The following is a 56,197-nucleotide window of genomic DNA, read 5'->3' as shown; positions in this document are numbered from 1 at the left end:
TCTTCTTGGTCCACACATCTTTTTGGTCGAATGGCTAATATTTGGTTTTATGTTTCCATGGAAAGGATTGTTCTCTCAACAAATTTCCAGGAAGACTTGAGTGTGAGCTGGCCGAGCGCACTGTACCACTGAAGCAACAGGTACTTAGGATCGGAGGAAGTAACATGTTTTCAGTTTTTAAATATATTTGAGGCAGATAAATTTGGGTAGCATGGACGGGTGCATTCTAGGCTCGTATAAGATGGAGGTGAAGAAACTGTCTCCCTCGGCGATAGCTGTGGGTGGGAGATTTCGGAGACAAATCATCTCTATAACGTTAGTGATTTTATATTATTATTTTCTTAAAATCGGAGCTACTATTAACACATAGATCCACAAGTTGACGACGACACCATGATGTGACGATCTCAAGTGTGGATCCACATTTCAGCGACTGAGACAGACATAAAATAATCGTGGGTGCGCGAAACAGAGATAGAAAAAGAAGCGACATTGCTTTCCTTCGGAGGCCGGTGCGGGCTGTCAGCTGTGGCTTGCGTTGGGAACAGAAATCTGGTGAAGCAGCTCGAGCTTACATCGATGCAGTAGCTTCTTTTATTTTTCCGTTGAGGCTATAACAAACGGTGGTGTTTCATTTGGACATTATCGAAAAGGAGCGCGCGCACGCACGCACGTACGAACGGCAAAGGTATGGTATGCGCCATGGCCAGGTTCGAGGTTTGTACGTACTGCCACCGCTAGCCGCGCCAGAACAATACGTGTCCCCGAGAGCGGACGACCCAACTGGGAGAGGCGTCTACTGGCCCATAAATTTCCGTTTCCGCCCTCGTCACTCACCTCACCGCAGAGCACATCGGCGGTGCAGCCCCACCCGCCGAATACGTCCAAACTCGACCGTCACCGAGGAGCAATTATTAGCAGGGTGCCACGCGCTCCCTCATAAATAGCAGCAGCCCAGGGTGGCTCTGGCACAGCGTGAATGTTTTACCAGTTGGCAGGGGAGAGATAGAGATGGCGAGGTCGACGACGACGGCGAGGTGGCTGCTGCTGCTTGCCCTGGTGGCCGCGTACCATGGAGGAGGGGCTTCCGTCCGTGCTGCCGCGGGCGCGGGCGCTGGCTCTCATTGGCTGGGCGGGCTGAGCCGGGCGTCGTTCCCCAAGGGCTTCGTCTTCGGGACGGCCACGTCAGCGTACCAGGTCGAGGGCATGGCCTTCTCCGGCGGCCGCGGGCCCTCCGTCTGGGACGCATTCGCGCACACCCCAGGTGCTCCCAAAGCCCCAGTTGCTATTGCTGCTTATTATTCTTACCACTTCTGTTGTGCTTCCCCTAAATCTTTGCTTCGAAACCGCTAGTAATATTAGTTTGCTCTACTGGCAGTGTTTACTGCTTACGAGAGTCCGGTAGATTTTCTGATAAGTTCTGAAGATCACACGTTTAAAATTGCCGATGTGGTACCAACCAAATAGGAAACCAGAAATCTAAATCACCGACGTCCCAAATCTCCACAGGCAGTGGGCCAACTTGAGCAAAATCCAAGCAGGCCGGGCAGCTTAGCATGGGCTGGAGAGTAAATGGGCTTTACATGGGCTCTCTGGGAGGGAAAATGGGAAGGGAGTTTACGCGTTTGGATGATGCCATTTAATTTGGATTGAACTGTGTGCATGTAACTGAAAACAGTTCGCTAGCGAATTGTTTTTTAAATTGTAACATCTTATTATTTAATACTGACATTTAAACAGGTTATTATTTCCTGATCTTGATCCATCAAACTCGTCCGTCCACAGTAATGTTTTCTTTTTTGTGTCGCAATGAACAGGAAATATTGTGGGGAATCAAAATGCAGACGTCACAACAGATCAATATCATCACTACAAGGTACTACTCCCTCCGATCCTAAATTGCTGTCGAAATATTACATAAATCTAGACGCCTTTTAAGAGTAGATAAATCCATATTTGGACAAATTAGAGACAAGAATTTAGAATCGGAGGGAATACATCCAAAGTAAACAAAGAGACATCTAGCAGTCCTAATGCCCACGGGATAATTTTCAGCCGTTACACTGTTACAGTAGTAGTTATAGCAACTTGCAGTAATTATATTTATGCATGATGACGATGTATAGAGGAGGATTCTATAACTAGTTGCATAACTTGCATTCGAGGCTCCTACTATAGAAACAGAACCAGCAATCCAACTTCTCCAAAACTAGTATTGTTGAAGCATTCTAGGTTGCTAGTCAAAAGGTCAATTCTTACTGGTTTTATGGTTCTTTAGACATCATGTTCTATTTGTCAATAGAAGCCAATGGCAGTGTCTATCTTCTTTTGTTAAGTGAAGAGATGTCTGACCGAGCTTTTTCTATGAGTGAAATTTCTGTAACCGTTCAAATTACACTGCATAGTTCACGGTTCACAAAGTTGAGCTGATTGATGTCTCCCGGTGCATTAATAACTGTAAATACTATATATGCATACCTTTCTTTTGGGAAAATATTAAATAATCACACCACAATTGCCAAGAAAGAATCCCAGGGACTTACGTTTAATCCTTTTATGCTGGCACAGGAAGATGTTAATCTCATGAAAGGATTAAATTTTGATGCCTACCGATTTTCTATCTCATGGTCCAGAATCTTCCCAGGTATCCTGAATTTTGCTGAAGTTGTAGCATGGTACTACATAGCTCTAATATTTTCCTGAATGAGCGCAACCTGTTTCCACCATTGATTCATCTTTGATTTCTGTAGATGGCGAAGGAAAAGTTAACGAAGAAGGTGTAGCGTATTACAACAATCTGATAGATTACTTGCTTCAGAAAGGTACAATATAACTAAGCATCTATTTCAACCTCTGAAACTTCCATGCGAACTCGAGTACACTAATATCTGACTGTTTACTTGAATATTAAGCAGGCATTACTCCTTATATCAATCTTTACCACTATGATCTCCCTCTTGCACTTGAGAAGAAGTATGGCGGATGGTTAAATGCAAAGACGGTGTAAGCGAAATTAGTATTCGATCTTTCTACCTACGCATGTGCCAGAATTGTGTTTTGCAGAGTTATTCTTGACTTATAGTTTGGAATTACAAGCATATGTGTGGAAACTAAATGGTTTATACAAACAAATAGTTATTCTTTGTATTACAATGTGACTATACATGTTGCATGGTGAAAGCACTGAGCATTACGCATGCAATTTTTTTTGTATGTTAATCCAAAAGTAAACTGCACAATAGACAAGCGCCACTATATGTTTATCTAGATAAATGCAGCATGCTATACCTCTAATGTGAAAGGTTGCACGATGAACATCGTGTGATTATCGACTTATCATCATGCTATTTGTTTTGCAGGGAACTATTCGCAGACTATGCTGACTTCTGTTTTAAGACCTTTGGCAATCGTGTAAAGCACTGGTTTACTTTCAATGAACCAAGGATAGTTGTGCTTGGTGGTTATGATGTAGGGTCCAATCCTCCTCAAAGGTGCACCAAATGCGCTGCCGGTGGGAACTCAGCAACAGAACCTTACATTGTGGCACATAATTTTATCTTAGCACATGGTTACGCAGTTGCAAGATACCGGAATAAGTATAAGGTATTTTCTTACTTGAACCAGCTGAAGAGTAAATTACAATGTGATTAGCCTTTGGAGTGTAATTTGGATTAAATTCTTAATTCTCTTACCAAATCAAGTGTGACAGGGTCAATGTGCCTCGACCATGGAAACAATGCCCCCAACATGATTTTGTGTTATTGTATCGTAGATCCAGGAAATGCATTACCATTATTTCCTTTATCTTGAGAGATATGTATCTCATGAATATCATGCTATCTATGCTTCTGATGGAATGACGTGAATGTAGGCAGCTCAGCAAGGGAAGGTTGGGATTGTTCTGGACTTCAATTGGTATGAAGCTCTCACCAATTCAACTGATGACGAAGCAGCAGCTCAAAGAGCCAGGGACTTCCATGTTGGTTGGTAAGGCCATACAAGTATCATCTGACAAGTCCCCTTAAATTTCAGATAGAAAGCATATCGTTGTTAATTTCATCAACGGTGGAACTGGATGCAGGTTTGTTGATCCACTAATAAATGGACACTACCCACAGATAATGCAAGACCTTGTGAAAGAGAGATTGCCCAGGTTCACTCCTGATGAAACTAAATTGGTCAATGGATCAGCAGACTATATTGGGATCAATCAATACACGGCTAACTACATCAAGGGGCAGAAACTGGTGCCGCAGAAGCCAACTAGCTACTCAGCCGATTGGCAGGTTACTTATGCTTGTGAGTTTCTTGCCTTAAACTGTACGTTTTACATCAATGCATTACAATAATATAGCCTAATTCACATGTTGTCGCCTAAATTTTGCAGCTGACCGTAACGGCATACCAATTGGACCAAAGGTATAAATGTAGCTAGTTAGCTGCAACCTTTCACATCTTCGTTTTCTTCCAACACTTCATATTTGCACTCTTGACATGGATATTAACATGATAGATCCTTGTCAATGCGGAATTTTTACAGGCAAATTCTAATTGGCTTTACATAGTCCCGACGGGGATGTACGGATGTGTGAACTACCTCAGGGAGAAGTATGGAAATCCAGCAGTCGTCATAACCGAAAACGGTACCGATACTGCTCCATGTATCTTCATTCTGTTCTCAACTTCATACCTCTTAATGTTGCCATCATGTCACCAGGTATGGATCAACCTGGGAACCTCACCCGCGATGAGTACCTGCACGATATCACCAGGATCCGGTACTACCGGAGTTACCTCGCCGAGCTGAAAAGGGCCATTGACGGCGGCGCTAATGTGCTTGGCTACTTTGCGTGGTCTCTCCTCGACAACTTTGAATGGATATCTGGCTACACATCCAAGTTCGGCATCGTCTATGTTGACTTCAACTCAACCAAACTCGAACGGCACCCGAAGGCTTCGGCCTACTGGTTCAGAGACATGCTGAAGGTCTAAAACTGATGGAGTGTCAGTGAGTTAGCCTAGCCTAATGCCATCATCATCCTATTGTGCTTGTTTGCCCACTGTTGTTTGGCTGGCATCACAATTCAGAGCTAGTTCTGCCCTGAGAGCTACAAAAAATGGAAATAAAATATGGCTCAATAATTCAGTCGTTCGGTACCTATCTATGATGGCCAGAATGGCATCCCTTTTGTTACATGAATTCTGAGCTGTGGTTGTCTTGTCAAGTGCTCGATCAGAAGAGTGTGATGTCGAGGAATCGTGTTTGATCATTTCTTTCTTCTTGGAGTTGGTTAACGGGTTAACCATTTAGCTAATATAGCCGGCTGAACAAACACCCCACCAAAATTAGGAGGCGCAGCTCCTAACCCAGAGGAAAGAAAACAAGCTCATCCGTCTCTGTCCGCTGCCTAAGTTTACCTTCCTCAGCACATCCATTCTGGCCTCGGCAGGAACACCACCGGATGAAACATGCATGAGCCAGACGCGCCCCACCTTGCATGCCAGCAGCCTCGACCACACACGTACGTGCAGCTCTGTCCTAAGCTCCATCCGCGCGCCACCGCCGTCGCGCCGTCGCCATGGCCACGGCGCTCGCCAAGGTCATTGCCCTCCTCGTCGTGACAGCCGCAGCGGTCACGCTGAGCTTCTTCTTCCGGTACCGGTGCCCGCACCTGCCATCCCCTTTCCTGGCCGGCGGGGAGCCGCTCCTGATCGTGGTGAGCAACGAGCAGCAGGTCGGCGAGGAGCTGGACATCGCCGACGGCAACGTGCAGCTGCTGTGTCACGGGTTCAGCGAGCACAACCTCAGCCGCGCCGCGTGGTCGGCGCGCGCCGACATCCCCAGCGGGGCCTCGGCACGCCTGCCGCTCCCCGCAGTGCGCGGGGACGAGGTGTTCGAGGTGCTGTGCTCCTACCGGGGCGCCAACCGGTGCTGGGCGCACGGCGTGCGCATGTTCTGGAACCCCGGCCACGACGTGCTCTTCTGCAGGGAGTACGCTGGCGGGTGCGAGGTCAGGTTCCGCAAGGACGGCGGCGTCGAGAAGCAGTACGGGACGGCGGGCAACAGGCCGCGGAGCGACACGCAGCCCCCCATATTCCTGGGCTTCGTGCCGGACTTCGACAACGCCAGGGACGGCGGCTGCGCGTCCGCCAGCTGCATCGGCAGGAGGCTCAACAGGGTCATCGGCTGCGAGAGCTGCTGCGACGATTCCTGCGGGGGATGGGAGAAGGCAACGGCAAACAAATCATGATATCCATGTGCGTTTGTAGGACATGCTTATGGTTTCTGTATCATTGTAGAGTATATAATGTCACAACTGATGAATAGGAAAGAAAAAAAGTTCACTTCAATCGCAATCCAATACAACCTCCCCACATGGCAACAGGTAAAAACAGCACCTACGCAAGGTGCAACAGCAGTAGTAGATTACAATTAAGTCAAGAACACAAATTTAGGGCAGACAGTTTGCCATGCTCTACCATTGGACCACTTGCTAAAAATCCAGCATTTGACAGAACAGCAGAATTGGAGATAACAACCAGCTTTGGTTTGATTAGCTCTCATCGCGATAGAGGAATTGTGATATTTTAGTCTTGAAAAAGCATAATATGAAGCCAACCAGCCTCCATCAGTCTCTGGGTCTGAAAATAGGACAAGAGAGTTTCAGAAATCATGTAACTAGCAATGGAATTATAAGCTCATGCATAGGAAACAAAGCATACAGCTTCTTTGAAGCGCTCTGGAGCAAATAGTCGAGCAAAACTCAGAATCAATCGTGATGATTGCATCAGGCCTGTGACTGATTAGTTGCTAATCAGAATCTTCGTAAACACCCTCATCATCATCAAGGTCATCAAATGAACGAATGTCCAGCTGATAGCGCAGGATGCCACCAATGCCACCAAATCCTCTACAAAACTGCGAGCCCTCTTGAGATTTATTGGTAACAAATTCAAGCGTGCACCCAAACTTCTTGTATTCGTTAGCAAACCATTCCAGAAGTGAGGTTTTCTCCTGAACTTCCAACTCAGCATTGGTAGTTTCATCACGGAAATTACTCTGGTCAGCCTCTTGGTCTTTATTCAGATGCTTTATGATAATTTCTGCAGTAACACTATGCTTAAGCACATATCTATTGACATCAAGGTTTTCCCACACCATCAAAGTTTCAACAGCACCCATTTCAAGAGCCTTTAGGGTATCATCAACACCAAAGACATACTTCCCAGTATCTTGGCTAATCTCTTCAAAGTACTTCCCAATCAACTTTTTCTCCTGTATGAACTTCACATTTGCTAGAATCTCAGCTGACAACTCAATGGCTTGGTTGAAACCATTCTCGCCACCATACGAAACATCAACCACATTAAGTATTTTGGTCTGAAGACGTTGATCAAACATGTCAGATTGGCTCAGTTCTGTTTTAAAATCAGCAGAACCAGCCAATATCAATCCGGCAACATTAGGCTGGCTGGTAGCTGGGTTGATGAAGAACTGAGTAGCAAGTTCAGCTGTCTTTCGAACATAGTTATGACGCTTTTCCATACGAAGCCGGGCAAAACGCAGAGCAGATTGCCCACCTCTTCCATGCTTCTTTGGGAGATCAACACTGAATTTGTGAAGCACTTCACGAGTATTGCCACTAAGTGTGCCAAAAAGAGTTCCATTACCATCCATAATGATGAAGCCAAACTTGTCGTCAGATTCCAAGAGCTCATTCAAGGCTTCAGTGTGGAACTTGTTGTCACAAAGGTACAAGGATGCATTGATAGGCTTGAATGGCTCAAAATCAATTGTAACCTTCTTTTCCTTGCCATCATCAGTGACAATTGTTCCGGTGTAGAGAACTAAGCCATTCGGGGGAACTCTGTTATACAGCTTCAGCCTCTGCTGAGCTGAGGTGATGGCTGCCAAAACAGATTGACGATTGACCCTACTCTTAATGTTTGAAGCAGTACCATATTCATCACCTAACATCTTGGTTACACGGGAAACTTGATCACGTGGAGGCATAATCAGAGAGATCATGCTTGTGCCATTGCCTCTAGCAGACTCAAGTCCCTTGATCAGCTTCTTAATCTTCCACATCTCAATGTTCTTGTCGGTTTCATGACTGTCAGACATCTCGACAAAAGCAGAGTACTCGATTCACCTACAGAATACAAAAACTATCAAGTTTAAGAAAGAGCATGAAGTGCGAGCAGATTGAAAACAAGTGATGCAAAATGGAATCCATGATATTACTAGGAAATTGACTTTAGGTTGCCTGTTTATCCTATGCTTCTGCACGATAATTGTACTTAAATGCCAGGAGAATTAAATCCAACATGCGATCTGCGTCAGCTTTTAGACAGAATACAATCGTAGCTATGGATAACTGTGCAAGGTCTACAAATTAGCCAGGGCAGCAAGCCGAAAAAATTAAATACCATATAGGAGCTATCAAATCAAGCAATGACAGACAACCCAGGAATCGCAAGCTATCTTCTTCAAACGAAGACGCAAAGCAAGCTCTGCCCATTTCATTATGAAGTGGAAAATAATACAATCTTCCAAGAAGCAGGAAGAAGCATGTGGCCCTTGAAGGACCTTAAACCAATTCTAAACACAGATACTACATGTCCATTACATGTAGACCTCCAATTTCTTAAGCTTGAGATTCTAAACATAAACATTGCACAGGGCAGCACTGCAGCAGGGGCGGAGCTACAGCAGTACAAGGGCATACATCTGTACACTCTATAGTTTTGGCGAACAAAATTGGTTATGCTAATATAAAATACGTTGAACAATAATTCGAAAATTGTTTCAACCAAGCAGACGACTCATTATTCTCTAACTCCCTCCTCATTTTCTCCCCCAAGATCCCGTTCATCCAGCCCAACATGCAAAAACACAACCGGCTACTATTACAGGATCACCAATCGGAAAGAAAATCAATCAGAGTCCCCTCATTTATCGGGGCTCCTCATCCCCGCTAGTCAACTCTAGTGAAAAAGAACTCTAGCGACGGCTCGCCGCTCCTCATCCTGCCAGGGCACCAAGACCCAACCGCTCGCGCCCCCCGGAATCTTCACTAGCACAACCACGGCTCCACTCGGAAGTCGTCTCGCAGTAGGGGATAGGGAGCTGTCGAGCCATACCTTGTCGCGCCGCCGCTAATGACCCGCCGCGCCGGATATGGAGGGAGCGCGATGGCTTGAGGACGAGGGATGGCGGCTGGAAAGGGAGGGAGGGAGGAAGCGTCGATTTGAGGACGGGGTAGGGGCGGCGATTCGCGGAAAGGGACAGCCGGACAGGGAGGTCGGGGCGGTGCTGTGTTTATATCCCCAGATCTGATCTGTAGCAGGAAAGCGGGATCGGAGCAGGGGAAGAAGAGAAGAACAGCAGATAAGATAGAGCAGAGCCAGGGTGAGGTTATTTCTGACTTTCTGTGCACCCTGCGTGAGGTATATTATAAACTTTGATTTTCTGAGCATATTTATCGATAAAAATATCGACCTCTATGAATGTATTATAAACTATGTTGCCAGGGATAAAATAAATTACTCTTTCTTCAAGATATATTTAAATTACAAACACAACTCTATATTAGTGGCATTTGTTACTAACTTTATCTCAACTGCAGCGCCTAACATCACCATTCACCGTTATCTTTGAGGTACATTTTCGGCATCCGTCCATCTTGGATGGATGAAACTCCTCATTCACCCGTGTCCTCTTTCCCTCGGTCGCCCCGTCCTCCTCCTCCCCATGGATGTCGCCCGGTGAAAATTCATAGCCGGCTTGTCCGACCGGACGACGCCATCATCTTGGGCGACGTTCTCTCCTCTCTTTTGTTTTTACGAAATGACCATCAGTGGGTTATATTCATTGTTAAAGACGCCGCCGGAAGAATCCAACAGCGGGAAAGTGATCCAGTTTATGAGGAAAACCGAACCTGAAAACCATAGGGAGAACAGTTAATTAAGGGAAAACCGGTTTTGAGGTTTCACCCCTCGGTTATTGCATATATATGGCCGTCATCAACAAGGGTTCGTGTTTGGGGGGTGCCACAAATCCTTTGCCGCGGTGTTTTGTAACAACGACGGTATAGATGTAGAGAGCGGTGCTTCCCTTTCCTTGCTTATCGTCTAAATCAAACATTTCTCCTCAGTCCTCACTAATATGTTGGTCATCCGTTGTGGCTTTCTTTTTGCGGTCAGTTGTTGTGGCGAGTTATTCTTCGGTAGCCATTTGTGGTGAAGTCTGCCGGATCGCGGTGTTGATGGTGATGACAATAACGTCGAGGTAATTGGCGTTGAATGACTTTTTCACAAGAGTGTGTCTCTCTTAACTGAGCATCAAACTTTCTTCTTAGTTGTAATAATAGTTAATTGAAAATGCAATTTGTCCTAGGTAAAGAAAAGTAACACGTTCCTGTAAAAAAAGAGTAACACACAGACACTAGAGTACCGGCGTCAACATGTCTTCTGAGTACTCGGATAGACAATCCACCGTTCCTCGGATTTGACCAACTTACTAGAGAAAATGAGTATAAAAAACAATTCCCTAGAGAAGATGGATTAAGACAGATAAAAGGACTAGATATCCTATTCAAATAGTTCCGTGTCATAAAATTTGGAATTATTTTTTGGGTTTTGCAATGTATAAGTTGCTTCATTTTTAGTTAGAGACAATTTGATTCCTCAGGCATGGGATATGATTTGTGCTTTAAGATTCAAAAAGATGATGAAAAAAGAAAGGTAAAGTAAGATCTTGATACTAATTCAACGGTTCTGATTCGTCAACTTAGATTTAAACTTTTTGCTTAAAAATCAGGCAACTTAGATAGCCACACCCTTATTTTTTACGTTCTTAAATATATGTTTTCATTTTACTGTTTATAACGAAAACAGGTGCTCGTGGGTACGTAGAGTGGTTTAAATGATACTTCAATTTCAACAAAGTTGAGAAAGTATCGGATGGAAACCACCCTTCACGTGAAACATGCAAACCGAAATATTAGCTGGTAGATCAAAGATGTCTGGCATCAGATAAAGCATTCACAATTTTTCATTTAGACCCTTAAGTTTGTTTTCTACTCCACCAATGTCTCTACGATATTTTTTCCATCCACACCCTTGAGTTTTGTTAAAATCCACCAACGGTTTGGCAAAAAATATCTCATTAATTTTATTGATATTTGATTCCAATTTAATTCATATTTAGTTAACATATCATTGTTTTATTGATATATTATTAAAATTCCATTGATACATTATTGATATTTTCATTATCATATATTATTTCATCGATTTGATACATCATTGATATTCCATAACGTATATTATCTCATTGATATATCATTGAGATTTGTTCACATTTCATTAACATATTTAGTATCGTTGCTATTTCAATAGAAATATCCGTGTATTCGTTACTACTACCTCTGATCCATAATAAGTACGTGTCGCTGATTTAGTACAACACTTATTATGGATCAGAGGAATATTTCATTAGAAATATGATACTCCCTCCTTTTCACAAAGAATGGCACGCACGCGTTTTTCAAGATTTTACTTTGACCAACAATTAGACTAATGATTTGAATGTTTTGTGCTACAAAAACTATGTCATTGGATTCGTATTTCAAAAACCTTTTCAACAATATAAATTTGTAACATATAACCTACATATATTTGTGTAATCGTTGGTCAAAATTCGATCTCGAAAAGCGTGGGCGCCATTCTTTGTGAAATGGAGGGAGTATCATTGTGCTTCTTCTTGGTCCATACATCTTGTGTCGAATGGCTAATATTTGGTTTCATGTTTTCATGGAAAGGATTGTTCTCTCAACAAAGTTCTAGGGAGACTTGAGTGTGAGCTGGCCGAGTGCACTATACCACTAAAACAACGACAAGTACTTAGGATCGGAGGGAGTAACATGTTTGGGATCCCAACATGTTTTCAGTGCAGATAAATTTCGGTAGCATGGACGGGTGCATTCTAGGCTCATATAAGATGGAGGTGAAGAAACTGTCTCCCTCGGCGATAGCTGTGGGTGGGAGATTTTGGAGACAAATCATCCCATGTAACGTTAGTGATTTTATATTTTTCTCTTAAAATCGGAGCTACTCCCCATTTACATTAACATGTAGATCCACATGTTGACGACTACTCCGTACCACATAATGTGACAATCTCAAGTGCGGATCCATATTTCAGTGACTGAGGCAGAGAGAGAAAATAATCATAGATGCGCGAAACACGGAGAGAAAAAGAGACGACATTGCTTTCCTACGGAGGCCGGTGCGGGTTGTGGCTTGCGTTGGGAACAGAAATCTAGTAAAGTGGCTCGAGCTTACATCGATGCAGTAGCTTCTTTTTTCCGTTGAGGCTAAAGGGCAAGTGGGCAACTCCAGCCGAGCGACGCAAATGGGCCTCCGCGGTTTGTTCGGGTCGAAATGGACAAAACGCGTCGCCCCGCGGGGCGACCCATTTCCGCGCATTGATGTGCGGACGGTCGGTTCGGTCCGCCGAGACACGCCAACCCAAATCTGGTCCGGCTTTGCGTCGCGTGCGGATGTCGAAGACGAGCGCAGGGGCGTCCGTGCACGCTCAACCCTGGCCTGCCTGTCTGTGAGCGGGGACCAAATTCATCCTCCCCACCCACTTCTTCTTCCCCCGCCCTTCTCGTGTGACCTGGCCATGGCGGACGAAATAATTGGCGCCACTCCTCCCGCCGCCACTCTTGCCGGCACCGGCCCCCTACCCTCCCTTGCAACCGCCGGTCCAGCTATTGCTCCCGGCGCCGCCCCCGGCAAGGAGAAGCTCAAGAAGCCGAATAGGGAGATGACCCCGGAAGAGAGGGCCATAGAGTCCAAGAAGAGGGGGCAGCGGCGGGTGCGTAGCCGAGCCCCGTGAGGCAGAGCAAGTTGCCGCCCTTGCGAAACAAAGGGAGGATGCCTTGCGGACCTCCTGCTCCTAGGCAAAGCTACGCCCTCCCCCCCCCCCCCCCCCCGCGCGCGCGTACCTGTCCGACGACGCCTTTTGCTCAGGGCGCGCCGCCGGTCGGTTCCTCCTCCGACTCGCCGGATACCGCAAACTGGGCACCATCTACGCCCATCATCGACTTCAACGCATCCCCCTCGACGACGACACCAGTTCTGCTGAGCAAGGTGCCACGTCCTATCCCTACCTCCTCAATTCCGCCTGGCCGCAACCTATTCGATGAAATGCCAACCACGGCTGACCCGAGCAACCCGGAGTACTTCATGGATCCGGACCAGATCATGGAGGACATCATCAGCAACACGAAGGCCAGGGAGAGGAGGACCTATGCGAGCAGTGGGGTGAGGACACACAGGACGGCGTGAACTTAGACTCCGAGCTCTTGTATGCTGATGCCCTCGAGCACGCGGCCCGGCTACAGAAGAAGGGCAAAAGCAAGCGGAGAGCAGCCTACACCGAGTGTGAGGACAAGCTGCTGTGCGAGGCCTGGCTCGAAATTGGACATGATCCAATTTGCGGTGCCGAGCAAAAAGGGCAAGCTTATTGGAAGCGGATCTTCGGTTGCTTCAACGAGCAACGGCAATTCCCACCCCATAGCTTTGCATCCGACCGAGGCGAATTGTCCCTTCAAAAGAGATGGGGGCTCATGCAACAAGAATGCAACAAGTTCGCGGGCGCCAACGATCATGTGACGGTCATGCCTCTTAGCGGCGTCGGCGACAAGGACTTGGTAAGTGAAAATTTTATGTCCTCGTCCTCATGAATCCATGTGTGCCGACCTCATGAATGGTCCGCTGTTTGTAGTCCTTCCAAGGATCAAGGAAGCCGAGGTCGCTATGCTAGCCGAGGAAGCAAGGATCATGACGGCCGACTTGAGCCTTCTTGACCCTGATCGGCGATCTTGGTTCGAGGCCAGGAGGAAGATGATACAAGAGCGAGATGCGGTCTGGCCATCTAGTTGATCGCCCTCATTTTGTGCCAAAGCCAGGATTTTTTTTGGTTTGTAAAGAACTATGGTTGTCTGCCAGTGAGGGTTAAACATTGAAATGTTCGTTTGCTTATTAATTTGCTTACTAATTTGGCCAGCGATTAGCCACAATTGTTGCCGGCGGCCAAAGAACAAGGGATGTGCCGCACACACGGGAGGGGAGGCATTTGAAATTGGACGTAAAAAATGGGTCGTCCAAATTGCGTCGCAGCACTGGGAAGATGGGGGATCCAAAAACGACCAAGGCCGGGCACGGGAGGGATTTGCGGTCTGCGACCCAAACGGACAAAACCGGACAAAAAAAGATCCGTTTAGATCGGCCCGCTGGAGTTGCCCTTAACAAAGGTGGTGTTTTATTTAACAAACAGTGGGTGTTTCATTTGAACATTATCGAAAAGGAACGCGCGCACGCATGTACGAACGGCAAAGTTATGGTATGCGCCATGGCCAGGCAGACGCGCTAGCCGCGCCAGAACAATACGTATCCCCGAGAGCGGACGACCCAACTGGGAGAGGCGTCTACTGGCCCACAAATTTCCGTTCCCGCCCTCGTCACTCACCTCACCGCAGAGCACATCGGCGGTGCAGCCCCACCCGCCGAATACGTCCAAACTCGACCGCGCATACATTACACGGCCAAATATCCCCAGCGCCCAACAACACAGGTACTCACAGTCACCGAGGAGCAATTATTAGCAGGGTGCCACGCGCTCCCTCGTAAATAGCAGCAGCCCAGGGTGGCTCTGGCACAGCGTGTTTTACCTGTTTGTAGGGGAGATATAGAGATGGCGAGGTCGACGACGGCGAGGTGGCTGCTGCTGCTTGCCCTGGTGGCCGCGTACCATGGAGGAGGGGCTTCCGTCCGGGCTGCCGTGGGCGCTGGCGCTCATTGGCTGGGCGGGCTGAGCCAGGCGTCGTTCCCCAAGGGCTTCGTCTTCGGGACGGCCACGTCGGCGTACCAGGTCGAGGGCATGGCCTTCTCCGACGGCCGCGGGCCCTCCGTCTGGGACGCATTCGCGCACACCCCAGGTGCTCCCAAAGCCCCAATTGCTATTGCTGCTTATTATGCTTACCACTTCTGTTGTGCTTACTGCTTACGAGAGTCCGGTAGATTTTCTGATAAGGTCTGAAGATCACATGTTTAAAATTGTGTGGTACCAACCAAATAGGAAACTAGAAATCTAAATCACCGACGTCCCAAATCTCTCGTCAGATTATTTTTTTTTGTTTGTTTTTTGAGGGGAAATCTCTCGTCAGATGTTCTTCTGCACACACGCAGTGGCCCAGCTTGAGCAAAATCCAAGCAGGCCAGACAGCTTAGCATGTGCTGGAGAGTAAATGGGCTTTACATGGGTTCTCTGGGAAGAAAAATGCCAAGGGAGTTTACGTGTTTGGAATGGATGATGCCATTTAATTTGGATTGAACTGCGTGCATGTAACTGAAAACAGTGTTCTAGCGAATTGTTTTTTAAAATTGTAACATCTTATTATTTAATACTGACATTTAAACAGGTTATTATTTCCTGATCTGGAGCCATCAAACTCGTCCGTCCACAGTAACATTTTCTTATTTTGTGTCGCAATGAACAGGAAATATTGTGGGGAATCAAAATGCAGACTGTCACAACAGATCAATATCATCACTACAAGGTACTACTCCCTCCGTTCCATAAAGATTGGCACGGTTTTAAACCAGAGCTAGTTCAAAACCGTTCCAATCTTCATGGAACGGAGGAAGTATGTCCGAAGTAAAGAAAGACACATCTAGTAGTCCTTATGCCCACGGGATAATTTTCAGACGTTACAGCAGTAGTTGCATTCGAGCCTCCTGCTATACAAACAGAACCAGCAATCCAAATTCTCCAAAACTAGTATTGTTGGAGCATTCTAGGTTGCTAGTCAAAACGTCAATTCTTACTGGTTTTATGGTTCTTTAGCCATCATGTTCATTTGTCAATAGAAGCCAATGGCAATGTCTATCTTCTTTTGTTAAGTGAAGAGATGTCTGACCAAGCTTTTTCTATCAGTGAAATTTCTGTAACCGTTCAAATTACACTGCATAGTTCACAGTTCACAAAGTTGAGCTGATTGACCTCTCCCAATGCATTAATAACTGTAAATACTATATATGCATACCTTTCTTTTGGGGAAATATTAAATAATCACACCAGAATTGCCAAGAAAGAATCCCAGGGACTTACGTTTTTATGCTGGCACAGGAAGATGTTAATCTCATGAAAGGATTAAATTTTGATGCCTACCGATTTTCTATCTCATGGTCCAGAATCTTCCCAGGTATACTGAATTTTGCTGAAGTTGTAGCATGCTACTACATAGCTCTAATATTTTCCTGAATGAGCGCAACCTGTTTCCACCATTGATTCATCTTTGATTTCTGTAGATGGCGAAGGAAAAGTTAACGAAGAAGGTGTAGCGTATTACAACAATCTGATAGATTACTTGCTTCAGAAAGGTACAATATAACTAAGCATCTATTTCAACCTCTGAAACTTCCATGCGAACTCGAGTACACTAATATCTGAATGTTTACTTGAATATTAAGCAGGCATTACTCCTTATATCAATCTTTACCACTATGATCTCCCTCTTGCACTTGAGAAGAAGTATGGCGGATGGTTAAATGCAAAGACGGTGTAAACGAAATTAGTATTCGATCTTTCTACCTACGCATGTGCCAGAATTGTGTTTTGCAGAGTTATTCTTGACTTATAGTTTGGAATTACAAGCATATGTGTGGAAACTAAATGGTTTATACAAACAAATAGTTATTCTTTGTATTACAATGTGACTATACATGTTGCATGGTGAAAGCACTGAGCATTACGCATGCAATTTTTTTTGTATGTTAATCCAAAAGTAAACACAATAGACAAGCGCCACTATATGTTTATCTAGATAAATGCAGCATGCTATACCTCTAATGTGAAAGGTTGCACGATGAACATCGTGTGATTATCGACTTATCATCATGCTATTTGTTTTGCAGGGAACTATTCGCAGACTATGCTGACTTCTGTTTTAAGACCTTTGGCAATCGTGTAAAGCACTGGTTTACTTTCAATGAACCAAGGATAGTTGTGCTTGGTGGTTATGATGTAGGGTCCAATCCTCCTCAAAGGTGCACCAAATGCGCTGCCGGTGGGAACTCAGCAACAGAACCTTACATTGTGGCACATAATTTTATCTTAGCACATGGTTACGCAGTTGCAAGATACCGGAATAAGTATAAGGTATTTTCTTACTTGAACCAGCTGAAGAGTAAATTACAATGTGATTAGCCTTTGGAGTGTAATTTGGATTAAATTCTTAATTCTCTTACCAAATCAAGTGTGACAGGGTCAATGTGCCTCGACCATGGAAACAATGCCCCCAACATGATTTTGTGTTATTGTATCGTAGATCCAGGAAATGCATTACCATTATTTCCTTTATCTTGAGAGATATGTATCTCATGAATATCATGCTATCTATGCTTCTGATGGAATGACGTGAATGTAGGCAGCTCAGCAAGGGAAGGTTGGGATTGTTCTGGACTTCAATTGGTATGAAGCTCTCACCAATTCAACTGATGACGAAGCAGCAGCTCAAAGAGCCAGGGACTTCCATGTTGGTTGGTAAGGCCATACAAGTATCATCTGACAAGTCCCCTTAAATTTCAGATAGAAAGCATATCGTTGTTAATTTCATCAACGGTGGAACTGGATGCAGGTTTGTTGATCCACTAATAAATGGACACTACCCACAGATAATGCAAGACCTTGTGAAAGAGAGATTGCCCAGGTTCACTCCTGATGAAACTAAATTGGTCAATGGATCAGCAGACTATATTGGGATCAATCAATACACGGCTAACTACATCAAGGGGCAGAAACTGGTGCCGCAGAAGCCAACTAGCTACTCAGCCGATTGGCAGGTTACTTATGCTTGTGAGTTTCTTGCCTTAAACTGTACGTTTTACATCAATGCATTACAATAATATAGCCTAATTCACATGTTGTCGCCTAAATTTTGCAGCTGACCGTAACGGCATACCAATTGGACCAAAGGTATAAATGTAGCTAGTTAGCTGCAACCTTTCACATCTTCGTTTTCTTCCAACACTTCATATTTGCACTCTTGACATGGATATTAACATGATAGATCCTTGTCAATGCGGAATTTTTACAGGCAAATTCTAATTGGCTTTACATAGTCCTGACGGGGATGTACGGATGCGTGAACTACCTCAGGGAGAAGTATGGAAATCCAGCAGTCGTCATAACCGAAAACGGTACCGATACTGCTCCATGTATCTTCGAATGGATCAACCTGGGAACCTCACCCGTGATGAGTACCTGCACGATATCACCAGGATTCGGTACTACCGGAGTTACCTCGCCGAGCTGAAAAGGGCCATTGACGGCGGCGCTAATGTGCTTGGCTACTTTGCGTGGTCTCTCCTCGACAACTTTAACTCAACCGAACTTGAACGGCACCCGAAGGCTTTGGCCTACTGGTTCAGAGACATGCTGAAGGTCTGAAACTGATGGAGTGCCCATGAGTTAGCCTAGCCTAGCCTAATGCCATCATCATCCTATTGTGCTTGTTTGCCCACTGTTGTTTGGCTGGCATCACAATTCAGAGCTTGCCCTGAGAGCTACAAAAAATGGAAATAAAAGATGGCACAATAATTCAGTCGTTCGGTATCTATCTATGATGGCCAGAATGGCATCCCTTTTTTACATGAATTCTGAGCTGTTGTTGTCTTGTCAAGTGCTCGATCAGAACTCAGAAGAGTGTGATGTCGAGGAATCGTGTTTGGTCTTTCTTGTTGGAGTTGGTTAACGTGTTAACCATTTAGCTAATATAGCCGGCTGAACAAACACCCCACCAAAATTAGGAGGCGCAGCTCCTAACCCAGAGGAAAGAAAACAAGCTCATTCGTCTCTGTCCGCTGCCTAAGTTTACCTTCCTCGGCAGATCCGTTCTGGCCTCGGCAGGAACACCACCGGATGAAACCACCAAAAGTTCACTTGAATCGCAATCCAATCCAACCTCCCCACATGGCAACAGGTAAAAACAGCACCTACGAAAGGTGCAATAGTAGTAGTAGATTACAATAAGTCAAGAACACAAATTTAGGGCAGACAGTTTGCCATGCTCTACCATTGGACCACTTGCTAAAAAACCAGCATTTGACAGAACATCAGAATTGGAGATAACAACCAGCTTTGGTTTGATTAGCTCTCATCTCGATTTAGGATAGCTTCTCGACACCGTTTAATAGAGGAATTGTGATATTTTAGTCTTGTAAAAAGCATAATATGAAGCCGACCAGCGTCCATCAGTCTCTGGGTCTGAAAATAAGACAAGAGAATTTCAGAAATCATGTAACTAGCAATGGAATTATAAGCTCATGCATAGGAAACAAAGCATACAGCTTCTTTGAAGCGCTCTGGAGCAAATAGTCGAGCAAAACTCAGAATCAATCGTGATGATTGCATCAGGCCTGTGACTGATTAGTTGCTAATCAGAATCTTCGTAAACACCCTCATCATCATCAAGGTCATCAAATGAACGAATGTCCAGCTGATAGCGCAGGATGCCACCAATGCCACCAAATCCTCTACAAAACTGCGAGCCCTCTTGAGATTTATTGGTAACAAATTCAAGCGTGCACCCAAACTTCTTGTATTCGTTAGCAAACCATTCCAGAAGTGAGGTTTTCTCCTGAACTTCCAACTCAGCATTGGTAGTTTCATCACGGAAATTACTCTGGTCAGCCTCTTGGTCTTTATTCAGATGCTTTATGATAATTTCTGCAGTAACACTATGCTTAAGCACATATCTATTGACATCAAGGTTTTCCCACACCATCAAAGTTTCAACAGCACCCATTTCAAGAGCCTTTAGGGTATCATCAACACCAAAGACATACTTCCCAGTATCTTGGCTAATCTCTTCAAAGTACTTCCCAATCAACTTTTTCTCCTGTATGAACTTCACATTTGCTAGAATCTCAGCTGACAACTCAATGGCTTGGTTGAAACCATTCTCGCCACCATACGAAACATCAACCACATTAAGTATTTTGGTCTGAAGACGTTGATCAAACATGTCAGATTGGCTCAGTTCTGTTTTAAAATCAGCAGAACCAGCCAATATCAATCCGGCAACATTAGGCTGGCTGGTAGCTGGGTTGATGAAGAACTGAGTAGCAAGTTCAGCTGTCTTTCGAACATAGTTATGACGCTTTTCCATACGAAGCCGGGCAAAACGCAGAGCAGATTGCCCACCTCTTCCATGCTTCTTTGGGAGATCAACACTGAATTTGTGAAGCACTTCACGAGTATTGCCACTAAGTGTGCCAAAAAGAGTTCCATTACCATCCATAATGATGAAGCCAAACTTGTCGTCAGATTCCAAGAGCTCATTCAAGGCTTCAGTGTGGAACTTGTTGTCACAAAGGTACAAGGATGCATTGATAGGCTTGAATGGCTCAAAATCAATTGTAACCTTCTTTTCCTTGCCATCATCAGTGACAATTGTTCCGGTGTAGAGAACTAAGCCATTCGGGGGAACTCTGTTATACAGCTTCAGCCTCTGCTGAGCTGAGGTGATGGCTGCCAAAACAGATTGACGATTGACCCTACTCTTAATGTTTGAAGCAGTACCATATTCATCACCTAACATCTTGGTTACACGGGAAACTTGATCACGTGGAGGCATAATCAGAGAGATCATGCTTGTGCCATTGCCTCTAGCAGACTCAAGTCCCTTGATCAGCTTCTTAATCTTCCACATCTCAATGTTCTTGTCGGTTTCATGACTGTCAGACATCTCGACAAAAGCAGAGTACTCGATTCACCTACAGAATACAAAAACTATCAAGTTTAAGAAAGAGCATGAAGTGCGAGCAGATTGAAAACAAGTGATGCAAAATGGAATCCATGATATTACTAGGAAATTGACTTTAGGTTGCCTGTTTATCCTATGCTTCTGCACGATAATTGTACTTAAATGCCAGGAGAATTAAATCCAACATGCGATCTGCGTCAGCTTTTAGACAGAATACAATCGTAGCTATGGATAACTGTGCAAGGTCTACAAATTAGCCAGGGCAGCAAGCCGAAAAAATTAAATACCATATAGGAGCTATCAAATCAAGCAATGACAGACAACCCAGGAATCGCAAGCTATCTTCTTCAAACGAAGACGCAAAGCAAGCTCTGCCCATTTCATTATGAAGTGGAAAATAATACAATCTTCCAAGAAGCAGGAAGAAGCATGTGGCCCTTGAAGGACCTTAAACCAATTCTAAACACAGATACTACATGTCCATTACATGTAGACCTCCAATTTCTTAAGCTTGAGATTCTAAACATAAACATTGCACAGGGCAGCACTGCAGCAGGGGCGGAGCTACAGCAGTACAAGGGCATACATCTGTACACTCTATAGTTTTGGCGAACAAAATTGGTTATGCTAATATAAAATACGTTGAACAATAATTCGAAAATTGTTTCAACCAAGCAGACGACTCATTATTCTCTAACTCCCTCCTCATTTTCTCCCCCAAGATCCCGTTCATCCAGCCCAACATGCAAAAACACAACCGGCTACTATTACAGGATCACCAATCGGAAAGAAAATCAATCAGAGTCCCCTCATTTATCGGGGCTCCTCATCCCCGCTAGTCAACTCTAGTGAAAAAGAACTCTAGCGACGGCTCGCCGCTCCTCATCCTGCCAGGGCACCAAGACCCAACCGCTCGCGCCCCCCGGAATCTTCACTAGCACAACCACGGCTCCACTCGGAAGTCGTCTCGCAGTAGGGGATAGGGAGCTGTCGAGCCATACCTTGTCGCGCCGCCGCTAATGACCCGCCGCGCCGGATATGGAGGGAGCGCGATGGCTTGAGGACGAGGGATGGCGGCTGGAAAGGGAGGGAGGGAGGAAGCGTCGATTTGAGGACGGGGTAGGGGCGGCGATTCGCGGAAAGGGACAGCCGGACAGGGAGGTCGGGGCGGTGCTGTGTTTATATCCCCAGATCTGATCTGTAGCAGGAAAGCGGGATCGGAGCAGGGGAAGAAGAGAAGAACAGCAGATAAGATAGAGCAGAGCCAGGGTGAGGTTATTTCTGACTTTCTGTGCACCCTGCGTGAGGTATATTATAAACTTTGATTTTCTGAGCATATTTATCGATAAAAATATCGACCTCTATGAATGTATTATAAACTATGTTGCCAGGGATAAAATAAATTACTCTTTCTTCAAGATATATTTAAATTACAAACACAACTCTATATTAGTGGCATTTGTTACTAACTTTATCTCAACTGCAGCGCCTAACATCACCATTCACCGTTATCTTTGAGGTACATTTTCGGCATCCGTCCATCTTGGATGGATGAAACTCCTCATTCACCCGTGTCCTCTTTCCCTCGGTCGCCCCGTCCTCCTCCTCCCCATGGATGTCGCCCGGTGAAAATTCATAGCCGGCTTGTCCGACCGGACGACGCCATCATCTTGGGCGACGTTCTCTCCTCTCTTTTGTTTTTACGAAATGACCATCAGTGGGTTATATTCATTGTTAAAGACGCCGCCGGAAGAATCCAACAGCGGGAAAGTGATCCAGTTTATGAGGAAAACCGAACCTGAAAACCATAGGGAGAACAGTTAATTAAGGGAAAACCGGTTTTGAGGTTTCACCCCTCGGTTATTGCATATATATGGCCGTCATCAACAAGGGTTCGTGTTTGGGGGGTGCCACAAATCCTTTGCCGCGGTGTTTTGTAACAACGACGGTATAGATGTAGAGAGCGGTGCTTCCCTTTCCTTGCTTATCGTCTAAATCAAACATTTCTCCTCAGTCCTCACTAATATGTTGGTCATCCGTTGTGGCTTTCTTTTTGCGGTCAGTTGTTGTGGCGAGTTATTCTTCGGTAGCCATTTGTGGTGAAGTCTGCCGGATCGCGGTGTTGACGGTGATGACAATATCGTCGAGGTAATTGGCGTTGAATGACTTTTTCACAAGAGTGTGTCTCTCTTAACTGAGCATCAAACTTTCTTCTTAGTTGTAATAATAGTTAATTGAAAATGCAATTTGTCCTAGGTAAAGAAAAGTAACACGTTCCTGTAAAAAAAGAGTAACACACAGACACTAGAGTACCGGCGTCAACATGTCTTCTGAGTACTCGAATAAATGTATTATAAACTAGGTTGCCAGGGATAAAATAAATTAGACTGCAAGATATATTTAAATTAAAAATACAACTCTGTATTATACTCCATATAGTGGCATTTGCTACTAACTTTATCTCAACTGCAGTGGCTAACATCACCGTTCATCGTTATCATTGAGATACCTTTTCGGCATCCGTCTAGCCTGGATGGACAAAACGCCTCGCCCATGTCCTCTTTCCGTCGGTCGCCCCGTCCTCCTCCTCCCCACGCGTCGCCGCCCCAATCCTCCTCCTAGAGGTGCAACATGGTGACCCTCAGGGGGTACCCTATGACCCTCTTTAGTTCAAACAAATGAACTAGTTTTTCAAAAAGTTGTGTCATTTTAAAACTTTAGTTCATTTGGTTGAACTAAGCAGGGTCAAAGGGTACCCTGAGGGTTACAAAGTTGCACCTCCCCATGCGCCATTGCTGACCTCCCCCGGCAAAATCCACATGCGGAGGCCTTCCTATGGAGAGGGATTCCCTGACTTAAAGTCAGTGACTTCACAGTCACTGACATGTGGACCCGGCCCCACCTGTCAGTGACCATAAAGTCACAAGTCCCCTTCCTATGGCCTGGATCTAGGCCGCCACTACCTCAAGTCCCCTTCCTATGGCCTGGATCTAGGCCGCCACTACCTCCTCTGGCCGGATTCGGTCGTCCCGCCGCCTGGCTCGTTCTGTCAGCTGGGTTTTTCCTTCTTTTTTTCACAACTGTCAGATCCACCTATCACCCCCAGTAAGGGCCTTTGCCACTCATCAACTGATCGAGTTGCAGATTTAGGTTCGCAGCGGACACATAGAAGAACAGGTAGCACGACTTTGTTAAGTGCACTAATGCTTTCCATCTACTCTCTCCGTTCCATAATTCTTGTCGCAATCTTACTTTTTTTTGGAATAAGGAGCAAGCTCCCGATTTCATTAAGAAATCATGCAGTTTAGTACAGGTCCTCCCCACAGTTCAATAGTGATTAGAAAAAACAGCTGCCAGGTACTTCTGGAATAGCCAAAATACAGAGAAAAGACCATAGAGACTACAAAACTTCAGAATGCAACCATTACAAGTTCCTGACAGAAGTTCATCACCCAGCTTCCAGCCGCTTGCACAAAGACCATCCATATGCTTTGCTCAAAATAACCATCACCATCTTCCACAGAACAACTAAAGCCCTCATCATTTGATCTTTTGCGTCAGCCTTCTGTAGAATGGACCAAGCATGCAACCAATGACATAGTGAATACACAAAGTTAGTGGGATCACTAAGAAGTACATTCTGAAAGCACATATTATTTCTAGCCTTGCAAATAGACCAACATAAAGCAGAAGTTCCAACGGTTAAAGCATATCTACATTTAACAGGGAACGAATTTAACCAAGTATGAATTGTTGACATAGAAGTAGGCGAGGAAGTTAAACCAAAAGTACATCCTACAACTCTTCAAGCAAATCTAGCTATAGGACAAGTAAGAAATAAATGATCTATGGTCTCATCATTCCCACAAAAGACACATTCCTTTGGACCTTTCCACGCCCTATGCAATAAATTATCCCTAGTAAGAATACTTTTTTTCTCAACCAACCACATAAAAACATTAATCTTAAGTGGCAAGTGAAGTTTCCAGAAGTATTTGAAAGGGAAATCAATTTGTTTAGTGACCAACACATTATAAAAAGATTTAAAAGAAAATTGACCATTTTTTTCTAACAACCAACGACTGCTATCCGCCTGATCAATTAAAATTACACTAGAACACAACACTTTGAGATCCTCCCAAAACTGGAATGTCTCAAGAGTGAAATTTCTACGAAAAGTCATAGATTGACACCTCCTTGGGAGAGCATCAGCTACAGTAATACCTTTATTCAAAGAATTATTAAACAGCTTATGAAACTTAACACTGAGAGGTTCATCTCCTAACCACAAATCCTCCCAAAAAAGTATATTCTTACCATTAGCTACTGCTTTCCTACTAAACTAGTTATATAAATTCTTAACCTGTATAAGACCATGTCAAAAATGTGATTGACTAGCTTTACTTTCACATTGAGTTAGAGTATCCTTACTTAAATATTTAGCTCTGAGCATCTGCTGCCATAAGCCATTCTCATTTTCAAGTCTCAATAACCACTTACCAAGATAGCACACATTTTTAATAGTAAGATCAACCACACCCAAACCCCCTTGATCTTTTGGTTGGCAGATCATTAGCCAATTCACTAGGTGGTACTTCTCAACACTTTCATCCTCTTGCCAAAGCAGCCTAGCTCTAAAATGATCAATTCTTTTCTTAACACCCACAGGAAGTAAATACAAGGACATCATGTAAGAAGGGACATGACTAAGACTAGAATTCCGAAGGACCAATCTCCCCCCTAAAGATAGAAGTTTCCTTTTCCAGCAACTTAGCTTATGTTCTACTTTATCCTCAGTAGTTTTCCAATCAGCATTACTTAAAGTCCTAGTATGAACTGGTACACCTAAGTATTTCATTGGCATAAAGCCTATCTTACAGGTAAAGATCTGGGCTAGTGCCAAGCTATTCTCTATGGCATCTCCAAAACAGAAGATTTCACTTTTATGAAAGTTAATCTTAAGACCAGTTAAGTGTTCAAATAAACAGAGAAGAAATTTAAGATTCCTTGCCCCATGCAGATCAACATCAAAAAGAAAGATGGTGTCGTCTGCATATTGCAGCATATTTAAACCCCCTTCCAGCGCAATTGAGGGACCAAACTAGTAATAAGATTTTGACTTTGAGCCCTCTTAAGTAAAACATTCAAACCATCTACAATAAGATTGAATAAAATTGGGGATCGGGGATCTCCTTGCCGAAGCCCCTTCCTGGTTTTGAAATAAGGACCAAGCATATCATTAACTGTAATCCCTACACTACCTCCCTTAACTATCTGCATAACCATTTTAGTAAATTGCAAGGGGAAACCTTTCATGTCTAAAACTTGCTCAAGGCATAACCAATTAACTTTGTCATATGCCTTTTCGAAGTGAACCTTAAATAGAACAGCACTACTCTTACTTTTATGAATTTCATGTAGAATTTCATGCAGCAAGACCACATCATCTAAGATGTACCTACCTTTAGTAAAAGCAGACTGAACAGGATCTACAGCTTTATCAGCTACCAACATTGCTCTATTATTTAGAACTTTAGTAAAAATCTTAAGCAAGGTGTTAGATAAACAAATAGGCATATACATCTGAATCTTATCGACCCCTCACCTTTGGGCAACAAAGTAATGTTACCATAATTAAATCTATCAATATTTAATCTACCAGCATAGAACAATTTAAACAAATGGAGTAAATCAGCACACACTAGAGCCCAATTTTTTTGATAAAATTCTATAGGAAAACCATCGGGTCCAGGAGCTCTATTTCTTCTCATAGAAAAAACAGCTCCCTTAATTTCATCTAAACTGAACTCAGCAGCTAACATCTGTCTATCATTATCATCTAGAACATTATTAACGGGTATATCCAAGTACAAAGAAAGAGAATCATTAGGGCCAAACAACTTTTTGTAAAATGCAGTAGCATAATCCAGAATATGTTTATCTCCTAAAATCATGCCTTCCTCTTGATTTAAACTAAAAAAATTAGTTTTTCTTTTTTTACCACTAGCTCTAGCCATAAAATAAGCAGTGTTATTGTCTCCTTCCAATAGGTCTTGTTCCTTAGACCTTTGGAACCACATAATTTCTTCCTCTTTAGAAATTAGGTCCAATCTTAACTCCAAGCTATGTTTAAAATTTCTATTCTCTATCGAAAGACCAATAGTTTCACTAGCCCTATCAATCCTATCAATATGATCCGAAAGTTCTTTTTTGAGCTTTTTTGTTGCTCCTTTCAAATTAATATGCCAACCTTTTAATTGTTTCCTAAAAAAATTGGCTCTATTTTGCCAAAAATCCTCAAAAGTTCTACCAGGAAAAAACTTATGCCAAACATTGTTAACTATATTATACAAATCTTTATGCAAGAACCAACTTAGTTCAAATTTAAAAGGCCTAGGTAACCTAGCAGGAATTTTACTAAAGGACATAAGCAACCCAGTGTGATCAGAGACTTTTCTATGTAAATCAGAAATGGTAGTTAAAGGGTAATGTGCTAACCATTGAAAGATCGGTATGGTCGACTAGAGGGGGATAGGCGACTAACAAATTTTAACTTTCCTTTTTCTTTTCTTGAAAGATACAAACACTTAATCCTAGGGTCCACTAAATACTCTAAAAGGAATGCAACCCTAGTATGAAGTGCAATAGCCGAAGCACTAGCCGAAGCAAAGTATCGACAATGAAGTAAAACAAGTAAGTAAAAGGGGCAAGTATGATACCACACGAGAAGACGAAGATTTCACCGGAGTTCCACCTATTGGGATCGGTGTACGTCTCCGTTTGGAGGAGTGCTCTACCACAAAGGAAGAGACGCCATGAAGGCTCACTCTATTCTCCAACTCGCCACACCACAAAGGTGGGATGAGCTCTCACAACACCACAAAGGCGAGGTGAGTTCCACTAATGGCTTCCTTGAAGACGAACGCTGAACCTTTACAAACAAGGAGAAGGGCACGAATCCACAACTAAATTGGAGGCTCCTTCCCAAATCCTCAAACATCTCCTCACAAGATTGGAGTGCTTGAAGAGACACTTTCCGGTTAGGGATCCCAAAATCCCAAGAGTAACAAAATCCACCAAGGAAAACGAGGGGAATCAACTTTTGATTTGGTGAAACCCTAGATCGAGCTCTTCTCAACCCTTCCTCAAAGTATTAGCTTGGGGGATGCACTAGGGAGAGAGATCTCGAGATTTGAAGCTCTTGGTGTTCTTGAGTGAGAGAATGGGGATGAACTAAGTGTGCTCGGGCAAGAAACCCGTTGGGGACGAAGCTCCTTTTATACCCCATCGAAATCCAGCCGTTAGGACACATTTCAGTAACTCCGGTACCAGGCCGGTAGTGGACCGGAAGTTCTAAGGGGTAGAACTTCCGCCCTGCTACCGACCTCCTACCGCTTTACGCAGTAGGATTCCAGTAGCGTTTCGGTACCAGACCGGCACCAGGGTAGAACTTCCGCCCACCGAAACCTCCGGTTAATTAGGCGGTAGAACCGGCTATCACTGGAAAAATCTGACAGCCAAAGCAGGATAACGACAACTCTCAACTCAAAACTGGATTTAGGCTTTATGTGGGTGCAATCTAGTAGATTTGTGTACGTGAAGTTGATTCACCCAAAGCTTTCCCAAATGGACTCACTCTTTATAGTACGGATTTTCCTACGACTCAATAAAATAAAAAGTCGTAAATCCTTATACGCTTCTTTCCTTTTTGAGGGCGATGAATCGTGTCACAACACTAGTTATCAAATCTGAAAACACTTGGCACACAATTAGTCCACAAGTTATGTTGTCATTAACACCAAAACTCATTAGGGATCAAAATGCCCTTTCAACCATTCAGGACTTACTAAAACTCTATCCAATTTCTCAAACAAAGGATCATCATGATTATTTGACCAAGTAAAGATTCGACCAGAAAGTTCTATTTCTTGTAAAACCCAATGTTCAATAATACCATTAAAGAGAGCAGTCCATTTGCTTGGTTTCTTAGGTGTATTCCTCTCAAAAACCTTCCTAATTATATTAAAATCTCCTCCAACAACAATAGGCAGCCTATTAAAACCCAAAACATGTACTAATTCTACAAGGAACTTGTCTTTGTCTTTATCATGAGCAGCACCATAGATAATAACCAAATTCCATTTAAAATCATTCTTCCTGTCATACACAACCATTCTAATGTGATAATCACCTTTATCACAGTCTCCAACCTCAAAAAAAGAATCATTGACCCCCAGGAGCAACCCTCCTGATTGGCCTTCAGAAGGAACCCAATTCCAAACAAATCTATCATTACCGGTCAAGGAATTTAGCCAATCATCTTTAAAATCTTTCTTTTTAGTCTCCTGCACACCTACAAACACTAATTGATTTTCAAAGATAGCTTCCTGAAGAAACTTCTTTTTATGGTTCTGCCCTAAGCGCCTAGCATTCCAAAAAAGACCCGACATTAATTACTTTTTCTTTTTGGTACCTTTCCTACCTCTAACCTTTGGTTTAACACTGATATGCCCAGTGTAAACCTTAGATTTCTTCTTGTTACTACTACCAGTACCAATCTTAAGATCAAGGATGTCAGCTAGTTCATTCTGATCATCCTCAGAAGATGAAAATAAATATTGTATAACATCAGGGTCAAAACTATCCAACTTAGCATTATGTTCCTGAGTAACTTCATTAGATTTTCTAAGATTTGCCATATACAAAGTAGTTCTAGCAAACTCTAGGTCCTTGATAACTTTCAGATTGTCATCAATTTCTAATTCAGAAGTACCAATATTAACTCCTAATTGACTAGCTATTTGCTGTAAAGTAAAGTCATCAGTATTTAAAACTGTAGGGAAATTATTAATAGAATCAGTACCTTTCTGCAGCTCCGTGTTCCTTAATCTTGCCATATCGATTGCCTGTCCAAGGTAGCCTTATCATCATTGGTGTTCCTGTTACTCCTTCTTCTATTGCCATCATCAATAATAGTACCCTTCTTGGTTTTCCCATCTTTAATTGGTACAGGAGATTTTCCTTGACTATTCTGCCCATTCCTAACTGCATCAGCATAGTTTTTTGGAGTGCCTACATTTTCGTTTTGAGCTGGTGGTGTACCAATAGGAACCAGATTGTCAGATTCAGGAGAATCAACATTGTAATCCATATTGTTCATCTCATTAATGGCTTGAGTACCCAGACCACAATCTCTAGCAAACTGAGTTGGGCTTTTAGGATCAGATTCATCATCAGAACATTCCAAGTTATCCAGTTGTTCAGTTTCTTTAGCAAAACTGAGATTGACCTGAGAAATAGCAGAAACTTTATCACTAATGTCAGCTCTAGTAAGCTGTAAATCATTCCTACCATTCCTTCCATCAGAGAGAGCTAAATCAGCCATGTTAGGTTGACTGGAAGCAGCCATTTCCTCATCATTAATCTCATGAGCTGGGTCAGTATCATGCTTGCTACCCTGGTTGTCCTTAAATCTTTTTTTGCCCCCAACTCCATCATGTTCAGTTGCATGTTTACTTTGCATAGGATTGACTTTAACCACAACTCCACCAATTAAAGGTACCCCTATCTCAACCACAGATTCCAGCTGAAAATAAATCCTATAGATGAAAGGATCAATAGTCAGAGGCCCCCAATCAGGAATCCTTAAATGATCCATCACTCCTACTCTCACCCTCACCACATCATGTTTCCTAAAGCTGACCATATCTACTTCTTGCATTGTCCCTGATATTGAACCAGCCATACAAAAACCTTGGTAATGCATCAAGGAATCAGGTATACCAGAAAGTTTCACCCAAACAGAAACAAACATTTGAAGACCATCTGCTGCACTTCCAACCAATTGAGCAGTAGCTTTTGGTTGCATAGGCAGCACACATTTGGAAGTCAGATGAGAGTCTTTACCACAAACATCACAGAAGAGAAGAATCTTGCAGTCTTTGATTACATGGCCAACTTGATCACACTTATAGCAGAGCTTGACCACAACATCTATCTGTTCAGTAGTTCTAGCACCCTCAGAAGAAGCAGGCGAGGCTTGTGCTTGCCGATTGGCCACCGACCCAGACTGTACAGACCCTTGGGCGCTGCTACTCGCATCTCCTCTCTGAACCGCCCCACCCGGTGCATCAACAGCAACCCCTCCACCAGACAACGGTCTACCACCACCAGATCCGCCATGTCCATCCCCTTGGAAGCTCCCACGCGGACCGAAATTGAATTTTTCCTGATTTGGGGGAGGAAATCCACCCATATTCTGACCCAACTGCCCCATGTACTGCCCCCAGCCTGATTCCTCGGTTCCCAATTTGCAAACCCTCTCCCAGACTGAGCATAGGGATCATACGGGGGTACCTGATCCGGCGGTGGCGCACCCTGATGCACAGGCGGAGGTCTGAACAGGCTGCCCTTGCCAGCCACTCTAGTTATTCTGAGTATAACCAGGGTCCCAACCCCCTCCACCTCCACCAAATCCGCCATGGCGACCACCCCGCCAGTCGCCTCTACCATCTCCGCGCCCCGCCATCACCGCCTGCACGAAGGAGCGCTCAGGAAGGTCCACAAGCGGTACGCCCCCAACTCCAATCCGCGGCCAGCCCCCAACTGTGGTAATCGCCGCCGCAACCCTAGAACAAGTAGTATCAACTGATAATGGTTTCCACTGGCCACCCAGAACAGATACGATCCGAGGGAACCACTCCTGGTGTGGAGCCCCCTCCTCAGAGACATGCGGAGCCCCGCCATTGATGGTCGACCACGTGGAGGAACCTGAAAAGGACGGAGACGTAAAGCGTGAAAGCGGAATAAGAGAATACGCCAACGAACGAGAAGGAACGTTGCCATGCTGAATATTGTCCCCCAGTCGTTCGTCCCGATCGCCATGGCCGATCCCTAGATCGGGAGCAGGAAGAATCTCCCGACATTGATCTAGGGTTCGTTGGAGAGATGGGAAGGAGAGAGGAGGAGGAGGAGGAGCCATCCCTCCTTTTCCGATCCGCTACCGTCGAAATCTTACATGTATCTAGATACTTTTTAAAAATAGATACATTCACTTTTAAGCAAATTTGAGACAAAAATTATGAAACGGAGAAAATAAAAAGAAGGTCTCCATGTTTTGTAAGTAGTGGGTTCAAGTTGACAGCGCGTATAAAGGTTCTAAGGTCCGAAATAGACTTTTCCCGCATTTTTACGTGCCCAAGTTTGACAATACATGACAGATACATCTAACATTTTACCCTGGACTTGCACATTAGGCCTCGGTGCATTGGAGAAGCACACATAATGACATAAACACATCGATCAGGGGAAGTGAATCAAAACTGCTGTTCGAACGAGCACCTGTAATGAAGCCTTACATCATCTATGATCCGATAGCATTGCCGCATGCTGGGTTAAGAAAGAGCATGTATCTGATATAGACAACCGAGTTCCCCAAATACACAGATAAAACGTAATCATCTACCACTGCTACTTTCTCTAATTAACCTCCAGGTGTCTCCTGAAAAAACCTTTCCGTGCCAAATAGGAAAATTTATATTGAAGGCACATACAAGACTAATGGACAAAGCTTCCAGACAAGACCTTTGCATAGTTCATCAGCTTATGCACCACTTTCAGATTCACGAGGAGGAAAATATTGGATGGTCAATCTGGGAAGAAATTTGTTACTTCAACCAACTCAAAACTTGAAAAATGGTCATCTGCTATTGAAACTGCCTGTTTGCGTCCGGGTAACATAGGAGATGCGTGATGACGGAATCAAAGGGGCTTCCTCATCAACTGCTGCTGCTTCTGATGCCAGACCTCCAACAACAGTTTCATCATTACTGTCCATGGAACTGTCAGGTTTGTATATGTTTGTAATCTTCTTATCCTGAAGAAGGAAAAAGGTATCAGAAATTGAGAGCAACCATTTAGGACGGCTAGACAGCAGAGCGCCTATATTTTTTCAGGGAAACCCACAGAGCCTCTAGATGCTTGCTATCCCAAGAGAGCCAAACTCCAAAACTAGTCTCCAGGGTTTAATAAGGTGCTTCTGACCAGATAGACAACAGCACGACCATATGATACAAATCGGAACTGTAGGTTCTATCAACTGTAGTGGAAGCTAAGTGGAAGAAACAGCATGTTAGGTGTGTCTGATGATTGTTATTTTTTAGGTAAGATGGTCCATGTGCGATGCTCAGATGATTACAAAAGTTGGTTAGATGATAGAAGAACAAGATATGCTGAAGGAATAGGATATAAAATAGGCAAGGCATGTACAAAATAGTAAGAGAACAAAGGAACAAAAACAACCATCTCTGGTCCACTGTCCACAACCTCATATGTCCTGTTTGACAACACGATGCACATGGCTAGGGCCAGACAATTGATTTTTGTACTAGTGTTGTCATACAAAACAAAAGAACAAAGGTAGGGACGGGGGAAAACAGTGTGAAGAAAATGAAATATGGAACAATAGTGTACTTATTTGAGTTTGTGAAACATCAAAGATCCTCTTCATGACCATATCGAGCAATGGGAAGAACCTTAAAAAGTTCAAGAAAATTAAATACAGAAATTGCAGTGAGATATAAGCTCTGACCTTTGTAGTTCTATCAGGAGTCATATCTGCTGGAAGTTGACTTGCTCTCACATCTTTCATCTTCAAGTAATTGTACATAACAACGCCAGAGAGTGCTACACATTAAATTAGTACTAGTTGAGAGTAGTCGCAAAATCTATATTTCAAACAAGCATATCAACTTGTTGTTACAGTCAATTTGAAAACTATCTCTCTACACAAAACTGAATACATAATTACCAACTGCATATCCAATTATGTTGAGGCTTGTAATAGTAGATTCAGGAAAGATAATGGTCGAGAGGGCAATAAGTATCCAGTCCTTCAGAACTCCTGCAACTCGGATAGTGACTGCTCCTGTTCTTCCAATAACCAGGAATATGGATATGTTCAATGCAAATGCAGAAAGTGCATTCAAGAAAAATATCCAATAGTTGAATTGAATTGGAGAGACGTCCATTTCTGGTTTTTCCAGTAAATACCACGGAACAAATAGGAAGATGAAACTGCATAAAAGAAAAATGCATTTAGGAAATTGCATGAAAAAAAAGGGTGCGACTACAAGCATTTTAAAGACAGACAGAACATGCAATATTTTAGTTATACTGTAAAAGAAATTGCATAATAACGATTGATGCTGCAAAGAAATAGCAATGGCTAGGTATGTGTGATAAAATGAAGGCCCTAACTTTGAAATTGCAACCACAAAGATATCCCCAGGACATATTTTTAAAAAGAAAAAACTTTGACCTAGGCGTCAGTATCCAAAGTTGTTCTCCAATTTTATTTTATTTTGCCAAGATCTGCTTATTTTGTACTCCCTCCGTCCCACAATTCTGGTCAAAATATTACATGTATGTAGACGCTTTTTAGGAATAGATAAGTACATACTAAGCCATGTAAAGGTATGGCGTTCATAACATTCATGAGAATGTCAAATGTTTGTATAAATATATACTCCCTCCATCCGTTTTTTCTAGGCGTGAAACTTGCTGGCCCAGGTACCAAGGAAGTCTGCTAGGTTTGTGTTGATTGGGGGGCAGCTGCATGCTGGCTTCATTGTTTGGGCATGGGTGGGTTGCTGTGGGTCCGCATGAAAAATGCGCTTAGTACTGCTGGACTGCATGCAGAAAAATGTACGCCTGGTGAAGATGGACACAGGGAGTACTACAAAGTAGAGAGATGGTTTCAGCCAAGAAGGCTTGCAACGAACTTGACTCGACACTCAACTAGACACTGCTTGATTGGAAGGAACAACAGTGAGTAACAGTCTGAACATAATTTTATAGTTCAAATGGAAAAAAATAATACTTGAAAGCATTCCTTGTAAGTACAACCGACAATAATCTCACTGATACTAATTCAGTACTAAAACCCTTGTTCAGAGTACCCTTCACAGCATAGAACAAACTAGTGATTCTATATAACCTAACCCTTCAGTGTCTCAGGTTTGAACTAAGCCTAGTTCAAAACTGCGACAATTATTTTGGATCGGAGGTAGTATTAATTAACTTTGACCACTCTGAAGCGAATCCTAGGGAAAAGTAGGCAACAAATGCTTGTGACTAGCAACCTCTTTTCTGCTTATCAACGAGGAAACGTTTCAGTAATTAGTACAGAAACTACTGACCCATTTTCGAGCATGGTCTCAATCTGTTGCTGTTGCTCAGGTTGAAGAGATGGGGCGCAGTTTGGTCAGAGGCGAGACTCCTTTTACTTTATTTGATTCACTAGCTCCTAGTACAACCCACCTCTCTTTAGATAGTAGAGAGCCCCAACTCGCATACGGACTGGAATGGAAACCGAATGTAATATGAATACTAGATAGCTACCAATTCCCAACCTGGCATGCTTGCTACATATGGGAACCAGTTAGGTGCATCTCCTGATCTGTTCAGACTGTACAAGACCCCCCAGCATTCCAGCAGCTTGGGGATCATGTTACCAAGACCTAAGGGTCCTTGCAGCGGCTCGCGTAAGTGCGGGCCTACATGACATCATCTATCAAGCATTAAGAGACATTCCTCTTGGAGAAATATGACATTACCAAGATTCTGTCCTTTGTAACTAAACAAGTTTACCAACTAGTTGGTAAACTTCCTGTTTATAATCATATTACTTTGCTTTTTCATAGCGAATACAGTGAATGAACACAAAAGTGATTGGATTATCCTCTACCGTAGTGAGTACCACATTGTTAATGGCAAATAATAAAATGATGGGTAATTAACATCTTTCAACAATTATATATCTGTTTGAGTCATTGCTTTGTGGTTATAACTAAAGGAATTTTAAAAGAATGTCAGTCTCACATAATTTTTGTGTACAGGTATTCTATAGGATAGAAACACCATAACTCTCATGTTTTTGTACAAGGGCTCTGCAAGAGAGAATGTAATCTCAATGATAGTTGTGAAACACTATATCAAGCAAGTGAGTATTCAGAGTTTCAGATATAGTATCTGGTACCTGCAAGGCGCTATGTAATACAGGCTTGTAATAGGGTTCAGAGTTAACCCCTTTTTTTGGAGGAGGACCTGTGTCAGCACCAGTCTGAGCGCTTCTGCGACAATGCCAGTTACTTGGTATAATGTTCCTATTACATTAAAATGAATCTCCCCATAGGATGAAACTACAACACCAACACTGACCAGCAACATGTTCAAGAAAAGGTCCTGTCTTAATTTGTCAGTACCACATAGAACAGCCATTATAAATGTTGCCACGGGCACTGCATTTCATATTAACTCAAATCAGTACCATTTCATAACAGCAATGAAGGTGAGGTGTACAGTAACTCACTCAAAGCCTTGAGCATTTGGATGAAGGCAACTGAAATATACAAGTATGCTGTATTGCCAAACCTGTAAAATAGACAATCAATAAAGTACTGTATGAATAATAATTTTGTGAGGGAGAGCCATGATTCGAATACATGATTTAGGACAACTCAACAGAAAAGTAGCAACTGCCATCCAGTCATGGAAGATAAATGCTGTATGGAGCTTAAGAATGGTTTAGTAAATTATACTTGACAAATCACATTTTAGGCATTAACAAATTTATAATTGGTATATACATAAGCAGATTAAGTTAAAGCCTCGAGAGCACTCCTTTGTCCATACAGCAAACAATACCAACTGAGATAGCTAGTGCATGTCATCGATTTCACAGGATACAAACATGGCATCATCCAAACAACAGGTATACCAGGCAAATAGTGGGGAAAAAAGGCTGGCACAAGAACTTAACAACACCTGCTATGTTTGCAAAAATACACAGAATCATCTCAAAGCAAACGATTAGATCATCACAAATGCCAACATTGCAAGTATGTGATTTGTGCAATATCAATACTCAAAATCTGCATATACATGCCAGCATAGGCTTGCCTTTGCATGAAGGAATATAATAAAGAAGTCTTTGAGCAACAAAACGAGATAAAATTCAATCGTATATAGTCTGCAATTATCTTACCAAAGACTAGACGCGAAGAAGGCACTAATTGGAATTACGGATGTGGCATATCTGCAGAAGAGGGGGGGGGGGGGGGGGGGTACACAAATGATTAAGACCAAACTTCATACACAAGAAAGGAACAAAACTGACTGCTCTTACTGTCTTACATTTGAAAAGTCATCTTGACAGGTGCAACAACCTGCATAACAACAATAGGAGTGACTCCATTAGCTATAGGAAAAAAAAATGGCGTCACTGGACAAACCAACAGTACAACTAAAGCTTGTAGCCCCAGATTAGCTTGTGTTCTTGCAATAACAAATTCCGTCTTGAGAATTATCACTTTACATGTCATTTGGTTGAAGAAGCACAACATTGTTTTGGTATGCAAGGAGCCTCGAAGGCTCTAACCAGGAAGAGGCATAGAGAAGCATACCTTAAAAACACGGACTAGGAAGAATGTCACGACTCCAGAAAATGCCATGTGAATCATTGTGAGGGTAATAGGAAAGGGAAATTTGAAGTATTTTGGAGATAGTACCCACTGTGACAACAAAATGCATTAGTAAGTTCAGCTCTCACAATCAAGGACCATACATAAGCAATCATATAATACAAACGAAAAGAATGCAAAGGCTCTGGATCCGCACAACACTGTTAGCATATGAATACATGATTCCTTAAACTGGTTAGACCCTTTAGGCCACGTATAATACAGATTACTGACAGTGTGCTGTAGCAAAACCCTGATTCGCCTAACAACCCAGAAACCGTACAGAACACAAGCGGCATTGTAATACACCATGCACCAAACTAACAAATACGGACGACGAAAGCAGCAATGTGGCATGTGTCCATACTGGACTTCATGAAATTAAACCACACGACACCTAAAAATCGTGGCAGGAAACAAATACTTTATAAATGAAACTGGGAAGAGGACGGATCTTAGTTCACCATGACATCACTAGCTCTACTCCACTCCAAAGCGGGTACAAAAGGATTCCAAGTAGCAAAAGGAGCAACTCGGAGGGAGAGAAGAACATACTTTGTTGAACAGGATGACTCCCGACGAGAGGCAGATGTAGATTAGCAGGTAAAGGTAGGTTAGCAGGAGCTGCCTACTGATCATCATCGCCGTATCGCGCCCCCCCTTGTGGACACGGGCGGAGGACCCAGTAGGGCAAGGTAGGGCGGCCGCTCGCGCGAGGAGGAAGACGAGCTAGGGGGCTGGGGCGCTCGGCAGCGGGATGGGCGGCGGCGCTCGCGCGAGGAGGAAGACGATCCACGGAGCGAGGGGGCTGGGTCGCTCGGCAGCGAGATGGGGCAAAGGAAGGGAGGGGAGTCAAGGAAAATAAATGAGCCGCGGGTGTCGGTCACTCGCGGAGCTAGTGCGTAGCCGCGGCGCTGCCGGTGCGCCGGCGAGGAGGTCGATGCGGCGGCAGGGGCGCGCGATCTGGCACGCGTGTGTTGTTCCTCTGGTTTGGAGACTCGATATCACAGCGATAGGGACAGAAATGAGATAGCGGGAGAACTCGGTGGTTTTTCTACAAAAGGTGAGTGAAAGCTAGTGAAGTGGGATATACCGGGGCCCAGACGTCAGTCGCTGCTTTTACGTGCACTTGCAATCTGCCATTAGAAAAATAGGGGAATCTAAAACCAAAACACGCCGTGCGGAACAGCGGAAGGATTGTCGCATATAACTGTGCTACTCCTATAAATCTGGTTAGCACAGTTTTTTTTAAGACCTGCTTAGACGGCACCAGCAACTTAAATTTAAAAAAATTAGCGTAAAACTCTTAAAAAGTTACTCCCTCTGATTGTACTAGAGACCAGTCACATGATCATATACAAGTATTACTCCGTACTATATTTTAAAGTCGGTCAAAGACTCGAAAATTTGTAGGCGCTAGCGTAGCATAGTACACATGCTTTGCTATGGATAGTACACCTACTTTGCTATGGAATCATAAAAAATCTATGGAAACGTTAACAATATGATAGAATGTGTATCAACGCAGTTGAACTTTGCTCAATTTAAACGGTAAAACTAAGTTCATGAAAATTGGAGAGCAGAGACAGTTGGAGGAGATATATTTGTGGGAGGCTGGAGATATCACTTGCTTCTCTAGCCAAATTGTCAAGGATGAGAAAAGAAGGGTCGAAAACGAGTGAGGAGAAACACCAACTCCAAACTCTACAAAGACAAGGGCACAATGCGGCACGGCTATGCACCAGCACAAGGGCAGAGACGGACGGTGCAAGGCTGAAACCTGCAGCCGAACTGCCATTGTGTGCACGCGTAATATGGCATTTGTACATCGGAGGCTTTCCGTTGAGCATACATGTCGCGATAGCCATAAACACAGGTGACAACTGTCCTGCAACCTGTCGCCGACTGGCAGGTCTCGAGGTCGTGAAGCTAGATCATAATCAAATGAGTCGATTACATATAATCACAAGATTAAAAAAAATGATACCACGGAGAAATATGATGGATTTCTTTACACTCTTTTTATATTATTTTTCTCACATAGGCAATGAAGCTCTCAACATACGGATTAGATGGGGTGATAGGATAATTGTCTGGTCCTAAGTCTCTACATAGTTGGCTCTCGGCATTCCTTCTTGGGTAATCATGCGCAAAGGTAGAGCTGGCAATAGTGTCAATTTTGTTACCTGATATTGGTGAAACTTGAAAAGCCTTTTGTAAACTAATACTACTGCATGCTTATTCATAAAACCCCAGTTAAAAGACATGCGAAGAAAGAGCATATCGGATACAGATTGTTTTGTTGCACTAACTGACTTGTGTTCAAAACCACAAAGGAAAAAAATTATCAAAAAATAACTCGCACTAGAGGAAAACCAGCACAACCTACTCAATCATCGGGATCAACATTTTATTGGCTAATTTGTGAAGTTTCTTCATCTAAATCTATCTCCCTAAGTCTCATCATATTGATTTCACGGACGCATCTCTCAAAAAATAGGAACCGGTAATTTTCTGGTGAAAAAGTCCGTGAGATTTTCACACGCCATGGTATGCAAGATTTCTCACCTTACTCTTCTTTTGCAACTCATATGCACAAAAGAACTTATGATTGATACGCCGGGTTAGGTTAAATTTCACGTAACTCATGTGTAAATTATCTTGGGTAATGGTAGGATCCGGGGTGTTCAGAACAGAGATTTGCCGAATGAGATCCGATTGATAGAAGGATACATGAGGAAAGTGCGGAAATGGCGTGGCCTGGTCCGGTGCTCAATGCAAGCCTAATCTCCTGATCACAAATCGTGCTGTGCCGTGGCGACTGGGCAGGCAGTGTAGTACTGCACCGTCAACGGCTCCCCAGATTTTCAAGTCTGCTCTGTCGTCGTCAACATCCCCACGAGCGTGGATTTGGTCAGTCCCAGATTAATAATACTAGTACAATGCTGCTAACGAGAGCACTGATTTTTTCCACACGTCTGTACTCAGAGTCGTATCATTCTCGATTCTAATATTTCACGTCGTTAGCTAATCCATCTGGACTTTCTGGCTCTCAACCTCTGGAGTCAAACTGTCCGCTTTATTACAAAACACAGTACCTGGTGGTTTCCAATCCAACGAAAAGAAAAAAGTATTAGGTGCTGATGGCCATCAGAAAATGGCATTTTAACCTATCATTATGTACCACACCGAGAGTGACCACTTGGTTAGCTAGGTGTCCTTTGCTGGATGCGGTACGCTGAAATTTACACCTTATACATGCCAAAAAAAAGCTTTGAAGTTTGGACAGACAGTTTCTTGACGTGCGCCAGCTGATCAAAGTGCCAGTAGTTTCACTGTCACTTCTTTGATCATGCGTACAGTCATACAGAAGAAAATACGTCTGCCTTTGAATCAGGAAGGCAGCAAAACCAAAAGAGAAACCAGTCTTCCTCAAAAAAAAAAAAAGTCGGCAACAAAAGTGAGCGGAGCAGACGTGACCTCCGATTTTTTTACGCCCGGGCCAACGCGACTGCCTAACCGTTCCACATAAGCTAACGACCAGAAGACCAGGTGGCACGGCGCGGCGCGGCGCGGCCCATCAAGCCTGCTGTATGCACTCATCAAAGGTCGTGCTCAAGACCTCAAGTCGCGATCGCAAGCTTTACAACGACTTGACTAATTGACTTGGTAAGTTCTGGCACCAAAATAACGCTTGTCCGATACCGACTAATGTCCGGACCACCGTATCTCCCCCTCCTTGCATATAAACGAGCTCTGGGTCCGTAAACCCCGCAACCAGACCAAACCAGAGTTTGCAACACGCACCGGTGACGACCCGAGAGCGAGAGAGCTAACGAGGCACTGAATACCGATCTACTAGCCGTCTAGCCCCATGGCGGCGCGTCACCGGCGGCGCCACAACGTGAGGGAACCTAAGCCAACATGGCTCGTCATCGAGGTTACTCCGCCGGCGCCGTTGACGGACGCCGCCAGGAAAGCCCCGGCGCCGCCCGCTTACTACTCGCCGCTCCTGCTGTCGCCGCTGTCCGTGTGGCCGCAGCAGAAGGCGCAGCATACCGGGATCAAGAAGGGTCGTGCCGGCCATGGCCGCCCCGGTGGCGTGCCGGCGTCCCCGAGGATCGGCTGCATGGGGCAGGTCAACGGGGGCACGAGATGCTCAAGCAGATCAGGGCCGTCGTCTGAGTACGGCGGCGGGCTGGCGGGGCTCCTGATGGGGCTGTTCAGGCGGCGGCGGACAAGCAAGGGGAGGAAGCCGCGCGCGTGCTGCAAGGTCAGGGACGTGCCAAGTGACTCGTCGTCCACGGGGAGCACTCGGAGTTCGAGTCGGGGCAGCCGTGCGCCTGCGGCGGCTGCGTGCGCCATCGACCCGCCGCTGCCGGTGCCCGTGCCGGCGGTAAGACGGGCAGCCAGGGAAGACAACGCCCCCAGCCTCTGGGAGCGGCGGCGCGGCGTCGGCAAGGCCCTGGAGGGTCTGCAGCTAACTTAGGATCAAGACAGGGAGTTGAGTTGCCACCAGCTGATCTCAAACGACTGAAACCAAATCTTTTGCAAAATCACACTTTCTGGTATATGTGCTGTACGTCTAGGGATCACGCAAGTATTTTTGACCCAACTTATGAATTATTATAAGCTAATTGCTGACATGCATACGTATGTGACTTGATCTTACTACGAGAAACTTCACTATCCACGGTCTCTACGCAATTAGATCGCGTTGTATGCATGTCTTTTGTTCAGATTACACTCCGTACGTGCGTAGAAGGCGGTTTGTATCTTCTACTCACTCCGATCTATAAGAGTACAACTTTGTATACTGAATCAACGACAATATTTAGTTAACTTAGTTGACTGAGTCCACGGGCTGCGCCGGAAGAAAAGAAACAAGAATCAATCTGTGAAAGAACATCAAGATACGAAGATGGTGACTTTGAAGAACTTCGCAGCTTTTGTTTGTTGGAGATCTTTTATGTTGGTTTTATATGTGGGGGAGTTTTTTTTAAGAGAAAAGTCATTTTTTCGTATCTCAACTTATCGCAAAGTTCGTTTTTTGTTTCTTAACAAAATTTCTTATTTTTTTCATTCTTCAACTTTCAAAACCCGACACATTTCGTCCCTTCCTCGACCTGAAGACGGAAGCGGTATTTTTTGTCCATGTGGCACGATTTTCCTCTGAACCCACCATCGTGGATGGTTTTCTGTCCCCAAACGACACGTTGGCCCAACAAGCCCAAAACAGTGGTTCCCTTGCAGTCGGCCACTCGTCGGCGCTAGTGGTGGTGCATGATCGCGTCCATGGTGGGTCATCTCATCCACGCCGATGGCGTCCTGCTTGTCGTTACTATGGTAGGACGGAAAACCATCTTGGACAATGGGTTTAGAGGAAACCATGTCACGTGGACAAAAAATAGCGTTTTGATCAGGGTAGGGATGGAATGTGTCAGATTTTGAAAGTTGAAGAACATAATGTGTCCGGTTATGAAAGTTCAAGGATGGAAAATTTGGAACTTTGTTAAAGAACGTGTTGTAGTAAAATAAATTCCTTATATGGGCCGAGTCATAAATCCTACGTAACGACGATTAAGTCAGCATTTCTATACATGGGTCAAGATGTCAACATGGCATGTTCAATCCTACATGGCAGTAGTCAAGACAAGTCAACAAGTCAAGTCTCTCATGCCCTGATCAAGGGGTGGAATGAGCTTCAGTAGCGGCCATGAAAGGTGTAGGAATGAGGCTTTTGGTCTGTAGTGGACCATGAACCAACCCTTACTTTTCTCACTTGATGCACACTAAAGTTATGAACCAAGAAGCTACATTTATCACTTTACCTCACACTTTTCTCTCTCCCTGAAGGGAAGTCATGGTATTTTGTCATGAACCCCTGGGCTATAAATACCCCCATGAGGACATGTACCATTAACTCTCAACTTGAATAAACTCAAGGGGAGAGGGATAGGGTACTCCCTCTAAGGTTCGCTCTCGAGCTCCGCTTTCGACTAAAAGTCAACCGGCCTCGAGGAAGCCTTTTAGGGGACTTTAGTTTCGAGACTCCACGCTACTTCGGTTAGCGTGGGCTCGAAAGAGAAGTGGTTGGGTTAGAGTTCCGAAACTATCGTAACCTCGATACTTGGAAAGTCTCATTCGGTCCAAGTATGAGGCGGCCCCGACGAATCTCTCGCAAAAGGTGTGTTGGGAAGATCCGTTCGGCCCAATCACTTGGCTAACAACCCCCTCAAAGCCTTTCCTAAAATAGGATTTAGTAGTACCGCAGGTCGACAGAACTTATTCAAAAAATATCGACGTGTTAACTTGTCCAAGTGTAGAGCGACCTTCGCTATAAGGCTGGCGTACACGCCCCATCTTTATACGTACTTGTGCCATCGAACATTGACACCCCTTACTCTAATTGTTGTCGAGAACAACAACGACAGAACGGAAAATGAACTTTGCGACAAATTGATGGACAAAAAGAACTACTTTTTGCTTTTTTTTAAGACCTGCATTTGCGGCCGAATTAATGGAAATTCAGGTTCAAAACGGTGAGAGTTAAACGACCAGTTAGCAACACAAAGCCAAAAAAAAAAAAACGAGTCCTAGTGGGTGTCGAACAGTCGATCACTATTACACACCAGGGGCGATGAAAACAACCACCCCAAATGAACGAGCATCTTATTTTAAAAAAGAAAAAAGAAAACAGCAGGAAAACAAGGATGAACAGATGAATTTTGTTTGCGGGTCATCACCAGATGTTTTTGAATAACTTCAGGCGCTCGCTGTGTGACTGAAGAAGTTACAAGACCTTGTTGCTGACATCGATTGCCATGACTATGAGAGGTGTATCGACGAGATACTCCAGCAATTGAGATCTCATGAGAAGTGGTAGCTTCTAGAGACATGCATTCGAAAGATAGCGACAATATGAAAATATGTCTAAGTGGGCGTCGAACAGATCACTGTTAATTGTTAATGATGTACTCTCTCCGTCAGAAAATAGGTGACATGAATTTGTATAGTTTCTTATGCAAATTCACGCGTCGCTTATTTCAGGACGGATGGACTACCATATTTTCTCGCTCAAAAAATAAAAATCAATTTTGTACTACAATACCATATTTCCAATGCATATTTCCAGAAGCCATCACTCCTTATAAGATCTCATTTGCCGAATGAACTCATCGATGCACCTGTCATGGCATGCAGTGTCCGTAACAAGCTCTTGTAGCTTCCTGGCGTTAGCCGCAAAGACCGTACTGCTCTCTTCCTCCACGGCGACGGCACGAACCGCTGCCGCGACGCCTTCCCGGTCGAACGATCCATCCTTGTCGTTTCTTGCCACCTGCACTCCCACCTTCTTCGCCTCCATAAGCCGAGCATTCGGCCCTTGGTCTCCGAAGAACGGCAGCATGATGAGCGGGTGCCCATACTGCATCCCCTCGATGGTGGAGCTCCACCCGCAGTGCGTCAGGAACGCGCACACGGAGGCGTGCGCCAGTATCGTGGTCTGGGGAACCAGCCCCAGCGCCACGAGCCCACGGCCATGGGTGCGCTCCTCGAAGCCAGGAGGAAGGACGATGTCCGCGTCAAGGACGCCGTCGGGCTTCCTCAGAGCCCAGAGGAAGCGCGTTCCGGCGATCTCCAGGCCCAGAGCCAGCTCGTGCAGCAGGACCCTGCTCAGCGGCGCTTCGCTTCCCAGCGCGACGAAGACCACGGACTTGGCCGGCTGTCGGTCGAGCCAGGACATGAGTGGCGCGTCATCGGCGCCGTGTCCTCCTCCGGCCGCCGGCGCCGCGCCGTTCGTCCTCAGGCTGCGACGAAGGGTGCCTACGCCCGCAAGAGGCGGCGGCAGCAGGCCGATAGGGGACACCGGCTTGCCGAAGATCTTGGACAGGAGCGGCACGGACTCCGGCTCCAGCTCCACGCAACACCGCTTCGCGACGATCGTGCAGCTCTCGCAGGTAAACATGAAGCGCTGGACCAGCGACGCCCCGATGTCCTGGCGCACGTCACGGGACACGCGCGGCAGGCCGAAGAGAGCCGACGTCGCGGCGGAGCACAGGATGAGCATCGCCGACGGCACCTTCCGGTCGAGGGCGGCTGCCGCGGCCAGGTAGTGGAAGCTGTCGAGGATGACCCAGTCGGGCTTGTGCGCGTCGAGGAATGCGGCGAACGGCGGGGCGAGGCCGTCGGAGGCCTTCTGGAGGAGCTCGTACTTGTCGGGCGGCAGGTCGGTGGTGGCCTCGGCTCCCTCGGGGAGGCCGTCCACGCGAGGGAGCGGCAGGGACACCAGGTCGACGAGCGGCGCCACGGCCTGCGGGAGGCGGCTGATGTTGCGGGGCGTGGAGACGTAGGAGAGGCGGTGGCCGCGGTCCGCCAGGCGCTCCGCGAGCTCCAGGAAGGGGAGCAGGTGGCCGAAGGCGAGCCACGGGAAGACGACGATGTGCAGCGGGGAGGAGTCGTCGGCGTCCATCGATCCGTGCGTGTGGGCGAGGGAAAGATTACCGGTAGCGGTAGCAGGAGGAAAGGTCACGGGAGGACAGCGGTGCGCCGTACGCCGAGTGGCGAGTGAGCTTTTACTCCGGGCAGCTAGTGTAGATCATCGGCATCGCGGCGGGCTGGACTTATAGGTAGCCACCGGTGGGGAGTTGATGTTGGCTATCGCGGCGCGACGTGCACCAGGCATGGCAACAACCCATATGTGATATGTACCAATGTTGTACGCTACTGCTACTAACATAGGAATCACTCTAGAAGAAAGCTGTATACCTTAGACCCGAACCAACGTCACAAACATGGAGCAACACGAAAATTAAAGTCTAGCTACACGACAGTCGACTGCTTTATTTTCCGAAAAAATCAGTCCATTCTTCTATGGTTGGATATTTATTAATTTTAGAGGATTCTATGGTTGGATGGGATGTACTAATTTGTTGATTTAGACGTCTGTACATGAGTTCTTTTTCTATGGGCTGATTTCAGCGTCTGTTCAAAATATGGCATTAAAGAGGCACAGGGCCGTCGTCACGGCCGTGGACCAACCGGGCAGGGTCGGGCCGAAAATAAGCTTGTTATTTTTATTAAAAAAAAGCACACTGGGCCTTGCACCGGTTGTCTAGTAGAATCCGAATTCTCTTAGCAAACGTATATGTCAAAGTTGAAACATATTTTTCTGGATGGAGGGAGTACAAAATTATCTTAGAAAAAAATTAATGGTCCTGGCCTTCGATTGATCACCGGTGTGTGTCCAGCGGCCTGCTAAAACTTTCAACAGTTGGTAACATCGACCGTACAATTTCGTTGGCATTCATTTCGCAAAACAAAATTTTGGGGGTGCGTGACAACTTTTTCCAACTTTGGCTACTGAGTAATCGATTTGATTTGAACCAAATCACGTCGCAATTTCATTTGCAAACCAAGCGCTCGAGGAGCCCCTTTTCTCGGCGATGAAATAGCTCAAAACGAATTTCCTTTCACTACTTACAACATCTTAAATGCTGAATGAACCCGTCGATGCACCTCTCGTGGCACTCCCTGCTGGCCACGATCTCTCGAAGCTTCTCGGCATTTGCCGCGAACAGCCTCCCGTCCTCCTCCACCACAACGGCCCGAATAGCTCCGGCGACACCACCTCGAGTAAACGACCCATCCTTCTCGTCCCTCGGCACAGAGACTCCGACCTTCCTCTCCTCCATGAGCCGGGCGTTCGGGCCCTGATCACCGGCGATGGGCAGCATGATGAGCGGGCGCCCGAACTGGAGCCCCTCCACGACCGAGCCCCATCCGCAGTGCGTCAGGAACGCGCCCACGGCGCCGTGCGCCAGTATGCTCACCTGAGAAACCCACCGCGCGACCACGAGCCCACGCCTGCTGGTGCGCTCCACGAAGCCGTCTGGAAGGACGCTGTCTCCGTCTTGGACGCCGACGGGCTTCCTCAGGGCCCAGAGGAAGCGCGTCCCGGCGAGCTCCAGCCCGTGGGCCAGCTCGCGGAGCAGCTCGGCCCGCAACGGCGCCTCGCTCCCCAGCGCCACGTAGACGACCGAGCTGGCCGGCTGTGCGTTCAGCCATCGGATGATTGCTTCGTCGTCCATGCCGCGGGAGCGGGTTCCGTTGGGCGGCGGCGGGAGCAGGCCGAGGGGGACGGCCGGCTTGCCGTAGAGCCTTGTCAGGAGCGGGAACGCGTCGGGCTCTAGCTCGGGGCAGCTCCGCAGGGCCACGACCTTGCACCGCTTCAACGTCATGTAGAAGCGGCTAAGGACGGACAGCCCCGATGATGACCCCGAGGCGTCTTCGGCGGCGAACTCCTCCATGGCTTGCTCTGCCTCAAACCTCGGCGCCGCGTCCATGACCTTGACGATCACCTGCCGTTCGTCCGCGTTGGATATCGACTCCGGAGGTGGGCCGGCCAAGACCGCGACGGCTGCGGCGCACGGGACAAGCATGGCGCACGGCACCTCGCGCTCCTGAGCGGCGGCGGCGACCCAGTGGTGCACGAAGTCGGCCACGATCCAGTCAGGCTTCTTCTTCTTGCCAACGTCGGCGTCGAGGAACGCGGCGAAGGGCGCGGCGAGGCCGTCGAAGGCCTGCCTGTGGAGATCGAACTTGTCGGCCGGGACGTCGGCGGTGGACTCGGCGCCGTCCGGGAGGCCGGCGACTCGCGGGAGCGGCAAAGCGACGAGGTCGACGAGCGGCGCCAGCGCGGGGCTGACCGGCGGGAGGCGCGCGAGGTTGCGCGGGGTGGAGACAAAGGACACGAGGTGGCCCCGCGCGGCCAGGCGCTCGGCGAGCTCGAGGCAGGGGAGCAGGTGGCCGGAGGCGAGCCACGGGAAGATGACGATGTGCATCGGCGAGGATGAGCCGGCGGCGTCCATGCCCAACAACGGCAGATGTTTGTCTGCGCCTGAAAAAGATGTATTCTCAAATTGATGAGTTGTGTAGTAGTACTCACGAGGCCGGGAAGCAAGGCCAGCTTACAGCTTGCCTCTATTTTTTGAGCAAAATGCAGCTTATTGCCTTGGAGACGTAGAAAACAATGGGGATCCGGGGCGATATGCGCTAGAGTATGGGGCGCCTTCTGTATTTGTCTGCGTTCCGACGGTGGGAATCTGTGGCGTGATTAGTAACGGATGCTTAGATTACAACGAATTTCAATGTCTCTTTTTAGAAGTAGTAATTTTGATTTCCGTTTTGCTATATACCATATACCAGGCGCCTGGTTTATTCTTTGAAAGCAGGCGACGCTCTCTGCCGTTCGATTCGTTTCTTTCTTTGTGATTCGCGTCGCTGGAGTCCCTTTCTGTTTTTGGTTTTATGGCTTTTTCCTCCAACCGTTTCCGCTTGGTTTTTGAAATCCACGCCCGTCTTGTCTCATTGCTCGCAAAAGGTTGGGGAGAGGGGGGCGGGGGGTGGGTGGGGAGAGGCGATTTCTGACCTCCCTCGTCGCCGGCAGGGATTTCGTTCGAGCCGCCGCTGTCCGGTGAGTCCAACCGTTGTCCCCATCCCTCTCTAACCCTCCCTCTCATACCGAGTTCGCAGTCTCTTTTTGTCGGCCTCACCGTGGTTTAATTTCGTGCGAAACAGCGGAAGGAGGGGGCGGTGTTGGATCTGGTCTCGCCGGCGGCCAGCTTTTTGCCTCCTCTATCGGGGTGAGCTCTTTCTCTCTTTTTTTTTGTGCCTTGCTGCATGGATTTCGATGTGGTTGGGTGGCCAATTTCTGTGCGGGGTTGTCGCGCACTGTATGTGAAAGCAGTAAAGGGGGAGGTGCTCTGAGCTGCTCGTAGGCATGTTGCTGTGTTTTTGCTCGCCGGCGTCTGAGATTTTGGAGCGGATTTTGCTATGTTTCATGGTTGTTTTCACCTTGTCATTGATGATTTTTCTCCCTTTATAGCCATGGTTCGCGCCTGCAGTTGCCTTATGTGCTGATTTGATTTTGATAGGAGATGACAGGAACGGGGAGTCCCCATCTTTTTGCTCGTGGATGTGTTTGTGAGCAGTGTTTTGGTGAGCCATCCTGTTCTATCTTCGCACAGATTTTTGTGTGCCTCAGCCAGCCACGCGCCTTTTTGCTTGTAGTGATTTGGGTACTGCGCCCCATGGTGTTTTTAGTCTGAATTCAGATAGATATGGATGCGGAGATTGGGTAGGTTTAAGGAGGGTTTTGCAACATTTGCAATTAGAGGCGATAGATGCACGTGGTTAACCCCCCCCCCCCCCCCCCCCCGCTGTTTTTGTGATGTAGTGTGGGTTAGATTTGTGAATTTAGATAGATAAAGGATGGCAGCTACAGATTTTTGGGGGTTCGTTCGGTGTGAAATTATGTGTTGTTGGGTTTGTGTTGCTTTTTATTCTGCTTATATGATGATTTTTCATCCGGCACCTGATGCCACTTTGTTGGGTTAGCAGGACATGAAAGTTAGCTGCACTGTTTTGCGCCCCCTTGCTATTGTGATGTAGTGGTTGCTCTAGGTTCTGATTTTGTGAGGTTATTATGTGTTTTTCAGTACACAACTGAACTTCTGCAGCTCATGCAGCAGCTTAAGCAGAGTAGTGCCAATCTATTTTTTGTGTGTCAAATATACTTAACTCCTTATATACAAGAGCAATTGCAGACCTCAGTTGCATTTTTCAATTAGCAATTCATGAGTAATTAAGGGGGCATATGAACTTGACTGTACTAAGTTGAGCAAATTGCATTTCCCCAATTTTTTTTGCAGTGTTCTATAAATGTTAGCGTAATTATACCAATATGCATTTTTGCATCTGATTTTTTTTATCAACTTGCGCACACTATGATTTTTTTTCAGTTTTAGCGGCCTCCTTGCATGATCAGCTTTTTTGAGTTACTGCAATGTTGTTCAGTTTTTTGTTGATCATGATGAGCTGCAGGGATTCCCTTTCCCTTTTGCATCCTCCTGTCAACATTTGTTTGCTTTCTGCTTTTCTGATAGCAAGGATGCTTTTTTTTTTCCCTGCTGTAATTGATCAACGCGATAATTACATGGATGAATTATAGGCATCCCATCCTTTTTTGGTTTTCTGCATTCCATGGCAACTGTAATGCATGTGTGGTGGATAGTTGCATTTTTTTCAGTGGGTGTGTAGTTGATTAACTTCATTTGGCTGTGGTCTGTTCTCGGATGAGAACTGGTGTTTGATCAATGTGTCGCTTTTTCCATGAGTTTTTTTTTCATGATGTGGTCGATGATTCATGTTTTTAATGTGTCTCTCGAACCAGCATTGTAATGCAATTGTAAATGCAGCGTCCACTATGTGGTTTGTGTTTTTTGTCCCCTTTTGGTATTCATATCATTTTCATTGCGTTGTCACTTTGGATTGTTCGTTCTAATTTTAGCTAACAGGTAATAGGTAGCTAAGTAAAATCAATCCCATTTTGTAAAAAAGTTACTAATATCCGTTAATGTGATTTGCAATTCCTTTTTCTAACATGTTGTTTGCTCTATATCTGCTTTTTTTTGTTAGTTCTCTTCTCTAATGATTTTTGGTGGTTTTTCTGTTTTTTGAATAGCTGTAAAGTATGAAATTGGAAGCATGTTAAGTTGGATTTTCCTGCTAACTGATTTTGGTGTTTGCTTCTCGTCCATTTTTTGTAGGGGGCACGATGTCTGACATTGACGTTGGCTGCGATGATGATGGTTTAAGTTCAGACTCTAATTCTGAGTTCTCTGATTTCGTCCCTTCTAATTGGGTCGGAGCTGCAAATGTTGGTGGCCCAGCAGCAGCCGATGCAGTGAGTGATTCTCTGCAAATGGTGGTGGGGGCGGTGGTAGGGTTAAATATTATTTTTTTGTTCATTTAATTATATGCATCCTTTTTTTATCTGTTTCTTCAGGTTGGTTATTCATCCGGTGAGGAAACAGACACTGATTTGATCATTGACAATATAAGTGCACTGGTATGAAACTTTGATCTTATGGATAACTCAATTTGTCACTTTAGTAAAACTTGAAGATTTTCAGACTTTTATTGCTATTCTTTATTCTTTTCCTTTTTGGCAGCTCAAATCATGCTTTCGCAAAAAGCGAAAATGCAGCGATGCTGAGTGTCACTAATCAAAAGCTAGCACGCCACTTCTTCTTTTGTTCTTCTGTTATTTCATTTTTGTTTGTTATGCTTCATTGGTGTCCCTAGCCGTTCATCTAGTCGTCGTGTTCCTTATTTAATTTATATGTTCTTTATTTGATAGAGGCAAAAGAGTCATCAGGCCGATCAGTTGGATGATCATAAAAAGGCTAGTAATAGGGGGAATTTGGCATGGTTGTCTCATATTATTAATAGTATTCATTCCGACAAGAGACACATTATTGGTGATTATGGATTTCCCTTTGTGTTTCACATCAATTCTTCTAGTGCCCCTCGGTCTTTTTCTCAGTGGATAGCTGATCACATCCAGCCAGATAGTGGCGACATTGTTGTTGAGAGTGGTGTTATTCACCTCGGTGCACACGGTTTTTCTGAAGTCATTGGGCTAGAAAATTCTGCTTTGGAAGTGAAAGGTGATTTTGAGGGGTCAAAGGAGCAATTTCTCTCATTGATGGGTTTTTCTGAGCTGCCTACTATCAAACAGTTTGGCAAGCTGCTCCTTACTAATGATCTTCCAAATGAGAAATATTTCATCTGCTTTATGGTTGTGTTTCTCTCAAGGTTTTTGTGTCCAAATTCAAGCACCTACCCTAGCACTAAATATTTGGGCTCTCTGCTTGTTCCTAGCGATGTGAGGAATTTTAATTGGGCATCATTTAGTCATAACTGGTTTATGGAGAGTGTTAGGAAATACCAAAAGGATAAGAGAAAATCGAAAGCTTTGTCTTCAAAGTCGAACCTCACTTTGGGTGGCTGCACCTATGTCCCAGCAGTACGTCTCCTTTCCCATCTTTTCTTGTGTGTTCATTTTGTAGCATTTTTTTAGGTCCCCTTTACATGTTTCTTTTCAACCTAATGCCTGTTTATTTCAGGTGAAGTATTTGGATTTTGCTGATTTTGGGTGAAGCGACCGCCCCCGTACACGGGTTCGATCTCTGTGCTTTTAGTGCTAGTACCTGGATCGACTCACCAGCACACACAGTGCGACCAAGAGCGCCAGCGGCAGCGGCCCCCTCTGCAACGGCCGCAGGCGCCTCGGTGGCTTCTGCAGCAACCGGGGCTGTGGCACCTGTCGCACCAGTGGCACCTGGGGTACCACCATTGTGCAATGCGTGGGTCGCCTCGCTTGCTCCCCGCAAGGACGTCACCAGCCCGGCAGGACTAGCTGGGCTGCGGGGGTTGCCCCGGATGGCAGCGTGAAGGTTTCCGTCAGGATGCCCCTCGGGAAGGTCACTTGCCGGGGAGGGTGATCCCTGGCGCAGGCGCTTACAACAAGGCCGGCGCAATGCAAGCAGAGTATTGGCACCACGTGGCCGCCCGGCAAGCTCCTTTTGTGCAGGGCTGGTCAGGGCGTGGAGTATGGCACAAGCAAGCATTAAATGTTCCGACAGAAGGATGGTTCCCTATCTAGTCAGCCCACAGTAAGTGGTTCACAGTGAATCTAAGACACGTACCGCCCTAGCTACAACACTTTGCACCATGCATGCATGCCAGCGCAGTAAGGACAAGCTGTCTAGGGTCTTTGCTCGACACTTGTCCCCCATGCACCGAGGCACCTGTGGTATCCCCTTGAGTATAACAGGAGGACCAGCACCATTGGTTGGGGGGTTCGGTTCTTTTTAGGTTACACTCCAGTGGAGTTTGAGTGAGAGTCTTTAGCCCAGAAGTAGCAAGTACCCACTTAGCAGAAAAGGGAAGAGAACGCCTGGGGGCTCCCCCGGCAACTTGTAAACACCTGTTCATTGGCTAATACAAACTCAGAAGCAGGATGTTGGGTTTTACACCTCCGGGTGTCCCGAACCTAGGTAAACAGGCTCGTGCATTGTACGCTCGTCATTGGCCTCGCCGGCGATCGCCGGAGCGATCCCCAACGCCAACTGCCGAACCAAAAAGTGGTTGCCTCGCATCCCTGGTGTCTAAGCCCCGGGCTACGACACCTACTACACACAAATTACTCCCTGGTAAACAGATTTTTCAGTTAAGTTCAGTTCAGTTATCTTTTTCTTCTGAAAAACAGTAATGTAAGTTTCGTTAACAGCATCTCTACCCATCATGCAATCCATACGATGCGACGCTACTTGCACATGCTTCGACAGTGTCTTGTGTTCTCTCTACTTTTGTTTTTGTATCGAGTTTTCACAGAATCCCTCCCGTCTGATGCAGGGATCTTACACAATCCATTGTCGGAGGTAGCAGGGAGGGGGGGGGGGGCAAATCTCAGCATGTGATTGGGGGTGGGATGGGGAGCCATTCAGCTGTGCTTCTCGCCCCGTGTTTGATCTCTGCGCCGCCGTCAGGGCAAGTAGTCCTACTCCTTAATTCTCCTCTTTTTTCTGTTATGCTTTCTGGGTTTTTTTTTGGGCTGGATTTGTTCCTGTCTCTCTCTATATCTCTTTTTTTTTTTCGAGAAAACGCAAAAGCTTTGCGTCTCGATCATTGATAGAAAGAAGTTTATGTACTCTCTCTTCTCATTTCACCTTCTGATTTCATCCCTCCATATTTACTAGCCTTTCATCCCTCCATATTTACTAGCCTTTACTAGTCTTCACTGCTGCCCACTTTGCTTTGCTTTCACCCACCCACTCGCATTCTCCTCTCCCCCTTTTTGCTGTTCTTGTAGTCAAGCTACTCGATCAAAAAGTAACTGACTGTTTTTTGGAGGAAAGTGCTCAGGGAGAAATAGGATGGAAACCCGGGAATGGCAAATCACACGGGAATCAGTAGGCGATGGATATGGAATGTCGAGAAACAGAGATATCGTCTACCTCTGGTGACCTCTATCCCTCCTTTTTGCTTTTTTGCATGAAGCATGTAGACACACTTCTGGGATTGCAATCGCACCTGCATATGCACCTTTTAAGGTTCCTGCATATGCGCAATCGAGCACATTATGAAATGCAATCGCACCACATGCTTGCTGCATTTTGCAATTCATTTTATGAGATGACTTTTGAAATTTTTTTCTGTTCCATCTAATTGCATGCACCTTTCAAGGGTTCCTTCGTATGTGCAATCAAGCACATTATGAAATGCAATTGCACCACATGCTTGCTTCATTTTGCGAACCCTGTTTTTCGTTTTAATTAGAACCTAGATTTCCATTTTTCTGGATTTCTGCATGCATGCACCCTTTTTGGGGGCAGTTTCAGATGTGCAATCGAGCACATCGCGAAATGCAATTGCATCCGTTCCTTGCTTCAATTGCAGCTTGTTTATTGTGTGCCGCAACTCATTTTGTTATGAATATGCAATTGCACTTGCTTCTCACTCCAATTTCAACCTATTTATTAGATGTCTAATTTTCTGGATTTTTCAGTTGAATCGAGTTAATTGCACCTTTTTAGGTTTCCTTCATAAGCGCAATCGAGCGCATTTATGAAATGCAATTGCACCATAGGCTTGCTCCATTTTGCAAACCCTGTCTTTAATTAGACCTTAGATTTTCCATTTTTCTGATTATAATTGCACCCTTTAGGGGGCCAGCTTCAGATGTGCAATCGAGCACATCTGAAAATGCAATCGGACGCAATCCTTGCCTCAATTGCATCATATTATATTCCGCAATTCCAAGCTAACCACGGTGCATTTTGACATTTTTTTCATATGAGTATATATGCATCTTGCAGTGAGTATATATGCATATTGCAGTGAGCATCTATGCATCTATGCATTTTTGCCCTGATTTTTTTAGTACTGTAATTGCAGCAATCTATGCATATATGCATTAGAAGGATTATAATCTGAATGTCTCTAGCCAGTGGCCAAAACGAAGGCTAGCAGTTGCATCTGTGATTTCTTTTGGCGCCTAAGCTAGCAGATTTGCTTTTGTTTTGCCCAAACGGTTGAGCTTTTCATATTTGACTGGTTTGGAGGAAAAAGCCAGGCGACTGGAAAAATGGCAGAAAACAGGCGACTGTTTTTAGAGACAAAAGTAGGCGTCTGGTATTAAAGTTAAAACCATGCGTCTGTTCAATAGTCGGACCCTTTTGATTTATAATTTACTTAGATTTAGACTTAGGCCTTTTATCTCCCTGATTTAGGAAGATTCTGATTTATTTTCCTGCGTTTTTTTAGAATAATTTATTTCCCTGCGAGATTAACAAGACGTGGCGCTGTTGCTGGCTTGCTGCTACGTCTAGCGATGCCGACGACAACACCAAAGCTAGCGTCTTTGGGGTTCCTTTTCTTTTTTGAGCCTCGGCTGAGAGGATGGCTCGTTGGCTGGTGGGCCTCACCCTGGTTCTTGACCAGTTTGGTCGTGGGCTAAAGCACTGGTGCCTAGCTAGCTCTATCCAGCAGAAGGCCCATGAAGGTAGCTCACCGCTGTTCACAGGCCTTTTGCCACTGGTCAGAGAACTACTGCGTACACTGTGCATGGGCTTAAACCGATTGCTAACTGCTCGTGGCCGTAGTCGTAGGCCGGCGAGCCATGGTGCTGGTGCCTGAAGCCCTAAACTGCAAACACACGCCCAAGCGGCCAGCCGTCTCTTTTTTCTTTTTGACAATTCCAACGTCTATATATATACTCCATATACATTTTCTGTTAAAAATATGTGTTTTCTCTCTCTATTTGATTTCGTTTTTTGTGTTTGCTCTACATGCTGTACTGTTCGACTGTTCGATCTGCAATTGTCGATCCACAAGTGTATGTAAAGGCGCACAAGAGCTACATAATGTACTGTTCAGACTGTTCTCACGTTTTGAGGGAAACCAAACATACACTGCAATGGCGAGATGGAC

At 45.2% G+C, this 56,197-nt stretch overlaps 7 protein-coding genes and 1 pseudogene across 7 annotated transcripts; 2 read left to right on the top strand and 6 right to left on the bottom strand.

Moving 5' to 3' along the window:
* Positions 1-878: 878 nt before the first annotated feature.
* On the top strand, positions 879-5,163 carry LOC100829851 (beta-glucosidase 7). Its single transcript, XM_003559460.4, has 11 exons — positions 879-1,264; positions 1,818-1,876; positions 2,569-2,644; positions 2,751-2,822; positions 2,916-3,003; positions 3,360-3,603; positions 3,872-3,987; positions 4,082-4,299; positions 4,388-4,419; positions 4,541-4,643; positions 4,718-5,163. The coding sequence occupies exons 1-11, from the start codon at positions 1,012-1,014 to the stop codon at positions 4,990-4,992; spliced, it is 1,536 nt and encodes a 511-aa protein (XP_003559508.1). The 5' UTR covers positions 879-1,011; the 3' UTR covers positions 4,993-5,163.
* Positions 5,164-6,306: 1,143 nt separating this feature from the next.
* LOC100821160 (eukaryotic peptide chain release factor subunit 1-3) lies at positions 6,307-9,425 on the bottom strand. Its single transcript, XM_003560637.4, has 3 exons — positions 9,145-9,425; positions 6,724-8,153; positions 6,307-6,642 (listed from the first exon to the last, which is right to left on the bottom strand). Exon 2 carries the CDS (start codon positions 8,123-8,125, stop codon positions 6,812-6,814), a length of 1,314 nt encoding a protein of 437 aa, XP_003560685.1. The 5' UTR covers positions 8,126-8,153; positions 9,145-9,425; the 3' UTR covers positions 6,307-6,642; positions 6,724-6,811.
* Positions 9,426-14,726: 5,301 nt separating this feature from the next.
* LOC100829042 lies at positions 14,727-18,669 on the top strand (annotated as a pseudogene).
* A 326-nt stretch (positions 18,670-18,995) lies between these two features.
* Positions 18,996-22,122, bottom strand: LOC100844328 (eukaryotic peptide chain release factor subunit 1-3). The gene is made up of 3 exons (XM_003560633.4): positions 21,842-22,122; positions 19,421-20,850; positions 18,996-19,339 (listed from the first exon to the last, which is right to left on the bottom strand). Exon 2 carries the CDS (start codon positions 20,820-20,822, stop codon positions 19,509-19,511), a length of 1,314 nt encoding a protein of 437 aa, XP_003560681.1. The 5' UTR covers positions 20,823-20,850; positions 21,842-22,122; the 3' UTR covers positions 18,996-19,339; positions 19,421-19,508.
* A 1,970-nt stretch (positions 22,123-24,092) lies between these two features.
* LOC104582569 lies at positions 24,093-31,514 on the bottom strand. Its single transcript, XM_010232584.3, has 2 exons — positions 29,704-31,514; positions 24,093-24,405 (listed from the first exon to the last, which is right to left on the bottom strand). Exon 1 carries the CDS (start codon positions 31,114-31,116, stop codon positions 29,725-29,727), a length of 1,392 nt encoding a protein of 463 aa, XP_010230886.1. The 5' UTR covers positions 31,117-31,514; the 3' UTR covers positions 24,093-24,405; positions 29,704-29,724.
* A 615-nt stretch (positions 31,515-32,129) lies between these two features.
* LOC100828738 (probable sugar phosphate/phosphate translocator At3g17430) lies at positions 32,130-38,380 on the bottom strand. Its single transcript, XM_010232582.3, has 9 exons — positions 37,916-38,380; positions 37,304-37,411; positions 37,035-37,066; positions 36,886-36,936; positions 36,211-36,272; positions 35,878-36,139; positions 33,649-33,914; positions 33,430-33,524; positions 32,130-32,715 (listed from the first exon to the last, which is right to left on the bottom strand). The coding sequence occupies exons 1-9, from the start codon at positions 38,000-38,002 to the stop codon at positions 32,539-32,541; spliced, it is 1,140 nt and encodes a 379-aa protein (XP_010230884.2). The 5' UTR covers positions 38,003-38,380; the 3' UTR covers positions 32,130-32,538.
* Positions 38,381-43,964: 5,584 nt separating this feature from the next.
* Positions 43,965-45,999, bottom strand: LOC100828434 (UDP-glycosyltransferase 91D1). Its single transcript, XM_003559455.4, has one exon. The coding sequence runs from the start codon at positions 45,828-45,830 to the stop codon at positions 44,502-44,504; it is 1,329 nt and encodes a 442-aa protein (XP_003559503.1). The 5' UTR covers positions 45,831-45,999; the 3' UTR covers positions 43,965-44,501.
* A 576-nt stretch (positions 46,000-46,575) lies between these two features.
* Positions 46,576-48,463, bottom strand: LOC100828134 (UDP-glycosyltransferase 91B1). Its single transcript, XM_010232569.2, has one exon. The coding sequence runs from the start codon at positions 48,226-48,228 to the stop codon at positions 46,834-46,836; it is 1,395 nt and encodes a 464-aa protein (XP_010230871.1). The 5' UTR covers positions 48,229-48,463; the 3' UTR covers positions 46,576-46,833.
* Between the last annotated feature and the right edge of the window lie 7,734 nt (positions 48,464-56,197).

This window comes from Brachypodium distachyon, chromosome 1 (genome assembly GCF_000005505.3).
Source record: "Brachypodium distachyon strain Bd21 chromosome 1, Brachypodium_distachyon_v3.0, whole genome shotgun sequence".
Taxonomy (NCBI): domain Eukaryota; kingdom Viridiplantae; phylum Streptophyta; class Magnoliopsida; order Poales; family Poaceae; genus Brachypodium; species Brachypodium distachyon.
Note: the sequence above shows the minus strand (reverse complement) of the source record. Positions and strands in the feature narration are given on the sequence as shown.

Excerpts from the sequence above, each read along its gene's own strand:
- LOC100829851 (XM_003559460.4), top strand. The coding sequence starts at position 1,012 with ATGGCGAGGTCGACGACGACGGCGAGGTGGCTGCTGCTGCTTGCCCTG. Across the intron at positions 3,604-3,871 it reads GATACCGGAATAAGTATAAG|GCAGCTCAGCAAGGGAAGGT; the intron begins GTATTTTCTTAC and ends ACGTGAATGTAG. Across the intron at positions 3,988-4,081 it reads AGGGACTTCCATGTTGGTTG|GTTTGTTGATCCACTAATAA; the intron begins GTAAGGCCATAC and ends AACTGGATGCAG.
- LOC100821160 (XM_003560637.4), bottom strand. The coding sequence starts at position 8,125 with ATGTCTGACAGTCATGAAACCGACAAGAACATTGAGATGTGGAAGATT.
- LOC100844328 (XM_003560633.4), bottom strand. The coding sequence starts at position 20,822 with ATGTCTGACAGTCATGAAACCGACAAGAACATTGAGATGTGGAAGATT.
- LOC104582569 (XM_010232584.3), bottom strand. The coding sequence starts at position 31,116 with ATGGGGCAGTTGGGTCAGAATATGGGTGGATTTCCTCCCCCAAATCAG.
- LOC100828738 (XM_010232582.3), bottom strand. The coding sequence starts at position 38,002 with ATGATGATCAGTAGGCAGCTCCTGCTAACCTACCTTTACCTGCTAATC. Across the intron at positions 37,067-37,303 it reads TCCTAGTCCGTGTTTTTAAG|GTTGTTGCACCTGTCAAGAT; the intron begins GTATGCTTCTCT and ends GTTGTTATGCAG. Across the intron at positions 36,273-36,885 it reads TTCTTCGCGTCTAGTCTTTG|GTTTGGCAATACAGCATACT; the intron begins GTAAGATAATTG and ends TCTATTTTACAG.
- LOC100828434 (XM_003559455.4), bottom strand. The coding sequence starts at position 45,830 with ATGGACGCCGACGACTCCTCCCCGCTGCACATCGTCGTCTTCCCGTGG.
- LOC100828134 (XM_010232569.2), bottom strand. The coding sequence starts at position 48,228 with ATGGACGCCGCCGGCTCATCCTCGCCGATGCACATCGTCATCTTCCCG.